Source organism: Heptranchias perlo, unplaced genomic scaffold (genome assembly GCF_035084215.1).
Source record: "Heptranchias perlo isolate sHepPer1 unplaced genomic scaffold, sHepPer1.hap1 HAP1_SCAFFOLD_52, whole genome shotgun sequence".
Classification (NCBI taxonomy): domain Eukaryota; kingdom Metazoa; phylum Chordata; class Chondrichthyes; order Hexanchiformes; family Hexanchidae; genus Heptranchias; species Heptranchias perlo.
The window spans coordinates 4,714,935-4,787,023 of NW_027139537.1; the positions used below are offsets into that span (position 1 = coordinate 4,714,935).

Consider the following 72,089-nt stretch of genomic DNA (forward strand, 5'->3'; position numbering starts at 1 on the left):
CACCAGTAATGTTAGAGTGAAGTTACCACCAGTAAGGTTAGAGTAGAGTCACCATCAGTAATGTTGGAGTAGTGTCATCATCAGTAATGTTAGAGTGGACTCACCACCAGTAATGTTAGAGTAGAGTCACCATCAGTAATGTTAGAGTAGGGTCAACACCAGTAATGTTAGAGTAGAGTCACCATCAGTAATGTTAGAGTAGGGTCAACACCAGTAATGTTAGAGTAGGGTCACCACCAGTAATGTTAGAGTAGAGTCACCACCAGTAATGTTAGAGTAGGGTCACCACCAGTAATGTTAGTGTAGAGTCACCACCAGTAATGTTAGAGTGAAGTTACCACCAGTAAGGTTAGAGTAGAGTAACCAATAGTAATGTTAGAGTCGATTCACCACCAGTAATGTTGGAGTAGTGTCATCATCAGTAATGTTAGAGTGGACTCACCACCAGTAATGTTAGAGTAGAGTCACCATCCGTAATGTTAGAGTAGGGTCAACACCAGTAATGTTAGAGTAGAGTCACCATCAGTAATGTTAGAGTAGGGTCAACACCAGTAATGTTAGAGTAGAGTCACCACCAGTAATGTTAGAGTAGGGTCACCACCAGTAATGTTAGAGTAGGGTCACCATCAGTAATGTTAGAGTAGGATAACCACCAGTAATGTTAGAGTAGGGTCACCACCAGTAATGTTAGAGTAGGTTCACCACCTGTAATGTTAGAGTAGGGTCACCACCAGTAATGTTAGAGTGGAGTCACCACCAATAATGTTAGAGTGGATTCACCACAAGTAATGTTAGAGTAGAGTCACCACCATAATGTTAGAGTAGAGTCACCACCAGTAAAGTTAGAGTAATGTCACCACCAGTCATGTTAGATTAAAATGAGCATCAGTAATTTTAGCCTATGTCACCACCAGTAATGTTAGATTGGAGTCACCACCACTCATGATAGATTGGAGTCACCACCAGTAATGATGGATTGGAGTCACCACCAGTAATTATATATTCGAGTCACCACCAGTAATGATGGATTGGAGTCACCACCAGTAATGATAGATTGGAGTCACCACTAGTAATGATAGATTAGAATCACCACCAGTAATGATAGATTAGAGTCACCACCAGTAATGATAGATTAGAATCACCACCAGTGATGTTGGAGAAGAGTCACCACCAGTGATGTTAGAGTCGAGTCACCACCAGTGATAATAGATTAGAGTCACCACCAGTAATGTGGAGTCGGGGCACCACCAGTAATCTTGGAGTTGATTTTCCACCAGTAATGTGAGAGTACGGTCTCTCCCACCAGTGGTAGAGCACTGTTAACCGAATAATATGAGAGTAAATTCACCGCCTGTCATAATCACAGTACAATCCAATTTTATTGATGTAATGCATGAGTTTAGATTTCGATGAATTCATGTAAGGCCCCAAGAACCTAAAGCAGTCTCCGGAATGGACGTTCCCATCAGTGATCACAGAGCGTGCGCAGATCTCATTCCCTCTGGGATGACCATCCGTGCATTAACTTGAATGGATGGAGTTTCTTGGACTGGGCTGCACAATTTCCCATTGGCGGCCCAGGCGCACTGAGGCGGCAAATCTCTCTTTGTTTGTTAAGTGACTGTAACAAACGCCAATTATTGTGTAATCTGATTTTCGCACCGGAGCACCGATTGCCCTATAAAGGGGAAGCATTTACCGATCGCATTTTCACTCCGATCGGAGCCTTAAATCCGGACAGAATTCACTCAGTCTTCAAAAAATGGAACGGCCAACAATACTCCAGATAAAGGATATTTATTACCCTATTCTCGCATCCTTTGCTGTTCCCGGTAAGTCAATGTATTCTGTTGTTTAATAGCTGTTGTCTATCTTACTGTTAATGATCATGCAACAGATTCCCAGAATGTCCTCATTGCAGAGTCTCTTATCCACCTGGAGAAGTTGGTGAATATCAGCGAGAATCCTCCCTGTTCTCCCGGCCGGTGAGGTGCTGTTCTGGTCGGTAGATGATGGGCACTGTACGCTCAACTATCCTCGCTGTACTGAGAGAGGGCGAGGCTGAACCCCCGACCCCTCCAACTGTACATAGATCACTAAAGGATGTGTTTCTGAGTGTCAATGGTCAACATTTCATTTATACCATTGTTCTCTGTCTGATTTAAGTTGATAATTCCTCTGACTGTATCCGCCTCCACCCAACAGGGGACTTTGAGCGATATTTGGAGAAATAATTGCAGCTCCCCTCACCTCGGCTGCAAAGAACCTTCGCGGTTCCACCAGTTCCTGCTCTGTTACTGAGCAGCCGAGTGGGTGAAGGGGAACAAATCACAATCACCTTACCAAATAGAGAGGGTTCAAGGCTACCCATGTCGGTATTTATAAGGCTCAAAGAGACCTTATCTGAAGAAAGGCATTCTCATAGTATTCTCGCATATGCATACTATTAATAATCGCCCTCTCCACCGAAATACTTACCTCTTCTCCCAATTTCTTACAGCGAATCTAGTGACAATCGTGATTCTTTCCAGAGGAAATTGCGGCCTCTCCAAATGTATCTCAGTCTACATGGTGGCCATGGCAACAGCAGATCTCCTGGTCATGATCTTCAATGTAATAGTGTATCACATTTTCAGTAAACTCTTTCCACTTTCAGTCCTGTCCTATACTGCTGTGTGTCCGTTCATTGTGTACATGCAATGTATCGCCCTGGATATATCGGTGTGGTTTACAGTCTCGTTCACATTTGACCGATTTGTAGCTATTTGTTGTAAGAAATTTAAAACAAAGTATTGCACATTGAGAACTGCGGCGGCAGTTTTAACAACTGTCGCTGTCCTTTTGTGTTTAGATAACGTCCCCTATTGGTTTGCATATGAACCTGAACGAATTATTAACAATATTCACTGGGGTTGCCTCCCCAGAGTGGACTTTTTCACATCGCCTGAAGGTGTTGCATACAACTCCTTTGAAAGTGTTTTAGTTCCATGGATTCCTTTTGCTTTGATGTTGCTGTTTAATTGTTTGACAGTCAGGCGTATTTTGGTGGCCAGTAGAGCCCGCAGGGGACTCCGGGGTCACAGCAGTGAGAACCAGAGTGATCCAGAGATGGAGAACCGAAAGAAATCCATCATTCTTCTGTTCACTGTGTCGGGCTGTTTTATGCTGTTGTGGCTGACATCCGCCGTGAGCTTTTTAACTACCAGACTGACAAACACAGAACAATACCTAATCGATCATGCAAGCCCTGCGTATATCGCCACTGAAGCCGGCTATCTGCTCATGTATTTCAGTTCCTGTACAAACACGTGTATTTATGCAGCTACCCAAACTAAATTCAGGGAAGAGCTGAAAAAGTTGGTGAAATCTCCTTGGACATTTCTTCTGACATTGGTTAAATAAATGAAAAATCAAACCAAAGCTTCCCGTCCTAACAACAGCTCAATTACAGACCGTGCTGAATTTTAGAATGGCCGTCAAGATGATTCTTCTGAAAATGAATAGGGATCAGAAAACATTTCTTCCATTTTGTGCCGTTTGTTTGATGTCGGCAGCTTTCCCCGGGTGAACAGAATCGTTTCCAGGTAAAAAAGCCCACTTATTGCTCAAGATTCAAAGAGAACAGTCCTGATTGAGTTTCAGCAATGGAGTAGAACATGTGGGCGTCAGCGTTAACTGCCTGACACGGCAGGGACTGGAATGATGCCCAGTTTTGTTAATAGTTCAAGCTTTAGTGTAGAAACAATAAAGGCTGTTACAATCCTGGTTATTTGTAATTCCTCTGTAATCTCGGTGTGAATGTTGCAGGCGCTGGTGTCCCCATCAGACACCGCTCCCCATTAACTCCTGGCCCAATGGAACGGGGCTCCTGTCCCCTGATAAGTGATGTAATGATGGAGGCAGTCGGAACGTGACTCCTCAATGTGACATTAGGCATCTTTGTTTACAGATTTTTATTAAAATCTCAACTGATCATTAAAATGTTGGAATGTTAAAACAGGAGAACAGACCATTCGACCCAACCAGTCCCTGTGGGAGTTTACCCTCCACCCGAGCAAATAGTTCCAATCACTTTACCCTCTCGGTCTCAACATCCCTTCAACCTATTTTATTCATCCGTCTATACAATTTAATCTTGAATATTGACATAATTTATGCCTCCCTGAATTCCAAAGCCTCACAGCTCTCCATATGAAAAGGTTTCTCTTACACTCAGTTCTAAATCTCTCACATTTATTCTTGTATTTACAACTGTTAATTCTTGATCCCCCAACGAATGGAAGCAGTCTGCTTCTATCCACCATGTCCTGTCCCTTCTTAACTTAAATCACCTAGACACAACTAGCCAAAATACATCAATCTGGTATCAATACACAATCTAGTGAAAGTCAGGACATTTTACGTAAGGTCCTTTAATGATAGCTTTCTCTTGGAGATGGTTGTGTCCTCGCTTTTACTGGACAATGGGAAGAATGTATTTGATAGTTTGGTCACTACCTGATAGATCGGGACCGTGCAGGGGGAGATTCTAGTCACAAACCTCCAGACCCCCCCCCGATCTATTGATAGATAACCAGAAAGGGCAGGAATGGCTTGTATCGGATGTCTGGTGCTGCCTGATCTTGGGATATCGCGGTGTGTTCAGAAGTGACGTGTTGTGTGTGAAGCAACCAGCATGCAATATGCATGATGAAGATACCCTGAAGAACGGGTCCAAGACATGGTCAGTCATGCTGACAACACCACTACAGGAAATGGTTAGTGTGGGTCTGGAGAGTGAGAACATATGAAAAACCAATGGGTCGATATCTGCACAATAGAATAGATGGAAGTAAATGTACGATGCTGATGGGATATTGTTCAGTGTTGATCTTAAACACACTAACACCAACAGAGAGGGCACTGTAAGGAAAGCGTTCATCAGACTGTCCTCAAATCTGCTAATGTTAGACTGTATTAGTTTCTGCTGTTAAGCAGGAAAGCATCAGTCAATTTAAAGTACCACTGGACTGTTGGGCCAGGGATAACCCTGCAGCTAAGGTCAGTTTCAGGATGAAGTAATAAGAGGTTTAATTGCAGACATGCCATTGTTTACTGAATCATAAATTTCAGAGAAATTCAATCATTTCAAAACAACGTGAGAAAGGAGTTAGTTCTACAAACATCTCGGCATACGTCATAATTTCTGATCGGTATGTATGTTACAGATACAAAGACAGACTTAAAATTAAATGTTTCATTTGGTAGAATTGCAATTCTATGGATCAAGAGTGAAACTACTGACAAGATAACGAACTAAGGGAGTTATACTTGTTCACCCAACGGAAAAAGAGCTCGTTATAAGGAAAACTATCGCAATTGTTAAAGGATACGTCAATTATATTCTCCTTATATAGAGTTTTATTTTAACACTCGTATAATTATGCAATCATAGAATCATAGAAAGGCTACAGCACGGAAGGAGGCGATTCGGTCCATCGAGTCCGTGCCGGGTTTATGCAAGAGCAATCCAGCCAGTCCCACACCCCCACCCTATCCCCGTAGTCCTGCAATTTTCTTCCTTTCAAGTAATATCCAGTTCTCTTTTGAAGGCCGTGATTGAATCAGCCTCCACCAACCCCTCTGGCGGTGCATTCCAGATTCTAACCACTCGCTGTATGAAAAGCTTTTTCTCAAATCACCTTTGGTTCTTTTGCCAATCACTTTATTCTATTTCTAAATGAACAGTTACTGTGTTCCCTCCATATTTCCCTGTATTCTATTTATAATGCAACAGTTACTGTGTTCCCCCTACATTCAACTTTATTCTATTTCTAATGCAACAGTTACTGTGTTCCCCCTATATTCCACTTTATTCTATTTCTAATGCAACAGATACTGTGTTCCCCCTTTATTCCACTGTATTGTATTTCTAATTAAACAGTTACTGTGTTCCCCCTATATTCCACTGTATTGTATTTCTAATTAAACAGTTACTGTGTTCCCCCTATATTCCACTTTATTCTATTTCTAATGCAACAGATACTGTGTTCCCCCTATATTCCACTGTATTGTATTTCTAATTAAACAGTTACTGTGTTCCCCCTATATTCCACTGTATTCTATTTCTAATTGAACAGTTACTGTGTTCCCCCTATATTCCACTTTATTCTATTTCTAATGCAACAGTTACTGTGTTCCCCCTTTATTCCACTGTATTCTATTTCTAATTAAACAGTTACTGTGTTCTCCTTACATTCCAATTTATTCTATTGCTAATTGAAAAGTTACGTGTTCCCTCTATATTCCACTGTATTCTATTTCTAATTAAACAGTTACCGTGTTCCCCCTATATTCCACTTTATTCTATTGCTAATTGAACAGTTACTGTGTTCCCTCTATATTCCACTGTATTCTATTTCTAATCAAACAGTTGCTGTGTTCTCCCGATATTCCCCTTTATTCTATTTCTAATTGAAAAGCAACTGTGATCCCTCAATATTCCACTTTATTCTATTTCTAATTGAACAGTTACTGTGTTCCCTCTGTATTCCCCTTTATTCTATTTCTAATTGAACAGCTACTGTGTTCCCTCAATATTCCACTTTATTCTATTTCTAATTAAACAGTTACTGTGTTCCCTCAATATTCCACTTTATTCTATTTCTAATTGAGCAGTTACTGTGTTTCCCCTATATTCCACTTTATTATATTTCTAATTGAACAGTTACTGTGTTCCCCCTTTATTCCACTTTATTCTATTGCTAATTGAACAGTTACTGTGTTCCCTCAATATTCCACTTTATTCTATTGCTAATTGAACAGTTACTGTGTTCCCTCAATATTCCACTTTATTCTATTTCTAATTGAACAGTTACTGTGTTCCCCCTATATTCCACTTTATTCTATTTCTAATTGAACAGTTACTGTGTTCCCCCTTTATTCCACTTTATTCTATTGCTAATTGAACAGTTACTGTGTTCCCTCTATATTCCACTTTATTCTATTTCTAATTGAACAGTTGCTGTGTTCCCTCTATATTCCACTTTATTCTATTTCTAATTGAACAGTTACTGTGTTCCCCCTATATTCCACTTTATTCTATTTCTAATGCAACAGTTACTGTGTTCCCCCTTTATTCCACTGTATTCTATTTCTAATTAAACAGTTACTGTGTTCTCCTTACATTCCAATTTATTCTATTGCTAATTGAAAAGTTACGTGTTCCCTCTATATTCCACTGTATTCTATTTCTAATTAAACAGTTACCGTGTTCCCCCTATATTCCACTTTATTCTATTGCTAATTGAACAGTTACTGTGTTCCCTCTATATTCCACTGTATTCTATTTCTAATCAAACAGTTGCTGTGTTCTCCCGATATTCCCCTTTATTCTATTTCTAATTGAAAAGCAACTGTGATCCCTCAATATTCCACTTTATTCTATTTCTAATTGAACAGTTACTGTGTTCCCTCTGTATTCCCCTTTATTCTATTTCTAATTGAACAGCTACTGTGTTCCCTCAATATTCCACTTTATTCTATTTCTAATTAAACAGTTACTGTGTTCCCTCAATATTCCACTTTATTCTATTTCTAATTGAGCAGTTACTGTGTTTCCCCTATATTCCACTTTATTCTATTTCTAATTGAACAGTTACTGTGTTCCCCCTTTATTCCACTTTATTCTATTGCTAATTGAACAGTTACTGTGTTCCCTCAATATTCCACTTTATTCTATTGCTAATTGAACAGTTACTGTGTTCCCTCAATATTCCACTTTATTCTATTTCTAATTGAACAGTTACTGTGTTCCCCCTATATTCCACTTTATTCTATTTCTAATTGAACAGTTACTGTGTTCCCCCTTTATTCCACTTTATTCTATTGCTAATTGAACAGTTACTGTGTTCCCTCTATATTCCACTTTATTCTATTTCTAATTGAACAGTTGCTGTGTTCCCTCTATATTCCACTTTATTCTATTTCTAATTGAACAGTTACTGTGTTCCCCCTATATTCCACTTTATTCTATTTCTAATTGAACAGTTACTGTGTTCCCTCTATATTCCCCTTTATTCTATTTCTAATTGAACAGCTACTGTGTTCCCTCTATATTCCACTTTATTCTATTTCTAATTGAACAGTTATTGTGTTCCCTCTATATTTCACTTTATTCTATTTCTAATTGAACAGTTACTGTGTTCCCCCTTTATTCCACTTTATTCTATTGCTAATTGAACAGCTACTGTGTTCCCTCAATATTCCACTTTATTCTATTTCTAATTGAACAGTTACTGTGTTCCCCCTATATTCCACTTTATTCTATTTCTAATGCAACAGTTACCGTGTTCCCTCTATATTTCACTGTATTCTATTTCTAATTAAACAGTTACTGTGTTCCCCCTATATTCCACTTTATTCTTTTTCTAATTAAACAGTTACTGTGTTCCCTCTATATTCCACTTTATTCTATTTCTAATTGAACAGTTACTGTGTTCCCCCTATATTCCACTTTATTCTATTTCCAATTGAACAGTTACTGCGTTCCCACTATCTTCCACTTTATTCTTTTTCTAATTGAACAGTTACTATTTCCCCTATATTCCATTTTATTCTATTTCTAATTGAACAGTAACTGTGTTCCCCCTATAGTCCACATTATTGTGTTTCTGATTAAACAGTTACTGTGTTCCCGCTATATTCCACTTTATTCAATTTCTAATTGAACAGTTACTGTGTTCCCCCTATATTCCACTTTATTCTATTTCTAATTGAACTGTTACTGTGTTCCCCTTATATTCCACTTTATTCTATTTCTTATTGAACAGTTACTGTGTTCCCTGTGTCTTCCACTTTATTATTTTTCTAATTGAACAGTTACTGTGTTCCCTCTATATTCCACTTTATTCTATTTCTAATTGAACAGTTGCTGTGTTCCCTCTATATTCCACTTTATACTATTTCTAATTAAACAGTTACTGTGTTCCCCCTATATTCCACTTTATTCTATTTCTAATTGAACAGTTACTGTGTTCCCTCGATATTCCCCTTTATTCTATTTCTAATTGAACAGCTACTGTGTTCCCTCTATATTCCACTTTATTCTATTTCTAATTGAACAGTTATTGTGTTCCCTCTATATTTCACTTTATTCTATTTCTAATTGAACAGTTACTGTGTTCCCCCTTTATTCCACTTTATTCTATTGCTAATTGAACAGCTACTGTGTTCCCTCAATATTCCACTTTATTCTATTTCTAATTGAACAGTTACTGTGTTCCCCCTATATTCCACTTTATTCTATTTCTAATGCAACAGTTACCGTGTTCCCTCTATATTTCACTGTATTCTATTTCTAATTAAACAGTTACTGTGTTCCCCCTATATTCCACTTTATTCTATTTCTAATTAAACAGTTACTGTGTTCCCTCTATATTCCACTTTATTCTATTTCTAATTGAACAGTTACTGTGTTCCCCCTATATTCCACTTTATTCTATTTCCAATTGAACAGTTACTGCGTTCCCACTATCTTCCACTTTATTCTTTTTCTAATTGAACAGTTACTATTTCCCCTATATTCCATTTTATTCTATTTCTAATTGAACAGTAACTGTGTTCCCCCTATAGTCCACATTATTGTGTTTCTGATTAAACAGTTACTGTGTTCCCGCTATATTCCACTTTATTCAATTTCTAATTGAACAGTTACTGTGTTCCCCCTATATTCCACTTTATTCTATTTCTAATTGAACTGTTACTGTGTTCCCCTTATATTCCACTTTATTCTATTTCTTATTGAACAGTTACTGTGTTCCCTGTGTCTTCCACTTTATTATTTTTCTAATTGAACAGTTACTGTTTCCCCTATATTCCACTTTATTCTATTTCTAATTAAACAGTTACTGTGTTCCCCCTATCTTCCACTTTATACTATTTCTAATTAAACAGTTACTGTGTCCCCTCTATATTCCACTTTATTCTATTTCTAATTAAACAGTTACTGTGTCCCCTCTATATTCCACTTTATTCTATTTCTAATTAAACAGTTACTGTGTTCCCTCTATATTCCACTTTATTGTGTTTCTGATTAAACACTTACTGTGTTCCCCCTTTATTCCAATTTATTCAATTTCCTATTGAACAGTTATTGTGTTGCCCTAAATTCCACTGCCCTCTTCTTGCAATTAAACAGGTGCTGTGTTCAATTAAATTCGTCTATCCTCCAGTTTTATTGATACAGATTGGGAAAAAAGCCTGTTCCACAGATTTGCAGAGATCGACCACTCACTCACTGAAATAATATTTCCACAATTTAGTTTTGAATTTACCCCCTTCAAGCGCAGGCCCTGTCCTCTGGTTCTACTGTTATGAACGAGATGAAAACAGCTTGTTCTGCTTTATATTATCTCGTAGAGTAACCGGACACACTCGCACACACTCAACAGGGGAGACGAAAGAGGCGGAACAGGTGAGCGCGGAAGCATAGAGGGAGAGGAGAGAAGGGAGGAGCGAAAGGGGGAAGGGGGGAAGAAGTGGGGAAGGAGAGTAGCAGGGGGAAGGGGAACAGAGGGAAGTGGAAAAAGCAGGGGGAAGGGGTGAAGCAGGGGAAAGGACGGAAACAGGGGTAAGGGGAGAGAAGCAGTGAGAGGAGAGCAGAGCTAGGGGGAAAGCGAGAATCAGAGAGAACGGTAGAAACGGGGAGAAGGGGAGAAACGGGGAGAAGAGGAGAAGGGCAGGAGCAGGTGAAGGGGAGAAGCCGGTGAACGGGAGAAGCCGGGGGAAGGGGAGAGAAGCAGGGGGAAGGGGGAAGAACCATGGGGAGGAGAGAAGAGCCCGGGGGAAAGGGAGAAACAGGAGGAAGAGGGGAGGGGAGCAGCAGGGGAAGGGAGGAGCAGGGAGAAAGGGCGGAGCAGGGTGAAGGGGAGAAGCAGGCGGCAGGGGAGGAGCAGGGAGCAGCGGAGAAGCGGAGGGAACGGGATTTGTTGAAGAGCAGAAAGCAGACAGTACAGATAAACGGGTCATTTTCAGGTTGGAATGATGTAAGTATTGGGGTGACGCAAGGATCAGTGCTTGGGCCTCAGCTATTTACAATATATATTAATGACTTAAATGAAGGGACCGAGTGTAATGTATCCAAGTTTGCTGATGATACAAAGCTCGGTGGGAAAGTAAACTGCAAGGAGGACACAAAGAGTCTGCTAAGAGATATAGACAGGTTCAGTGGGTGGGCAAGAAGGTGGCAGAATGAGTTTTATGTGGGGAAATGTGAGGATATTCACTTTGGGAGCAAAAATAGAAAAACAGAATATTTTTCAAATGGTTAGAAGCTATTGGTGTTCAAAGGGATTTGGATGTCCTTGTGCATGAAACACAGAAAGTTAACATGCAGGTACAGCAGGCAATTAGGAAGGCAAATGACATGTTGGCCTTTATTGCAAGGCTTTGGTGTACAAGAGTAAGTAACTGTTGCTGTAATTGCACAGGGCTTTGGTGTGGCCACACTGGATTACTGTGAGAAGTTTTGATCTCCTTATCTAAGGAAGGATATATTTGCCTTAGAGGCGGTGCAACGAAGGTTCACTCGATTAATTCCTGGGATGAGAGGGTTGTCCGATGAGGAGAGATTGAGTAGAACGGGCCTATACTTTCTGGAGTTTAGAAGAAGGAGAGGTGATCTCATTGAAACATATCAGTTTCTGAGAAGGCTTGAAATGATAGATGCTGAGAAGATGTTTTCCATGGCTGGAGAGTCTAGAACTAGGGGGCTTAGTCTTAAGATAAGGGTTTGGCCATTTAAGACTGAGAGGAGGAGGATTTTTTTCAAGCAGAGCGTTGAGAATATTTGGAATTCTCTACCCCAGAGGGCTGTGGATGCTAAGTCATTGAACGTATCAAAGACTGCGATCGATAGATTTTTGGACTCTCGGGAATTAAGGGATGTGGGGGTTGGGCGGGAAAGTGGAGTTGAGGTCGAAGATCAGCCATGATCTGGTTGAATGGCGGAGCAGGATCGTGGGGCTGTATGGCCCACCCCTGCTCCTATTTCTTACGTTCTTTTGTTCTTTAGTTTCATGGGAGTGATTCGTGACAATGCGGATATTTCCGGTTTGTGTTCAACCCGTGACGTCACATGCGCCGCGCCACCCGATGACATCACTCTCAGCGCGTGTTAAATAGGTACGGCTCCGTTAGTGACCGCTTCCAATGACGTCACTCTCAGCATTCTCGTTGAATGAAATGCACTCTCACTAAACCAACCTTACAGCTCACATCATGTGAAATGCTGTCGATTTATCAAATTCAGCCTCAGAGAAATGGTTATAGCTCCCCGCATGATCTTGCAGTGGCCGTTCATGGGGCCACATATTTGAAGGAGTCCACAAGTCAATTGCCGGGCAGGCCTGGCTTGGAGTTTTTTCAGAGTCAAAGCGAGGTGGGAGGCTGCTCAATGTGGAGGCCTCACTCCCCCAGGAGGCGGGAGTTTGGTGGGAGATTTTACAGATCATGCTGATAACATTCGACAAGGTTCCATATAAGGGACTGTTAAAGAAACTGAGAGCACATCGATCGGGAGGCAACCTAATGGCTTGAATGGGGAATTGATTAGTAATTAGGAGACAGAGAATAGGAATAATGGATATATTCTCAAATTGGCAGGATGTGACTTGGTGATCTATTCTGGGACCACTGCTTTTCACTATATTTATCAACGAATTGGGTGAAGGAATAGCTGTATATCTAAGTTTGCTGATGAAACTAAGTGAGGTGTAACAGTAAATAGTGCAGATGGGAGCAGAAAGTTGCAAAGGGACATTGATAGATTAAGTGAGTGGGCAAAACTGTGGCAGATAGAGTTCACGTGGGACCTAAGAAAGACAGTCAGAGAATGTTCTAAATGGTAATAAGCTCGGAACTGTGGATGAGCAGGGAGATTTCGGGGTCCGAGTACAGAAATCACTAAAAGCTAATGGACAGGTACAAAAAAAAATTAAAAGGCTAAGGGAATGTTGGCCTTTATCTCGAGAGGACTGGAATGCAGAGGGGTAGAAGATATATTACAGCTGTACAGAGCTCTGGCTAAACAGCATCTGGAGTACTGTGTTCAGTTCTGGGCACCACACCTCCGGAAAGATAGACTGGTCTTGCAGGGGGTGCAGCACAGATTCAACAGAATGATACCGGGACTAAAAGGTTTCAATTATAAGGACAGATTGCATAAACCAGTATTTTATTCCCTTGAGCATAGAAGATTAAAGGTTGATCTAATTGGGGTGTTTAAGATGATTAAACGATTTAATTAGGGTAGATGGAGAGTCCAGAACAAGGGGCATGACCTTAAAAATAGAGGCAAGGCGGTCAGGGGTGACGTCAGGAAGCACGTCTTCACAAAAAGAGTAGTGGGAATCTGGAACTCTCTCCGCCCTAAAAAGCTGTTGAGGCTGGGGGTCAATTGATAATTTCAACACTGAGACTGATAGATTTTTGGTAGGCAGGGGTGTTAAAGGGTCTGGAACCAAGGCAGGTGGATAGAGTTCAGATACAGATCAACCATGATCAATAACAACAACAACTTGCATTTATATAGCGCCTTTAACGTAGTAAAATGTCCTAAGGTGCTTCATAGGAGCGATTGTCAAACAATATTTAACACCGAACTACACAAGGAGATATTAGGACAGGTGACCAAAAGCTTGTTCAAAGAGGTAGATTCTAAGGACCGTCTTAAAGGAGGAGAGAGAGGTGGAGAGGCGGAGAAGTTTAGGGAGGGAATTCCAGAGCTTGGGGCCTAGGCAGCTCAGGGCACGTCAGGCAATGGTGGAGTGATTAAAAACAGGGATGCACAAGAGGCCAGAATTGGAGGAGCACAGAGATCTCGGCAGGTGGTAGGGGTGGAGGTGTTTGCAGAGATAGGGAGGGGAGAGGCCATGGAGGGATTTGAAAACAAGGATGAGAATTTTAAAATTGAGGCGTTCCCCGACCGGGAGCCAATGTAGATTAGCGAGCACAGGGGTGATGGGTGAAAGGGACTTGATGCAAGTTACGATATGGGCAGCAGGGTTTTGTAAGAGGTCAAGCATATGGAGGGTGTAAGATGGGAGACCGGCCAGGAGAGCATTGGAATAGTCAAATCTAGAGGTGACAAGGGCACGGATGAGGCTTCAAGCAGCTGATGAACTGAGGCAGGTGCGGAGACGGGCGACGTTATGGAGGTGGATACAGGTAAAGGAGCAGATATGTGGTCAGAAACTCATCTCAGATCTCCAAGGTTGTGAACAGTCTGGTTCATCTTCAGACAGTGGCCAGGGAGAGGGATGGAGTCCGTGGCTAGGGAATGGAGTTTGCAGCGGGGACCAAAGACAATGGCTACAGTCTTCCCAATATTTAGTTGGAGGAAACTTTTGCTCATCCAGTACTGGATGTCGGCGAAGCAGTGTGACAAATGAGAGACAGTGGAGAGGTCCAGGGAGGTGGTTGTGAGGTAGAGCTGGGTGTCATCAGTGTACATGTGGAATCTGACGTTGTGTTTTCGGATGATGTCGCTGAGGGGCAGCGTGTAGATGAGAAATAGGAGGGGAGCAAGGATAGATCCTTGGGGAACTTCAGAGGTAACGGTGGAGGAGAGGGAAGAGAAGCCATTGCAGGTGATTTTTTGGCTACGACTGAATAGATAAGAATGGAACCAGGGGAGCGCAGTCCTACCCAGCTGGACGATGGAGGAGAGGCGTTGGAGGAGGATGGTGTGGTCAAGCATGTCAAAGGCTGCAGACAGGTCGAGAAGGATCAGGAGGGATTTTTTACCATCGTCACCGTCACATAGGATGTCATTTGTGACTTTAATAAGGGCCGTTTCAGTAATGTGGGAGGGACGGAAACCTGATGGGAGGGATTCACACATGGAGTTGCGGGAAAGATGGGCACGGATTTGAGAGGTGACAATACGTTCTAGGAGTTTGGAGAGGAAAGGGAGTTTGGAGATGGGGCGGTAGTTTGCAAGGACAGAAGCGTCAAGGTAGTTTTTTGAGGAGAGTCTTGATGACGGCGGATTTGAAGTGGAGGGGGACAGTTCCTAAGGAGAGGGAACCGTTTACAATATCAGCAAACATGGGGCCCGGGAAGGGAAGTTGGGTGGTCAGCAGTTTAGTGGGAATAGAGTCGAGGGAGCAGGAAGTGGGTCTCATGTTCAAGAAGAGCACGGAGAGGGTATGAGGGAAGACAGGAGAGAAACAAGAGAAAGATGTGAGTTCAGGGCTAGGGCAGGGGGAGCCGGAGCGGAAATTTGGCTTGGTGGGCTGAGGGAAGGGAGGCAGCTGAACGGATGGTCTCAATCTTAGTGACAAGGAATCCATGACCTCCTCACACTTTACGTTGAAGGTGAGGGTGGAGGGGGCGGGGGAGAGGGGTTGGAGAAGATGGTTTGTGGTGGAGAAGAGAAGCCGGGGTTATCTTTGCATTCCAGGGTGATCCTGGAATACTGAGCTTTGACAGAGGAGAGCAGGACCCGATAGCGCCCGAAAGAAGGCCCAAAAGAAGGAGATATTGGGAGGGATGACAAAAGCTTGGAGCAAGAGATGGGTTTCATGGAAGGTCTGAAAGAAGGAACGAGCTTGCCTTTTATAGCGCCTTTCAAGGCCTCAGGACGTCACAAAACAGTCAATGAAGTGTAGTCACTCTCGCAATGTAGGAAACGTGACAGCCAATTTGTACACAGCAAGATCCCACACATTTCACTGAGATAAATGACCAGAAAATCAGTTTCAGTAATGTTTGTTGAAGGATAATTATTGGCCAGGACACCGGGGAGAACTCCCCTGCACTATTTTGAATATTGCCGGGTGATCTTTTACACCTACCTGAGAGGGCAGATGGGCCCTCGCTTTCATGTGTCCGACAAAAGTCGGTACATCCGACATTGCTGTGCTGCCTCAGTACTCACCCATCTACAGCACTGCGCTCCTTGAGTACTGCCACTCGAACAGTACTGTGCTCATTCAATACTGACCCTCCGACAGCACTGCGCTCCCTCAGTACTGACCTTCCGAAAGCACTGCCTCCCTCAATCGTGACCCTCCGACAGCATTGCACTCCCTCAGTAGTGACCCTCGACAGCATTGCACTCCCTCAGTAGTGACCCTCCGACAGCACTGTGCTCCCTCAGTATTGACCCTCCGACAGCACTGCACTCCCTCAGTAGTGACCCTCCGACAGTGCTGCGCTCCCTCAGTACTTACCAATGCATCCAATTATGCTGACGCTACAAGGCTAGGTTGGAAAGTAAGCTGATAGGAGGACATAAAGAGTCCGCAAAGCGATATAGACAGGTTCAGTGAGTGGGCAAGAGGTTGCACATGGAGTATAATGTGGAGAAATGTGAGGTTATTCACTTTGGTCGGAAGAATAGAAAAAACAGTATGTTTTTGAAATGATGAGAAACGAAAAAATGTTGGTGTTCAGAGAGATTTTGATGTCCTTGTCCACGAAACACAGGAAGTTAATTGACCTGCACGTACAACAAGCAATTGGGAAGGCAAATGGTATGATGGAATTTATTGAAAAATGTTTGGAGTACAAGAGCTAGGAAGTCTGGCTACCATTGTACAGAGCTTTGGTGAGATCATTTCTGGACTACTGTGTACAGTATTGATCTCCTTATCTAAGGAAGGATATACTTGCCTTAGTGGAGGTGCAACAAAGGTTCACTAGATTGATTCCTGGGGTGAGAGGGTTGTCCTCTGAGGAGAGATTGAGAAGAATGGTTCCATATTCTCTGATAATTTAGAAAAATGAGAGGTCATCTCATTGAAAGGTATACAATTCTTAGACGGCTTGACAGGGTAAATGCGGAGAAGCCGTTACCCCTGGTTCGAGAGTCGAGAACATAGTCTAAGGATAAGGGGTCTGCCATTTAGGACTGAGATGTGGAGGAATTTCTTCTACCTCTGAGGACTGTGGATGCTCAGTCATTTAACACATTCAAGACTGAAATCAATAGATTTTTGGATTCCAATGGAATCGAGGATTGGGCGGAAAGGTGGAGTTGAGCTCGAAGATCAGCCATGATCTTATTAAATGGCAGAGCAAGCTCGATGGGTCGTATGGCCTAATCCTGCTCCTATGTCTTATGTACTTATGACCCTCCGACAGTTCGGTGCTCCCACCGACAGTACTGCGCTCCCTCAGTACTGCACTGCATTGTCAGCCTGGATTATGTGTTCAAGTTTCTGGAGTGGGACTTGAACACACAATCTTCTGTTTCAGATGTGAGACTGCTACCACTGAGCCACTGCTGACACTTGAAAGGAGGAGCGGGAGATGGAGGAGCTTAGGTTGGATATGGATGAAGGCACAGCTGTCAAAAGTAAGGCAAATGGACTGCGGATGCACAAGCGGCTGCAGGTGGAGGAGCAGAATGTTTTGGAGGGGCTGTCGGACTGGATGAGGTGACAGAGATAGGGAGGGGTGAGGTTCTGATGGATTTTAAGTTGTCAGATAGGATACAAATAAACTACAGGATTATGAGACTGGAATCCAATGCAGTTCAGAAAGGGCTTGGGTGATTGGTGAACGACTCAACAATCAAAAAAACAGGGGTGGTTATGGAATTCGTCGCTAGGATGTGGAGCCACAGATCAGGACTGGACAATTTTTAACTGGAGGGTATTGAGGCTCAACTCAAACAGGATGTGGGTCTGACGTCACAAAGACATTGGAAGGGTCAAGAGAGGCGGTGGTTTCGTCAGCGTCCATCTGAAAGCTGGTCCATGTCTGTGGACTGTGTCACCAAAGGGCAGCATGTAGATGAGGAAGAGGAGGGAGCCAAGGATCGAACCTTTAGAAACATCAGAGATAATGGCAATAGGGTGGGAAGAGAAGCTTCTCCTGGTTCTGATCAGAAAGCTGAGTGGAACCAAGTGAGTGTAGTCCGAACAATGAGGTCATTGGTGGGTTTGCTGTCGGTGTGGAGATGGGAAGGGGTGGGCCATGGAGGGATTTAATCCCAAGGATGAGAATTATAAATTTAAGGGATATGGAACTGGGAGCCAGTGAGGGTCAGTGAGGCCGAGCAGGACCTGGTGCTGGTTGGACACGGACAACAGAGTTTTGGACGAGCTCATGTTTATGGAAGGTGGAGGTTGGGTGGCCGGTCAGGAGTGCATTGGAGTGATGGGTTCTGGAGAGGACAGAGGCATTGATGAGGGTTCCAATGGCAATGGGTTGAGGAAGGAATGGAGGCGGATGAGGGAATCACGGGGCTTTGTGGTTGAGGTCACTTCCGGTCATGAACTCAGCTCGGTTTTACACGGGAACAATTCGACTGGAGCCGTTAACCAATATAGAATAAACGAGTAAACATCTGCAGTAAAATAGCGGAGAGAGGAATGTCAATGGGATACGTTCAGCATCCGTCCCCTAATATCACCCACAGTCTTTTCTAGGCTGCAATCCTCAATCTGCCCTTTAACTGTCCCCGTGTCAGAGACTCACAATTCATATTTTAACTGGGAAACTGCAGGAATAGAGTGAAACGGGTCTGCTCGTATCCCTGGATTCAGTCTACACTGCGGAGAATCGGTAACATTTATAAATGAATCACCAGGATTGAACATGGTCAATAAAATTATATAAAAATTGTAAATGGAGCCGCTCATTATTATTGGATCAGTCCTGTATGAGAACAGATTTAAACATTATTCCTGAGAGAGGTCTGATTAAGATAATGTCCTGGGCTTTGAGATGTTTGTGTTTTATTCACCACATTATTTACATCGGAGTCAAAGCTGCAGATATAATGTGTTTGTTATACTGACTGTAACTGATAGCAATGGTCAGGATTATAACCGTGTCATTAGAGACTTATCCACTGTATAAATCAGGGCTTGTTGGAATGAATCAGCTCAGAGTGCCTGCTGGAGCTGTGGCTTCCAGGCCAACAGAAGTCAGCGCTTCTCACAGAAATGGAATATCCAGTAATCTATCAGATAGAACGAATTTATTATCCTGTTCTTGCAGCATTTGGAGTTCCAGGTAAGCCGTTATCTCAGCTGGTAATGGTGTAAATCGGTGTTAACTCTGTTGCTGTACTTGGCAAATTATATTTTCTCCCTGCATGTTTTACACAATCGCCTCTTCTGTTCTATTGGTTGAATGATGGAATGTGTTAAGTCTCTTTCGATCTTGTAGGAGCTGCATTATATCCGGAATGATTTTTGTGTATCCAACCCTCGCATTGTTACTGGATCATTCTCTATACTGAATGTGTTGTTGAACAATGGTATGTCCTTAACTTCTAAAAGTTCGGTCTTGAAGGAGTTACATCACATCTGTAGTGGCCTTTCTATATCCAACCCCGGCATTGTTATTGGAATAATCACGGTACTGAATGTATTGAAGTCAGGTGTCTGGGCTAAGAGCTGATGTCAGACCATCAGGAGCTGTTAATAGTTTCATGTTGTGGAACTCACCGGTCCTGGAATATGTTTTCATCAATGTGTTTTCAATGATTGATAATGAGTCAGCTCACGGTCTCAGTGTTACAAGGAGGGAGCGCAGTGTCTTCCCTCCCAAATAACAAGCTTCAGTTTAACAGGGATTTCAATTGGTTATCACTGTTATGAAATATTATTTCGTTATCTGTGCATCTGACGCCGCTTCAGATATCTGGCGACTGAACTGAGGTTTCTGCTGATTCTATCACATCTCCTCCTCTGCTTCACTGTGGATGAATTAATTGACTGTCACTGGACATAATTGTAGAAAGAAATGTTTTGATGTTATGATGTTTCAGTTTGCACTGCCCCTTTTGGAATCAGGAGCTCTTCTATGTATCTGTAGATTATAAGTGTGATCTTGGCGTTTTGTTAATTGAACAATCCCGCCATCTATCACTTTACTTTATAATAACAGGAGAAAGAATCTCAATTATTGTGAGATCTGTCTGGAAGAGGCATTTGATTCTGTTTATTCCGTGATTTGTAGATGAAGTGAACAGTGTAGGTGAACAGGTGGAGAATTGGATGATCTGTAGAAACATTAAACTATTCCACAGAGGCTTCACTATTTAACAAACCGACACTGAGAATAGGTTCGGTGGAACACGGGGCTGGTGAACAGAATGCAGGCACAGGATGATAGGATTTAATCGGATATGAAAATGGACTTGAGAAAGCGAGTAGAGTGAGTGATAGAGAGGGCGACTGAGAGGGAAAGCGAGAGGCTGTGGTGTGAATAATTCATCAGAATGAACTGCTGAAACTTCCAGTACAATTAAATATAGAAAATGTGATTTGAAGGTGTTATTATGATGTGGTCAGATTGGGTGAGTTTTTATTGTGCGACTCGCTCCTCATGTTTATATCCCTGTCAGGTCCTCAGTCTGTTTTTGTGAATGTTCCTTGTTTTCCAAATTAACACTAAACATAATTAAAATTTACTTCAAGTATAAAATCAGAAATTTCTTGATCATAATGAATTATTCGGACACTGTATTTTTAAAGCTCTGCTGAATTCAATAATAACGTGGTTGATTTATTAATACGTTTCAATTTAAGTTTAATTGAATGTGTAAATTAAATTTATGAAAGACATTTTATACTCAACAGGTTCCCTGACAGCAATAACCACAGAAATGAACTGTTGAATGTATCAGTTGGATTGTGTTAGTGGGACCGATAGATTATATTTCCTCTCACACTCTGCTCCAGTCTCTCCCTGTAATGCCCAGCTTCTCCGCCCAATGCAATGAATCCTCTGTCTCCTCATCCGTTCCTTCAGTTTGTCCGTTTTCCCAATCTACCTGCCCCTCTTTCCCCTCCAGCTCCGACACGTTTATGTACACTACTCTTTTCCTTGTCTCCCACCCAACCTCACTCACTGTCAGCTGTCTTAACCCAGAGCAACACACAAGCTGCACTTCTCCCTGTCTCCTCACCTTCTTCACCCTTCCCTTTCTTTCCCCGTCCGTCTGGAGCCCAAACGCTGCTTCAATCTGCTGGATTCCAGCTGTGTAAAACCATTTCTCCCTCCCTGACAGGCACCGAGCCCTCACTCAGCCCTTCCAGTGGATCCGGTGTTCACTTCATTCACTTTCTGTATCCATCTCCCAATTCATTATTGATCATTGTGTTTAAAAACATCTCTCTGCCCAAAAGCGCTGCCCAGGTCAATCAATCACTTTCCACCCTTCGGTGCAGCAACAATGCTGGAAATTTCACCCCAGATCCTCTCAAACTGCTGCTTTGTCTCCAGGTCTGAGCAGTAATTTCTCTGCTTCATTTTCTCTGTCTTACAGTTAACTTGGTGGCGATTGTGATCCTGTCCCGAGGAAAGTGCGGTCTCTCCAAATGTATCAGTGTCTACCTGGTGGGAATGGCAGTGGCCGATCTCATGGTCGTTATCATTCGTGTCATATTGGTGATAATTAATGCGATATATCGGCCATGGCCATTCCTGGACATTACTCCTGTGTGTAGTTCTATTATGTTCTTGAGTGGTGCAGCCTTCGTGGTTTCTGTTTGGCTCACAGTCACTTTCACCTTTGATCGATTTGTGGCCATTTGTTGTGAGAAACTGAAAACTAAATATTGCACCGAGAGAACGGCGGCTGTGGTTCTGGGAACAGTGAGTGTGCTGGGCTGTTTAGAAAATGTTCCCTGGTACTTTACATTTGAACCTTTATATATAATTGATAATGTTCCCTGGGGTTGTGAGACTATACTGAGCTTCCGTTCTTCCCCCGCATGGGCCGCATTTGACATGTTTGACCTCATTTTAACCCCTTGTGTCCCGTTCTGTCTGATTTTTCTGCTCAATGTTCTGACGGTCAGGCGTATTTTAATGTCCAGTCGAGTCCGCAGGGGACTATTGGGCCGCAGTAATGGAGAGAATCACAAGGACCCAGAGATGGAGAACCGAAAGAAATCCATCATTTTACTCTTCAGTATATCGGGCAGTTTTATACTGTTGTGGCTGACATATGTTGTATTTTACATTTATGTGCGAATTGCAGACATTCGGTATTATTACTCCTACACCGACCCTGTTTATCTCACAGATCGCAGAGCAAAGATGCTGCATCTTCTCAGTTCCTGCACAAACACGTGTATTTATGTCCTGACCCAGACTAAATTCAGAGAGGAGCTGAAGAACGCGGTGAAATACCCACTCAATCTAATTGTTAAATTAGTGAAATCATAGAAAGAGCTGAAGGGTTTCAAGCACTCGAACTAAATCCCATTTCATACGCCATCCCCTGCACTTCCCAGAGGAAGGAACGTAAATGGTATATTAGCAGCACAGATTCCTGAAATGATCTTAAATCTAATCCTGAGATTATATTTTATTGATAACCTGACCTATATTGGTAGGATTTGCTTTGCAGATGACACATGAATTGCTGTACAAAATGGCGGAACTAAAGCGCTCAGCTGGACTTGAACGAATTGAGATCAAGGCAAAATGTGCAAAGCTGGAAATCAAAGTCACTTCTGTGGATCTGATCAGAATGTGTGTACTGCACGTAAATGATGAGAGAGTGGGAGAGAGGAAGGCAGAGAGGGGGAGAGAGAGAGAGAGGGAGATAGAGAGAGAGAGAGCGTGAGAGACAGAGAGAGAGAGAGAGAAAGAAGAAGAGCAGGAGAGTGAAAGAGGGAGAGAGAGGGAGAAGCAATTAGAGAGAGACAGAGAGAGGGAGACAGAGGGAGACAGAGAGAATGAAAGATGGAGATGCAAAGACAAAGAGGGAGATGTAGAGAGACAGACGGAGAGACAGAGAAAGAGAGTCAGAGGGGGAGAGAGTGGGAGAGTGCGAGAGAGGGGGAGAGAGAAAGGGAGAGAGAGAGAAGAATAGACAGAGAGACAGAGAGGGGGAAAGGGAAATAGAGAGACAGAGAGAGAGCGACAGACAGAGGCAGACATAGAGAGACAGAAAGAGAGAGAAAGCGAGAGGCAGGTAGAGGATGACAGAGAGACAGAGAGAGGGAGAGACAGAGACAGAGAGTGTGACAGACGGAGAGAGAACACAAGGGCAAAATAAGTGTACCAACTATAAAAGTGCAGAAACAAAGAGGGGCAGAGACAGAGTTACTCGGAGATGGAGAGAAAAATAAATGGAGAAAGAAAGCATATATATATATATAATGAGAGATAGACAACACCGACATGGATGGAACGAGAGAGAGACGCTTACAAATAATTACAAAGTGTTTGGAGCGAAGAGGTAAATAGACAGAAGAAATCAATTCAAAATAACTAGAGACTGAGAGTAAGGCAGAGCAGGACAGTGTCAAACATAAACAGACAGTAAGAGGAACAGAAAGCAGGGAAAATAATAGATAACAGGAGAGAGGGGAGAAACACAAAGATTAAAACAGAGACTGAGAGAGATGGAATGAAATACAGAAACAGATGCAAAGAAAAGATCGAGAAGTGAAATAGAAACAGAGGGAAAGAAGTAGTCAGAAGTGAAGCTGGAGAGAGTGAGAAACAAACGGAATGAAATAAAGACAGATGAGAAGGGAAGGAGGAAGAAACAGATAGAAAGAATGAAAAACGAAAAGTAGATCCACAGAGAAGAACAAAGAAAAAGGTGATGCCTGGAGGCTGCACAATAAAGTCACTCAGCCTTGTGTACATGACCCTGACCATTACTTACTGCAGGAGTTTCCCAGCTGCTCTGTGTAGTAAACATTCATCTGATAAACGAAAGCCTGGGACTAAATCGGCTTGAGCATGTCTGAAGGAAAAGGACGATTAAAAGGAGGAAGGGCTGATAGAAGGACTATTAAAATAATTGTTACTGACACGTTGTGAAACACCACACAGCAGATGATAGGTCACCATAACAATAATAACGATTCCAGAAGGGCTCGAGGTCGTATGGACTCCTGCCGACTTGATTTGGTTCCGTTGTGGACACTGTGAGAAAACAAGTGAAGTGTCAATAAATCCTGGGTTGTATTTGTTGGAACCTATTGTTGACAAGTCACCGTCCCAGAGGTGTTGTTCTGTGTAGAAACGGTCTTTAAAGCTGGGCAGTTGTTGAGTGGGGAGAGACGCAGATCCACCACGACTGCTCCAAGTTCACCTTTCGCTTCCTGACAGCACCACCTCACCTTGAATCTTCATGACTGCTCGCTACCTCCCAGCTTGATGCCTCGATGCAGGTTTACAGATTGCCTGTGAAGGAGATGACCCGAATACAAGAGAAAGTCACGCTACACGACAACATTATCCATAAAAATAACTGGAATCTTCCCGGCAAGACTGAGCCAACCATCAGTATAAAACTTTCGTTAAGGGCTTAGTCTAAGATAGACATTTGATTTCCAAACGGTTATCCATTTTAGGAATTCAGAATGTGTTGTTTTATTGTGGTTGAAACAATTCTAAATCGGGCATAAACCCAAGGTGTTGATTAAATTGTAATGTCAATTTTTCTGCTCTATTAATAATAATAAATGATTGTTTTCTTTATGAAGCCATGGTTTGTGCCTGAAGTTTCTTTAGGAAAAAGAGCCAATTAAGTTAAATGTGAAATTAAACCTCGTGGAGACAAAAAGTCATTGCCCCAAATTAAAGTGTAAAATCACTTTGCACCTTTTTGCTCCTCCATCTGTACCATGTGTAACTTTCCCAGTGAGCTGCTGGATTCTGTAATAAATCACAATGTAGTCTTACGCCTTCTACTGTGTTACTAAACTGGACAGGGTCCTGCAGCACTCTCCTGATCTGTTGCTGTTACAAATACTGTTATTGTTTCAGATTAAAGAAAAATATGAATAATGGAGAAATGAACCAAATCCCAGATCAGAACTGCATTCAGATTGAGTCCAATTTTACCCAGATGTATTGAATCAAAGCTGGAATTGCATTCTCGACATCAAATGGCTCATTTGACCTTTCCTCTGAATGTCTGGTCTCTCCTTCTCCGTAAACATTCCTTCAAAATAACCAATTGTTAATCCATTTTTTTTGCAGAAGTTCACATGTTGGTGTTTAATTCCCTCACTGCACCGCTGTCTTTATGTTAAACACCAGCTAGTGCCAGTCTCACTCCGTTTGTTTCTTTCACTATAGTGCAACTGTGATTTAACAGGAAGAGCAAATGAACCCTCTCCGTGTCTCTCACCAGAACAAGCTCCACCTTGCCCCTCAGTAAGATGGCTGCCATATTGGCGGCCATTAGGTTTCAATATCAGGGCGGTCATTTTGTTTAAATGTAATGGCGGCCAATTTGTTCAATATGACCATCTTGCCCACCAGCAAGTTGGCTGCCTTGCCCCTCAGTTAAATGGCCGCCTTGCCCCTCAGTAAGATGTCCAGCTTGTCCCTCAGTAAGATGACTGACTTACTGGTGTCCATTTTGTTTCAGGTTCATGGCATTGAAGTTGTTGTTCACAGATTCATGGTTCCATAGTAGGTACGGCACAAGAAGAGCCCATTCGGCCCATTGTGCCTGTGCCAACTCTTTGAAAGAGCTGTTGCATTAGTTCCATTTCCCCCTCTGCTTTTTCCCCACAGCCTTTATGGAGGCTTTGAAATGGTAGTTGTATTATGGGAATACATATATATATGCATATATGCAAATTTATGTTGTAGTCGTTGCTGTAATGTATACATTCAACAGGTTCTTGTTGATAAAGATTGTCTCTCAATATTTTACTGTTTCGATTCTTCTCCTTTATAAACTGGGCTTTGTTTCTGTGTAAATGAATGTTGCTGAGAGATTGTCCCTGTAACTGAGTGAGGGATCATGCTGTGTATTAGGTTTTTAAATAAACTTTTTTACTTTGGCTGTTTTAAACGTCATGAATTTGTTTGAACTCTTTGGCTAATTGGAAAAATCCACAATCTGTAAGTAGATCACAAACTACAGGTTCTTTGTCCACTGCTAATTAAAACAAGAGAAAAGAGCAAAGGGAAAGTTCGTTCACCTTTGCAAACTGCAACAAAAATGGTGAATAGCAAAAAATGCCCAGGGTTTTAGTCCCTTGCTCCAGGAACAGAAGATAAAATGAGCACAGTGGCTATTTGGACCCTGCAGCAAACACTAACCAGGAGAGACAGACAGACCAGCAACTTTTAGGGGAGGGATGGGGAGGGGGGTGAGTGAAGGAAAGAGTGGCAAAGCAGGAGAGAAAACTCTGCAAACATGTATTAGAGAGAGAGAAGCAACATTTGCTCTTCAGTCTGCCCTGAGTGTCTTTCTATCTCTCCCTCTCCCAACTTTTCTCTCTTTTCTTTAGATTCACTGCTTTGTAACTTTGGATTTTGTTTGTCAGTGATGTTTGTTGAGAGATTGCCTGCCTGTGTAATGGAGTGATTGAGTGAGTATGAATGCGTGTGAGTGTGATGGAGCTCTGGGTTCTTGTTATGCCTTTTTAAACACTTCCTTTGTTTTTAATCAATTCCTTATTTCTCTCTCTCTCCAGAGGAAATTATTGTCGAAATGCTGCAACATGAAGATGTGGAAAGAGAAATTTTGGGAGGAGGAGGAGGATTCCTTGGACAAGAAGATTTCTCTCCACAGGGGACTGATCAAGGCCTTCACCACAGGCTGCACCCAATGGAAGGGTCTTGTGTCTGGGTCACTGTGGGATCACTGAGAGCTCTGTGAGATCATTGGGTTACTGTGAGATCACAGGGTTACTATGGGATCACCATGGGACACTATGGGATCACTGGGTTACTGTGGGATCAGTGTGCGACACTGTGGGATCACTGGGAGCACTTTGGAATCACCGGGTTACTGTGGGATCACCCGGCTACTTTGTGATCTCTGTGGGACAATCTGGGAGCACTGTGGGATCACTGGGTTACTTTTGGATCACTGGGACACTGTTCGATCACTGGATAACTATGGGATCACTGTTGGGCAATGTGGGATTACTGGGAGCACTGTGGGATCACTGGGTTATTGCGGAATCACTGGGACACTGCGGGATCACTGGGACACTGTGGGATCACTGGGACACTGTGGGATCACTGGGTTATTGTGGGATCACGGGGACACTGCGGGATCACTGGGGCACTGTGGATCATTGTGGCACTATCACTGGGTGCACTGTGGGGTCATCGGGTCACTCTGTGATCACTGTGGACCACTTGGTCATGTGGATCAATGGGGCACTATCACTGGGTGCACTGTGGATCACTTGGTCATGTGGATCAATGGGGCACTATCACGGGGTGCACTGTGGATCACTTGGTCATGTGGATCAATGGGGCACTATCACTGGGTGCACTGTGGATCACTTGGTCACTGTGCGAACACTGTTGATATTTATTTACCCAGTTGGGCCGAAAGGCCCCTGATTCTCTGCTGCACATTCGATGTAATTCTATGTAGTATACAAATATATATAATGTTGTTGTAGTAAAACAGGGATTCCTGGAGAGACTTCTTTACCCAGATGGGCCGAATGATCTCATTCTGTGCCGTGCTGTATTCTATGCAATATATATTATATATACAAGAAGATGTTGTTGTAAAATAGAAATAGCAATTGGGCCGAATGGCCTCTGTGCTATACTGTGCTGTGCTGTACATTCAATGTAAAATATATATAACTATATAATTCTATTATATATTATATTATACTACATATTCAAGAATTTGTTGTTGTTGTCAAATAAGGAATTCAGGGGAAAATATTTACCCAGATGGGCCGAATGGCCTGTTTCTGTGACGTGCTGCATTCTATGTAATATTTATATAAAGATATATGATATTGTATTATACATACAAGAAGTAGTTGTTGTAAAATAGAAATAGCAGTCGGGCCGAATGGCCTCTGCACTGTGTTGTACTGTACATTCGATGTTAAACAAATATCAATATATTATTAGATTATATATTGTATTATATTTTCTACTCCTGAAGCTGTTGTTTTCAAGTAAGAAATTCAGGGGAACTTCTTGACCCAGATGGGCTGAATGGCCTTTTTCTGTGCCGTGCTGTATTCTATGTAAATATATATATAAAGATATGCACGGGGTTAAATTCGATAACCCCCGAATGCGGGCGCGATGGTCGATTAACCCCCATGTGATTAACGTGCACCCGGTCGTTGAGATGCAGACAGTGCGTGAGATTGGTGCTGCCTGGTGATTCACCTGATTCCTGCGAGCAGGAAGTGTGCGCTGTTGAGCGGCTTCTCACCAGCAAGGGTGGGGGGGGCAATATTGCTTGCGTGGTCAGCGCCTCTGAAAGGCAGCCAACACCTCTTAAAGACAGGCTGCACCTCTTAAAGGCAGGCTCCACCTCAGAAAGTCAAACATTTGATTCAGATACAAACCTCCGGGGTCATTTCTTCTCCTACAGTTTTGATTGGCAGCTTCTTTTGAATTGAACAGATGATTACTTAAAATAACTGGCTCCCAGTCACTGTTTTGAAGGCATTTATCAGCCTGTCTTTTTCAAACTGGTGAGTCTGTTTCGAATCTCTGAGAATGTTATTCAAGTCGACAGCTTCCATAGTTTGTGGGAAAAAGATAACAACGAACTCGGATGTTCGAAAGTTTGGTCACAGTTTCGTATAGTATTTGTGAATTATCTATTATTTTCTTTTCGAATAATTGTCTGGTTGAGCTTTACAGTAAAACTGTTGTCTTACTGCAACTATTTGTTTGTTCTCTTACTATTTCATCAATTTGTTTGTCAGTTAAAGTCTAAAACAAGGTCCAGTGTAGTGTGAATCTGTCACCCTCTGAAGAGCAGGCACTATTAGGCACTGGATAGAACGAGTGGGCTGAGATAATCTGAAGGGGTTTCACTGTTCATTACCTGGAGCCCTTCAAATGTTACATTGATATCAGGACAAGCGGAAACACTGAGACATTGGGAGTGAAGCCTCACCTAACAGAGGAGCTGCTTTTTCAAGCTTAGAAGTACAACTGATTTAAAATCAGCAAAATGTAATTTCATTAACGGAGGCAAAAAGGCAACTATCTCTGAACTGTCGCCACCATCTGAAAAACACGGACATTTTACTGATCGGGGAATAATGATCTTGTTCAAAACATACAAATTACAAATCAATACTATTTTCTTTTAAAATAACGATCTGATGTAAAGCATTCTCCAACCAAACAAAGGCACCAACCATTCCCAGGACATTGAGAGATTATGTGAGTGGGCAAAACTGTGGTAAATGGAGTTCAATGTGGGGAAATGTGAGATCATCCACTTCGGATCTAAGAAAGATAGATCAGAGAGTTTTCTAAATGGTGAGGAGCTCGGAACTGTGGAGGAGCAGAGAGATTTAGGGGTCCAAGTACAGAAATCATTAAAAGCTAGTGGACAGTTACAAAAATAATTAACAAGGCTAATAGATTGTCGGTCTTTATTTCTCGAGGGCTAGAATACAAAGGGGTGAAAGTTATGTTACAGCTGTACAGAGCTCTGGTTAGAGCCCATCTGGAGGACTGCATTCAGTTCTGGGCACTGCACCTCAGGAAGGATATATTGGCCTTGGAATGGCTGCAGCGCAGATTCATCAGAATGAAATCGGGGCTAAAAGGGTTAAATTATGAGGACAGGTTGAATAGACAAGGCTTGTATTCCCCTGAATATAGAAGATTAAGGCGTGATTGAATTGAGGTGTTTAAGATGATGAAAGGAGTTGATAGGGTAGATAGAGAGAAAGTACTCCCTCTGTTGGGGGGGTCCAGAACAAAGGGGCATAACCTTAAAATTATAGCTCGGCCGTCCAGGGGTGATGTCAGGAAACACTGCTTCGCAAAAGGGTAGTGGAAATCTGGAACTCTCTCCCACAAAATTCTGTTGAGTCGGGGGGTCAATCCGAAATTTCGAAACGGAGATTGATAGATTTTTGTTAGGCAAGGACATTAAGGATTAAGGAACCAAGGCGGGTAGATGGAGTCAAGATACAGATCAGCCATGATCTAATTGAATGGCGGAACAGGTTGAGGAGCTGAATTGTCAACTCATTTTCCTATGTAACATGCTCCAGGGGCTGAATGGACTCCTCTTGTTCTTATGTAACATGCGCGAGGGGCTGAATGGCGTCCAGATAGATTCATAGAATCATAGAAGTTACAACATGGAAACAGGCCCTTCGGCCCAACATGTCCATGTCGCCCAGTTTATACCACTCAGCTAGTCCCAATTGCCTGCACTTGGCACATATCCCTCTATACCCACCTTACCCATGTAACTGTCCAAATGCTTTTTAAAAGACAAAATTGTACCCGCCTCTACTACTGCCTCTGGCAGCTCGTTCCAGACACTCACCACCCTTTGAGTGAAAAAATTGCCCCTCTGGACCCTTTTGTATCTCTCCCCTCTCACCTTAAATCTATGCCCCCTCGTTATAGACTCCCCTACCTTTGGGAAAAGATTTTGACTATCGACCTTATCTATGCCCCTCATTATTTTATAGACTTCGATAAGATCACCCCTTAACCTCCTGCTCTCCAGGGAAAAAAGTCCCAGTCTGTCTAACCTCTCCCTGTAAGTCAAACCATCAAGTCCCGGTAGCATCCTAGTAAATCTTTTCTGCACTCTTTCTAGTTTAAAAATATCCTTTCTATAATAGGGTGACCAGAACTGTACACAGTACTCCAAGTGTGGCCTCACCAATGCCCTGTACAACTTCAACAAGACATCCCAACTCCTGCATTCAATGTTCTGACCAATGAAACCAAGCATGCTGAATGCCTTCTTCACCACCCTATCCACCTGTGACTCCACTTTCAAGGAGCTATGAATCTGTACTCCCAGATCTCTTTGTTCTATAACTCTCCCCAACGCCCTACCATTAACGGAGTAGGTCCTGGCCCGATTCGATCGACCAAAATGCATCACCTCACATTTATCTAAATTAAACTCCATCTGCCATTCATCGGCCCACTGGCGCAATTTATCAAGATCCCGTTGCAATCCTAGATAACCTTCTTCACTGTCCACAATGCCACCAATCTTGGTGTCATCTGCAAACTTACTAACCATGCCTCCTAAATTCTCATCCAAATCATTAATATAAATAACAAATAACAGCGGACCCAGCACCGATCCCTGAGGCACACCGCTGGACACAGGCATCCAGTTTGAAAAACAACCCTCTACAACCACCCTCTGTCTTCTGTCGTCAAGCCAATTTTGTATCCAATTGGCTACCTCACCTTGGATCCCATGAGATTTAACCTTATGTAACAACCTACCATGCGGTACCTTGTCAAATGCTTTGCTGAAGTCCATGTAGACCACGTCTACTGCACAGCCCTCATCTATCTTCTTGGTTACCCCTTCAAAAAACTCAATCAAATTCGTGAGACATGATTTTCCTCTCACAAAACCATGCTGACTGTTCCTAATGAGTCCCTGCCTCTCCAACTGCCTGTAGATCCTGTCCCTCAGAATACCCTCTAACAACTTACCCACTACAGATGTCAGGCTCACTGGTCTGTAGTTCCCAGGCTTTTCCCTGCCGCCCTTCTTAAACAAAGGCACAACATTTGCTACCCTCCAATCTTCAGGCACCTCACCTGTAGCGGTGGATGATTCAAATATCTCTGCTAGGGGACCCGCAATTTCCTCCCTAACCTCCCATAACGTCCTGGGATACATTTCATCAGGTCCCGGAGATTTATCTACCTTGATGCGCGTTAAGACTTCCAGCACCTCCCTTTCTGTAATATGTACACTCCTCAAGACATCACTATTTATTTCCCCAAGTTCCCTAACATCCATGCCTTTCTCAACCGTAAATACCGATGTGAAATATTCATTCAGGATCTCACCCATCTCTTGTGGTTCCGCACATAGATGACCTTGTTGATCCTTAAGAGGCCCTACTCTCTCCCTAGTTACCCTTTTGCCCTTTATGTATTTGTAGAAGCTCTTTGGATTCACCTTTGCCTGATCTGCCAAAGCAATCTCATATCCCCTTTTTTCCTCCTGATTTCTCTCTTAACTCTACTCCGGCAATCTCTATACTCTTCAAGGTATCCACTTGATCCCAGCTGCCAATGCATGTCATATGCCTCCTTCTTCTTTTTGACTAGTGCCTCAATCTCCCGAGTCATCCAAGGTTCCCTACTTCTACCAGCCTTGCCCTTCACTTTATAAGGAATGTGCTTACCCTGAACCCTGGTTAACACACTTTTGAAAGCCTCCCACTTACCAGACGTTCCTTTGCCTGCCAACAGACTCTCCCAATGAACTTCTGAAAGTTCCTGTCTAATACCATCAAAATTGGCCTTTCCCCAATTTAGAATTTTAACTTTTGGGCCAGACCTATCCTTCTCCATAGCTATCTTAAAACTAATGGAATTATGATCACTGGTCCCAAAGTGATCCCTCACTAACACTTCTGTCACCTGCCCTTCCTTATTTCCCAAGAGGAGGTCAAGTTTTGCCCCCTCTCTAGTCGGGCCATCCACATACTGAATGAGAAATTCCTCCTGAATACACTCAACAAATTTCTCTCCATCCAAGCCCCGAATGCTATGGCTGTCCCAGTCAATGTTGGGAAAGTTAAAGTCCCCTACTATTACCACCCTATTTTTCTTGCAGCTGTCTGTAATCTCCTTACATATTTGCTCCTCAATTTCCCGTTGACTATTTGGGGGTCTGTAGTACAATCCTATCAAAGTGATCTCTCCCTTCTTATTTTTCAGTTCTACCCATATAGACTCAGTGGGCGAACCCTCGGATATATCCCCTCTCACTACTGCCGTGATGTTCTCCCTAATCAAGAACGCAACTCCCCCTCCTCTCTTACCTCCTGCTCTATCTTTCCTATAGCATCTGTACCCTGGAACATTGAGCTGCCAGTCCTGCCCCTCCCTTAGCCATGTTTCAGTAATAGCTATAACATCCCAGTCCCATGTACCCATCCATGCCCTGAGTTCATCTGCCTTGCCCATCAGACTTATTGCATTGAAATAAATGCAGTTTAATCTAGACTTCCCTTGGTCTTTGCCCTGCTTTCTCAGACCATCTGTCCGGTCATGTTCTGTACACTCTCCCTTACTGCCTTTTGTTTCTGTCACCACTTTATTTCCCACTGACTTCCTGCATCGGTTCCCATCCCCCTGCCACATTAGTTTAAACCCTCCCCAACAGCACTGGCAAACACTCCCCCGAGGACATTGGTTCCAGTCCTGCCCAGATGCAGACCGTCCAAATTGTACTGGTCCCACCTCCCCCAGAACCGGTTCCAATGGCCCAGGAATTTGAATCCCTCCCTCTTGCACCATCTCTCAAGCCACGTATTCATCTTAGCTATCCTGTCATTCCTACTCTGACTAACCCGTGGCACTGGTAGCAATCCTGAGATTACTACCTTTGAGGTCCTACTCTTTAGTTTAACTCCTAACTCCCTAAATTCAGCTTGTAGGACCTCATCCTGTTTTTTACCTATATCGTTGGTGCCTATATGCACCACGACAACTGGCTGTTCACCCTCCCCCTCCAGAATGTCCTGCAGCCGCTCCGAGACATCCTTGACCCTTGCACCAGGGAGGCAACATACCATCCTGGAGTCTCGGTTGCGTCCGCAGAAACGCCTGTCTATTCCCCTTACAATCGAGTCCCCTATCACTATAGCTCTGCCACTCTTTTTCCTGCCCTCCTGTGCAGCAGAGCCAGCCACGGTGCCATGAACCTGGCCACTGCCACCTTCCCCTGGTGAGCCATCTCCCCCAACAGTATCCAAAACGGTATACCTGTTTTGGAGGGAGATGATCGCAGGGGACCCCTGCACTGCCTTCCTACTCTTCCTCTGTCTGTTGTTCACCCATTCACTATCTCCCTCAGTAATTTTTATCTGCGGTGTGACCAACTCACTGAACGTGCTATCCACGACTTTCTCAGCATCGCGGATGCTCCAAAGTGAGTCCATCCGCAGCTCCAGAGCCGTCAAGCGGTCAAACAATAGCTGCAGCTGGACACACTTCCCGCAGGTGAAGGAATCAGGGATACAGGAAGGAGCCCTGAATTCCCACATCCCACAAGAGGAACATGACACGGCCCTGGGATCTCCTGCCATGACTTAACCCTTAAATTAGCTTAAGAACAACTACAATGTCAAGAGAAAAAAAAGGAAAGAAAAACTACTTACCACTCCCTTTAAGGAGTTTACTCCTTTAAATTGTTCTCAATTTAGAGAATGTTAACTACACTAGGGACCTTGATTCACTAAAAAATAAACGCTACTTCCTATAAGACCTGCAGACCTTCCCTTTCCTTTTACTTTAGTTACTGTAGATAAGTAGAAATACTCACCTGAACCTACTCCCCAATCAGGTGCCTCCCCTGTGTCGCGTCCCGATCTGATTCCTGACGTCACTTCGAACTCGGTCGCAGCTCCGCTCGGCTCCTCTCAGCGCTCTGAAATCCCGCCTTTTATCGGACGCTCCCTCCCCTCGGCTCGGCTCCTCTCAGTCTCGAAGGGATGAATGGCCTCCTCCTGTTCCAGTGCAACAAGCTCGAGGGGCTTAATGGCCGAGTCCTATTCCAGTGTAACAGGATCGAGGGGCTGAATGGCCTTCAGTTCCAGTATAACACGCTTGAGGGGCTGAATGGCCTGCTGCTGTTCCGATAGAACAGGCTTAAGGGGCTGATTGGCCTCCAGGTCTTGTGTAACGGGCTCGAGGGGCTCAATGGCCTTCAGTTCCAGTATAACGCGCTCGAGGGGCTGAGTGGCCTCCTCCTGTTCCTATGTAACAGGCTTGAGGGGCTGATTGGCCACCAGATCTGGTGTAGAGGGCTCGAGGGGCTGAATGGCTTTCTCCTGTTGCTATCTGACAGGCTTGAAGGGTTGATTGGCGTCTAGTTCCTGTATAACAGGCTCGAAGGGCTGAATGGCCTTCAGTTCCCAGGTAACAGGCTCGAGGGGCTGAATGGCCTCCTCCTTTTGTTATTTGACAGGCTTGAGGGGTTGATTGGCCTCAAGTTCCTGTATAACAGGCTCGAAGGGCTGAATGGCCTCCTCCTGATTCTATGTAACAGGCTTGAGGGGATGATCGGCCTCCAGTAACGATTAAACGGGCTTGAGGCGCTGAATGGCCTCCTCCTTTTCCTGTGTAACAGCCTTCAGAGGCTGAATATCCTTCAGTTCCCATATAAGAGGCTTGAGGAGCTCAATGACCTCCTTTTGTTCCTGTTGAACAGCCGTGAAGGACTTGCCGCCATTTTGTCCAAGATGGCCGCCGTGCTTACAGCCATTTTGTCCAAGATGTCGGTGAACGAGCCACCATTTTGTCTAAAAATTAGAGCCGGACCTTTCAGGAGCGAGATTAGAAAACATTTCTTCACACAAAGGGTGGTAGAAGTTTGGAACTCTCTTCTGCGAACGGCAATTGATACTAGCTCAATTGCTAAATTTAGATCTGGGATAGATAGCTTTTTGGCAATGAAAGTTATTAAGGGATATGGGCCAAAGGAAGGTATATGGAGTTAGAACACAGATCAGCCGCGATCTTATCAAATGGCGGGGCAGGAACGAGGGGCTGAACGGCCTACTCCTGTTCCTATGTTCCTATGATATTATTTATATGGAATTCCGACAGGCATTTGATAAGGTTCCACACAAGAGACTGTTGGCAAAAATGAAAGCGCATGGAACTTGAGGCAACGTATTGACATGGGTAGAGAATTGGTTCGGAGATAAGAGACAGAGAGTAGGGATAATGGGTACATCCTCCAATTGGCAGGATGGGACTAGTGGTGTCCCCCAGGGATCTGTAACTGGGGTCTCAGCTTGTCACCATATTTATCAATGACTTAGATGAAGGAACAGAGAGTCGTATATCCAAGTTTGCTGATGACATTAAGTAAGGTGTACAGTGAGTAGGTGTGGATGCGAGTGGAAAGTTGCAAAGGGACATTGATAGATTAAGTGAGTGGGCAAAACTATGGCAGATGGAGTTCAATGTGGGGTAATCCACTTTGGACCGATGGTCAGGGTATTTTCCAAATGGTGAGAAGCTAGGAACTGTGGAAAAGCAGAGAGAATTAACGGTTCATTTACATAAACCAGTATAAGCTAACGGACGGGCCCAAAAATAATTTAAAAGGCGAACGGAATGTTAGCCTTCATCTGAGGGGGCTGGAATATAAATAAGTGGAAGTTATGTTCCAGTTATATAAAGCTCTGGTTAGACTGCGTCTGGAGTAACTGCGTTCAGTTTTGGACACTGCACCTCAGGAAGGATAGATTGTCCTTGGAGGGGGTGCAGAGCAGATTCACCAGAATATTACCGGGGCTGAAAAGGTTAAATTATGGGGACAGGCTGCATGGACTGGGCTCGTATTCCATCGAGTATCGAAGATTGAGGGGCGGTCTGAGCGAGGTGTTTAACATGTTTAAATGATTCGATAGAACAGAGAGATAGAATCAATTTCCTCTGGGGAATCAAGAACGAGGGGGATCCAACCTTAAAATTAGAACCGTACCATTCAGGTTCGAAAACTGGAAGCACTTTTTTACACAAAGGGCAGTAGAAGTCTGGAACGCTGTCGCCCAAAAGGCTGTGGATGCTGGGAGTCAATTGAAGCTTTCAAGACTGAGATCGATAGAGTTTTGTTGGGTGAGGGTATCGAGGGACAGGGAGCAAAGGCAGGTTAATGGATTTCAGTTACAGATCATCTCTGATCTAATTGAAGGGCGGAACAGGTTCAAGGGCCTGAATGGCCTCCTCCTGTTCCCAATGGAAATGTTGAGAATATGCTTTGTTGAGGCTGTGATGTCTGGGTCAACCCCTGTCCAAACAAGGCAGGCCACATTTGGGAGTTTAATAACTTTGAAATGAACATTTTTCTTTTGTGACTTGTGCAACTTCGATCAATTGAATAGTTATGAAAGAGAATCAATGCAGTCATTCGAACTTCTGGCTGATAAGCCAAACAGAGGTTTCTGCAGTGTAGCAGTTATCACGTTTGCTTTATACGTGGAAAGTCCCTGGTTCAATCCCAAGCAGAAACATTATGTTGGGGCAAATTTATTTTTTCTCTGTGAAATAGCCGGTCTGTTAAATTTAACACAAATTCGTGGTCTCACGAGCATTGAACATTTTAAACCGAGCCCTTCAAAATACAGTGTGTAAAATGAGAAGGGATAAAAAGTTCATCGCACAAAAGAAATTATTAAAGTTTTCCAACTTCCCTCAGTCGCCTTTCATTCTGCAAAATAACGTTATCGGTTAATTAATTGTGATAAAAACAATGATTGTTTTTTTTTCTTCCCACAGACTTTGAGCAAGTTCATGCGATGAAAACAACACGTGTTCAAAAGTTGCTTCCCTGACCGGGAATCGAACCCGGGCCGCGGCGGTGAGAGCGCCGAATCCTAACCACTAGACCACCAGGGAGCGCTGTTGGTTAGTTTATCAGATGTAATATGGATTTCCCTTTCTCTGTGATTCAGCTTTTAATTATTTTTAGCTCCTGATTGCGGATATTCCCGTGATTAAATAGGAATAAAGTACAATAGGCTCAGGAAAACCCGGGGAGGTGGCATCCCGCTCACCGAGCCTTTCCAGCAGCATTTATCTTACCAAGCACTGGAGTGAGTGAAACTTTCTCCGGGGGGGTCTCAATGTGGAAAGGGTGGCGAGTGAAGGAGCTATTTGTAAGTCAGGATGGCCGAGCGGTCTAAGGCGCTGCGTTCAGGTCGCAGTCTCCTTTGGAGGCGTGGGTTCGAATCCCACTTCTGACATCGGTTATTTTGACTCCGATTTTATTTGTTGCTGGAGCTGCGGTTGATTTTTCGGCCCAGTTGATTTGCTCTTCCCGCAAAAAGCAACAATGTCTCGATGCACGGCACGTTTTGCAGCCCACCGGCTCATCCCCAAAACGAGCTTTAAACGAAAATATGCTTTAAACACAAGGCAACAACTATGGAGAGAACAGACACTCGGGGAAATGTACCATAGCAACAGGAGAGGGCCACTCAGCCCCTCGAGTCCGCTCCGCCATTTGATAAGATCGTAGTTGACCTGTGATCTAACTCCACATACCTGCCTTTGGCCCATATTCCTTAATACCTTCTGTTGGCAAAAAGCTATCGATCTCAGATTTTAAAATTGCAATTAAGCAAACATCAATTGCCGTTAGGGGAAAAAAGTTCCAAACTTCTTCCACCCTTTGTGTGTCGAAGTGTTTTCTAATCTCACTCCTGAAAGATCTGGCTCTAATTTTTAGACTGTGCCCCCAAGTCCTAGAATCCCCAACCAGCGGAAATAGTTTCTCTCTATCCAGAAAATGTCAATGACACATTCAACGAAAGGTGCAGTTCACGAAGGCGGCTCACCAGCACCTTCTCAAGAGCAATTAGGTTCTGGGCAATAAATGCTGACCTTGCCATTGACACCCACATCCCATGATTGAAGACAAAAAAAAGTCGCCTGCATGGCCGACTAATTTCCTGCTGCTAAACGACGGGAAGAATGAAACCATCGGCTTCAGTCCTTTGAACGAACTGTATACACTTGCCGTCGAGCTCAATCCCCACTTGGTCCTCTGCCCCGAATATCCACTGCATCAGAAAATCCTCCATAACATCGAATCACAGCATGGAAACATCACAGAAGGAGGACATTCGGCCCATCGTGCCTGTGCCAACTCTTTGAAAGAGCTATCCAATTGGACCTACTCCCCTTCCCTTTCCCCATAGCCCTGCAAAATTTTCCCCTTCAAGTATTCATCCAGTTCCCCTTTGAATGTTATTATTGAATCTGTTTCCACCACCGTTTCAGGCAGCGCATTCCAGATCATGTCAAGTCGCTGCGTAAAAAAAAAATCTCCTCATCTCACCTCTGTTGCCAATTACCTTAAATCTGTGTCCTCTGGTTACCATCCTTTCTGGCACTGGAAATAGTTTCTCCTGATTTATTCTATCAAAACCGTTCATGATTTCAAACACCTCTGTTAAATCTCCCCTCAACCGTCTCTGCTCAAAGGAGAACAACCCCAGCTTCTCCAGTCTCTCCACCTCACTGAAGTCCCTCATCCCTGGCACCATTCTAGTAAATCACCTCTGCGCCCTCTCCAAGGCCTTGACATCCTTCCTAAAGTGTGGCGGGCAGAATTGTGTGGTGGCCAGCTGGGGCCTAACCAGTGATTTATAAAGGTTTAGCATAAGTTCCTTGCTTTTGTACTCTATGCCTCCTATTAATTAAGTCAACGATTCCTAACACTTTTTTTTCCTCAAACTATTCAACTTGTCCTGCCAACTTCAAAGATTTGTTTACGTATAGCCCCAGGTCTCTCTGTTCCCGCATCCCCTTTAAAACTGCACCATTTAGTTTAAAGAGCTGGTAAAGAGTTGGCACAGGCACGAAGGGCCGAACGGCCTCCTGTGATTCTATGATTCTTTCTTTTTGATTACACCTCTATGAAGCGCTTTGGGATATGCCCCAGAAGTGGAAGTCAGCAGTTCACTTTCTCCCTTAATACTTCCATCTGACCTGGGCTGGATTAAATAGATGTTTTCGGGGTGTAATGGTTATCATGTTGGCTTCACACACGAAAAACTCCCGGTTTAATCCCGGGTCAGAAACAATTTGCTGTAACTTGCTCCACACAAACTTCCAGGCACGAGCTTTCTCTCGTGTAAATTGGGCTGCAATCCTTTCACATTCAACAACGGCTGCACCAGATTCCTGGTCTCATCACCACTGAACACTTTTAAGCAGAATCCTAAAATAAAGTGCGTAAAATGAGAAGGGATGAAAGTCAGAACAGTTAGCGTAGTTTCGACAGTCACTCGGCAAACTTGTTAGCATTTCGTTCAGTGCGAAACAGAAAGTTGTGGGTTTATTAATTGTAATTATAAGAATCATCTCAGAGACTTGAAACAGTTTCTCCTTGTTTGCTCTATCAAAACATTTCATAATTTTGAACACCTCTATCAAATCTCCCCTTAACCTTCTCTGCTCTAAGGGGATAATCCCAGCTTCTCCATTCTCGCCACATAACTGAAGTCCCTCATCCCTGTTAACATTCTAGTAAATCTCCTCTGCACCCTCTCCAAGGCTTTGACATCTTTCCTAAAGTGTGGTGCCCAGAATTGAAACAATACTCCAGCTGCAGCCTAACCAGTGTTTTATAAACGTTTACCATAACTTTGTTGCTTTTATACTCTATGCCTCTATTAATAAATTCCATTTCACCAGGCTGTCGATGTCCTCCTGAAGTCTGATAGTATCCACCACATTGTTCACAACATTCCCGAGTTTCGTGTCATCTGCAAACTTTGAAATTATTCCCTGTATACCCAAGTCCAGGATATTAATGTATGTATCAAAAATGAAAACTTCTTGCAGTGTGACTTGTGTGATTTTAAACCTAGTTTATATAACATCTTCTCATAATTTAACACATTGCACCCTGGTAACAATCTGGTGAATCTGTGCTGCACTCCTTCCAAGGCCAATATATCCTTTCAGATTCAAAGGGTATAAACTTGAAATAAGCGTCACTGTGGATCAGTTTTCGCTCACTCAAAGTTATCTGTTGAGTGAAATAAAAGAAAGCGCTTTTAAAGAATAAGGAAGCAGCCACTATCGCCCCTTTTGACAAGCCTATTTTGTGGCACTTTATCAATCGCCTCGACACAACATCAACCACATTGCCCTCATCAGCCCTCTCTGTTAACTCATCACAAAACTCAATCATGATTTGTCTTTAACAAATCCACAGTGGCTTTCTATTTTCAATCCACACTTGTCCAAGTGACTCTTAATTTTGTCCCAGATTTTCATTTCTAAAAGCTTCCCACCACCGTGGTTAAACTGACTGGCCTGTAATTGCTGGGTTTATCGTACACCCATTGATGAACAAGGGTGTAACATCTGCAATTCTCCAGTTCTCTGGCACCAAACCATGTGTCTAAGGAGGATTGAAAGATTATGGCCAGGACTCTGCAATTTCCACCCTTACTTTCCTCAGCAACCTAGGATGAATCCCATTCGGACCAGGTGAATTATCTACTTTAAGTACAGCCAGTCTTTCTAGTATCTTCTCTTTATCAATTTTCACCACTTCCAGTATCTCAACTACCTCCCCTTTCACTGTGATTTCGGCAGCATTTTCTTCCTCGGTATAGACAGATGCAGAATACTCATTTAGTACCTAAGCAATGCCCTATGCCTTCATGCGTAGATCTACTTTTTGGTCCCTATTCGGCCTTACCCATCCTCTCACGACCCGTTTACTATTTATATGCCTTTAGAACACTTTTAATGACTTGATGAAGGGATCGAATGTGATATATCCAAGTTTGCTGATGATACAAAGCTTGGTGGGAAAGGCAGCTGTGAGGAGGACACAAAGACTCTGCAAAGGGATCGAGACAGGTTAAGTGTGTGGGCAAGAAGGTGGCAGATGGAGTACAATGTGGTGAAATGTGAGGATATTCATTTTGGTCGGAAGAACAGAAGAACAGAAGAACAGAATATTATTGAAATGGTGAGAAACTATTAAATGTTGATGTCCAGAGAAACTTGGGTGTCATGGACACCTGAACTCCAGGTTGTGCTGACCTAGTATAAACATCCAAAACCTGATGACGGAGAAAGGCTAAATAAACACTAAGACATGAAACAATCCTTGGTGGTTTCTGAGAGTCAGCAGAGTGGGATGGTTTACGACCATGAGTTAAGATCAGTGGTGCTTACGTACAGAACAATGCATCCGAATCCTATAAAGATAGGGCATGCTCCCTCCTCAAATGTTAGAGCTCTCAATCGGGGACAGTCAGAAGTCCATTGCCACAGGCAGCCCGCAAAGGTGAGGTCTGATATACCTGGATTCGCAGACAGGTCAGGTTGTGTTGATTGTTTGTCATTAATGTAATCTGTAGACAGTTGTATCATAATAATAATACTGTTGAATGTAAAGTTGAAGACTGTTGTAAGTCAATCTATAAAATTTGCTATTTTGTAAGCACTCGGACTAAAATCAAAGCAGAAGTTACAGAGTGATGATGAATTCACAACCCATAGTTGCGACAGTAACGGGAGAAATCCGCTAACATTCACTTTACATACAAACATCACACCCATAGTTTATATTTTCACACGTTCTTTTTTGCATTTCGATTCGAAGTCCAAACACCGAAAGTCGAAGTGTTTTTCAGAAGTTTCCCCTCCTGTTATGTGTCTTGAGCAGTTTCCCACATCCTTTTCCTGTGATGTGATCATTCTTGGGTGCAGGATGAATGGAATTGGATTTGCTGCAGTCCGCTGACAGCAGGCGATGGAAGCGAGCGCCATGCTGCCGCTGACAGGTGAAGGAGACTTCTGATGCTGCCTGACATCTGGTGGGAGTGGGCGGGGATTTGAAAGCCAACCCATTCCACCAATCTGGGAGCTATAAAGCGGTGCTTGACAAATATTGATAGAAACAAACGCCCATTGCAGCGTCCAGTCCTCGTGGCGCAACGGTAGCGCGTCTGACTCCAGATCAGAAGGTTGCGTGTTCAAATCACGTCGAGGTCACAGTTTTGTCCCTTCAAGCTGGTTTATATAATTCTGCAATTAATATTTTCTTTGCGTCTTCACAATTAACAGAACCCTGCTCTGAAGTCTGCCTCTGGTTCCCCAGTGTCAGGGAGGGAAGCACCTGATGCCCTCATTTATTTAATGCAACAAACAGAAGGCAAACACACGTTTTAGTTCAAAAACCACCCTGCAGGTGGACACATGGTGAGATAAATACAGGGAAGAGATGCAGACAGTCTCCGGAAACATCGGGACATAGACAAGAGAAATCGATTGAGCGCTTTGTTATCAGAAAATTGTCTGAACCTCCACGGTCAATGAAAGGGCTTTTGTTGGTCGGTTTCCCGTTGAAACTTATAATTCAGGAGAACATGGTAAATGTTTGATTCGGTTCCCTCGTCTCCCACCAGCGGAAAAAGTTGGTCGATCCCACCCAACTAACTCCTTTCAAGAAGCCAATCTGTTTAAAGCCTTCCAGATTTAAAGGGAATAAAATTTGAAATGAGCGTCACTGAGAATCAGTTTTCTCTCACTCAAATTTATCTGTTTAATGAAGTAAAAAATGCAGGTTAGAAAGAAGAAGGGAGCGGCCACTGTCTCCCTTTTGGGCACGAGAAGAAATTCTATCTGGATGTTCATGGAGACCAAGTTCCAAAATAATGTTTCTGCCCGGGATCGAACCGGGGCCCTTTTGTGTGTAAAGCAAACGTGATAACCGCTACACTACGGAAACTGATTGCATTTTATTCAACACATTGAGCAACTGAATGGGGTCCTCTCTCTGCTCGTACTTGGAATGTGTTGTTTCAAGTCCAGCAAGAGATACAGACAGTGGCTGCTCCCCCTTTTCTTTAAAAACTCTCAGGGTAGTGGTTTTGAGCCCCACGTTGGGCGAGTACCGTTTTAAACTTCTATGCTGCTTCCACCGGTGAGCCCCAGCTCTGACACTTCCCCCCGCCCCCCCCCCCCTCCGTCTCACCGCGCACGATGGGGCCGCGCCCGGGCTGAATATCTCCAATTAGGTTTCCGCCCCTGTCGCAGCATGAAATGGCCCTTATCAAAGTCACAATGGATACCGTATGTGACTACCACCATGATAAACTGTCCCTCCTCATCCTTCTCAAATACAATATCTCACCGTGCTGTTATGCTGTTAGACGAGTTTCCACTCTCTGCTCTTATTTGGAATGAATTGCTTTTCCGTCTGATAACACTTAGTATCATCGAATTATGTTAGTCCACAAGAGGAGATCATTCGGCCCATCGTGCCTGTGGTGGGTCAAACACACGTATTCGTTCAAAATTCGTTCAGAGATGGATTGAGTGCTTTTTTATCAGAAAATTGCCTGAACCCCCACAGTCTCCAGCTTTCCACCCGCAAATTTCTCAATCATGCACCCTACGTTTAAGTCCAAATCGTTAATATACACCACAAAAAGCAAAGGACCCAGTACCGAGCCCTGCAGCACCCCACTGGAAACAGTCTTCCAGCCGCAAAAACACCCGTCGGCCATTACCCTTTGCTTCCTGCCACTGAGCTAATTTGGGATCCAATAAACCACGTTCCCATGGATCTTTACTTTTTTGACAAATCTGCCATGTGGGAAATTTTCAAAAGCCTTGCGAAAATCCATGTCGACGACATCAATTACGCCACCCTCATCGATCCTCCTTGTTACCTCCTCGAAAAATTCAATTAGGTTATTCAGACACGACCTCCCCTTAACAAATCCACGCTGACTGTCCTTGATTCGTCCGTGTCTTTCAAAGTGACAGTTTATCCTGTCCCTCAGAATTGATTCCAATAATTTAAAATGGAGTCTTTCTCCTGCTTGCTGCAATAACGGATAAAGCGGCCAGGGTGCATTCAGGCCCGGCGAGCTCAGTCGGTCAGAGCATGAGATTCTTAATCTCAGGGTCGTGGGCTCGAGCCCCACGTTGGGCGTGTATCTTTTTAAACTTTTATGCTGCTTTCACTGGCCAACAGTGCAGAAATGATGCAGAATGAAACACAAAATCGGTAGTCAGGATGGCCGAGCGGTCCAAGGCGTTCAGGTCACAGTCTCTTCGAGAGGCGTGGGATCGAATCCCACTTCTGACATTGCTTATTTGTACGACTATGTGGCAATATTTTATTTGTGGATTGGGCTGCAGCTGATTTTTCGACCAAGTTGATTTGCTCCACCCACAAAAGCAACTGGCTTTGTCATGCATATGTGACTTGAGAAGTTTCAAACGGTGATATGTTTGACATATTAATGACCTGGACAAAGAAATAGAACAGCAGTGGGAAACATTTAAAACGGTGATCAATAGAGTCCAGGAGAAATATATCCCACTGAAAAGCAAGAACAAACTAGCCAGAAATGACACACCAGGGATGAATAAAGAAATAAGGGCAAATTTGAAACTAAAGAAAAAGGCACACGCTGGACAATAAAGGAGAGAGGGGAATGTGAAAAGAGTGGGAAAGAAGTCTAAAGAATTATGAGAAAGGCAAAAAGGAATATCAAAAAAAGCAAAGTATTCTAGACACATCAACAGCCAAAGAAAGTTTAGGATAGGAATTGGGTCACTAAGGGATACACACGACAAACTCACAGGCAATGACAGCGAAATGGCAGAAATATTAAATAATCACTTTGTTTCAGTATTGTGGGCATGACAGTAGAAGAAGAGATCAAAAAAGTATGTAAGACATTTAAGATCGAAAGGGGGGAGATAATTGATAAACTAATCAAACTTAGAGTGGAAATTTCCTGTTCGGAGCCGAACCAGAGTTTCAAACCGCTCAACCACGCTAATTTCCGTATTACTGATCAGGACCTTATTTCACAGGGTCACGATTACTGCGCTCCATTTAGAGAGGCTCAGTGAAAGGCGGAAATTGATCTATTAATAGAATCATAGAATAAGACAGCGCCATTCAGATGCCATTCGGCCCATCGTACCTGTGCCAGCTCTCTGAAAGAGCTGTCCAGTTAGTCCCACTCGCCTGCTGTTTCCCCATAGCCCTGAAAATTTTTCCATCCAAGCGTTTATCCAATTCCCTTTTGAAAACTGTGAGTTAAGAAAAACAATATTGAAAGGGGTGCTGGGGTCTCTGCAGCCTCGATATAGAGTGTGTGATGATTGAAGTTATCAAGATGGTTGCTTTACACATAGTATGTTGTGCAATCATCCTGAAATATCTTCAATATCCAATACAAATTAAATTGCAAACCTGACGGACAAATACTGGCAAACAAGTCACGAGTGAACGCAAATCATCTGGGACCTTTTTCAGCCTCACCGCACTTGAAGTAAAGTGAAATAACTTTGCATTGAAAAGATTTGGAACTTGCATCTGTGCCTTTATCTGTTCCATTTCTTAAAGTTGCGGGCGTCTGAAGATGTACACGCCTCTGCTCCCTCCATTGAACAAGAAAGGAGGTGTTTGACGTTGACGGGACCTGTTGGTTATGAGCTCATCCTTTACATTGAGTGGGTTCGCGTCTTTTAAACGGCGTCAACTTTAGCCCAGCGGTGAACTTCGCAGCAAACAAGTTCGACACCGTCTCACCGCGGGCGCTGACTGCCATGTTGATTGTTATTTCATTCAGTCCTATATAAACAGTGACCGTGATTTTAAATTTGCACTAAGTGATTTTGAGGTAGTCTCCTTTAAATTTTTCAAAGGCGACCCCTAATTTATGATAGTCCGGCCATTTCACCAGCCGTGTTGAAAACAAAACATATCTTTACCTTTCGCGTCTTTTTTCGAAAGGCAAAAAATATATTTCCCGTGACCTCTGAAGGATGGACAAATACATTTCAGAAAGCTGAAGCAAGTTCACCGAGCTTAAATCGTCTGACCACGTTAAAGGCGCTATATATATATATGTACATATATATATGTGCAAATAGTTGCTGTCTGTTTCTGTGGTTGTCTATTTTCTGTGTGTGTCCATCTGCAGGTCGATTTTGAATCAATACCAGTCATCGTGTCAGTTTGTTGCATGAAATAAATGAGGGTATCAGGCGCTCCCCTCCCTGCCACTGGGTAGGTACTGAGTCAGGGATTAGACCAAACTTCTGTTTTTTTTTGGTGAAAAAGCAATTAAAACCTTCATTCGGGAATTATCCAGTCTCATATGAGCGGTGAAAGAAACACTGACCCTGATGAGATGTGAACACGCAGCCTTTTAATCCGGAGTCAGACCTTTGCGCCACGCACTCTGAAGACAGGATCCTGGATGTTATTATATATATGAATGTTTCTCAAACACCGTTTCATATATTGGTTGAATGGATAGGGCTCATCAAATCTCCGCCAGATCCCATCGGGAATGAGACAGTGTTGGAAGCAGCCTTCACCCCCAATATCACGCTGGCATTCATCGCCTGCTCTCAGCCGACTGCATTAACAGGGCTGGGAGATGTGGACTTTTTTTATATTATTCAGCAATGTGAATCGTCAAATATTTATTAACTTTAATGGGGACAAGGTTTCAAAATGTTTCCGCCCGGTTTCGAACCGGGGACTTTTCGCGTGTTCGGCGAATGTGATAACCACTACATGACGGAAACCTGATGCCTCGACCTCCGTATTAGGGATATAACCCCTTAGCCAAACTAATTTCCGTATTACTGTCCAGGAGCTCATTTCACAGGGACACATTTACTGCGCTGTATTTCGGAAGGCTGCAGAGAAGGATCGGTGGCGATGGTCAGGCGGGGAATCCCAGAGCATCGCGCTCACACAAACATTTCACTGTTTTTTTTTTCATGTGCCTGCTATCCGACGGCAGTGTAAATTATGGCGAATCAGGCATGCTCAGATGATATTGTTCCCAGAGTGTTTTCTTGCAGCCAAATCACACATTCGTAAACTTGAAATGAGTTCAAGAGATCGGATCCATTTAAAGTGCTCCCAGTTACTGCAGATCAGGAATTAAAACCTGGCACCGGCTTCAGGGCTATCAGAATGAGGCAATTGAATCCTAAAGTGGGAAGAAAAAGTTGCAATTTTCTTCTCTGGGTGGGCTCGAACCTCCAACCTTTTGGTTAACAACCGAATGCGCGAACCGATTGCGACACAGAGACTGCCCGGTACACTTTTTTGCAAGATACACTACAGTAACGTGTCACCTTGCCAAAGTTTCATGTTGCAGCCACAGAAATGTAGTTGTTCACTCTCAGTATTACTTTTCCAGAAATGAAGGAAGGGTCATTATTTGTGGAAACATGGAAACGGTCTGGTCTCGCTCACAGCATCGATATCACCGCCAACCAGCTCTCCTGCAACCGGCACGCTAATCGGTGCTTTGTCTATTACTTCGTGGCACTGTGGGAGAGCCTTCGCCACACTGACTGCAGCGGTTCAAGAAGGCGGCTCACCACCACCTTCTCAAGGGCAATTAGGGATGGGCAATAAATGCTGGCCTCGCCAGCGACACCCACATCCCATTGGGACCTTGTCAAAAGCCTTGCAAAAATCCATGTAGACTGCATCAAAGTACTCCAGGTGTGTTCTCACCAAAGCCCTATTTAATTGCAGCAAGACTTCCTTACTCTTATACTCCAACCTCCTTCCAAAAAGGCCAACATACCAGTTTCTTCCCAATTGCTTGCTGTACCTGCATGTTAACTTTCTGTGATTTGTTTGCAAGTACACCCAACTCCCTCTGAATACCAACATTTATTGGACTCTCACCTTTTTAAAAATACTCTGCTTTTCTATTCTTCCTACCAAAGTGGACAATTTCACATTTTCCCACCTTATACTCCAACTGCCACCTTCTTACCCAATCACTTAAACTGTCCATCTCCATTTGCGTCCTCCTCACGGCTTACTTTCCCACCTACCTTTGTATCATCAGCAAACTTGGATACATTATACTCGGTCCCCTCATCTAAGTCATTAATATAGAATGTAAACAGCAATTGCAACATAAATTGTCCGCCCAGGATCGAAAGCAGGGCCGTTCGCGTGTCAAACGAACTGGTAACCACGACACCACAAAAAACCGCTGGTGACTTATACTGGGCAGAGGGGAACTGACCAGTCACCTCTCTCTGCTCTGATTGGGACAGTTTTACTTCTCTTGAAACAACATCTCTCCTGTCCCACACATGGAAAAGAATCATAGAATATTACAGCACAGAAGGTGGCCATTCGGCCGTGTTGCCCTGCCTACTCTTTGAAAGAGCTGTCCAATTTAGTCCAAAAAACCCAGCCTTTTCCCCGTAACCTTGCAAATCAGTCCTCTTCAAGCACCTGTCCAATTGCCTTTTGAAAGTTCCTATGAAAGATGCTTCCACCAGCCTTTCAGGGAGTGGCTACCAGATCGGATCAACCATCTATGTGAAAAGAATCTCCACATTTCCCCTCTAGTCCTGAAAGCTCTCAATCCTTCTCCACGGATGACTTTTTACAAACATTTCATTCATCAAAACCACACAAGTTACACAGGAAAAAGTCTTCATTTTCAAGCTATTAACGTTCCGAAGGAGCTCCCTAATTTCCCTCCCCGAAGCTTATGAATTAGACCATTCTCGTCCGGATCCGTTTCCACATGAATCGGCCTCCCCGCTAAGGAAGTAGCCATTCTGATTCTGTGACTGTGGCCAGCTTTGTTCGGGCAGTTGAATTGACAGGGACCTCACACCGCACCCTCCTCCCGTGTTTTCTTCCACATCCGCAGATTGGGGCCGGGGCCTGGACTGATTTTATTTCTCTGTCTCACCCGGTGCCGCTGAGTCTCCTACTCAGATCACAAACCAGCTCTCCGACACCCGATCATCAACTCACCCAGTTTGTAAATTGAAACCGGAGCAAGTACCTCGTCAGAGGGCAAGAGATGGAGGGGAGGCAGCAACCTCTGACAAAATCTCAGGCTCATCAGAGAGGTTTGTGTCTCTGAACCCCGAATAACCTTCTGCTCCTTTTACAGTTTTGACCATTGCACACGAGGCGGCACTTACAGAATCGTCTCTTGCACTGACAGTCAAGCAAGCAGAGGGTTCACTCGCAAAAGCAGCGTCAAAGTTTAAAACAGAATTGGCCCAACGTGGAGCTCGAACCTACGACCACAAAATTAAGAGTCTCATGCTCTACCGACTGAGCTAGCCGGGTCTACTAAAATCTCTCCATTTGGTCTGTTATTGCAGTGAGGCAGCTGCTGGCTCCCCCCGAGGGGCTGAGTTTCGAATCGGAGAAGGAGACAGCTCAGAAGCAGGCCATTCGGGCCATCGCGCCCTTGCCTTGTCCGACAAACCATGTACCAGATTCTCCTGAATTCCAAGGTGTGGAACGAAAGCGAACAACAAAAGCCCTTACATTCGACCGTGGAGGTACAGGCAATTCTCTGAGAAACCGGTTTGTCTATTTCCCGGTGTTTGCCTGTCTCTCTGGTTGTGTTTATCTCGATGTGTGCCGAGCTGCAGGCTGGTTTTGAATTAATAAGTGTGTTTGTGTATGTTTCTTGCAATCAATAAATGAGGGAATCAGACGCTTCTCTCCCTGACACTGGGGAACTAGTGAGGTAGAATCCAGACCAGGGTTCATGTTTATTGTGAAAAAGGGAATGCAATATGAATTCCCGAATTATTCAGACACCTGCCGCCAGTTAAGAACAAGTGTGACCCCGACGTGATTTGAACAGGCAACCTTGAATCAGACGTGCCGCTGTTGCGCCTGGAGGTCGAATGGCAGGTACCTTGATGTTGACCTTGATGAAAGTTACTCATACACCGTTTCATTTATTTCAGATTACCAAATCCCCGCCCACTCCCACCGGGTGTCAGGCAGCCTCAGAAGCAGCCTTCACCTGTCCGCGGCAGCATGACTGCAGCAAATCCAATTACACACACCCGGCACCCAGAATCATCACATCACAGGAAAGGAACTGGACGGGCAGCATCTGAAAATACGCTGAGACTTTCGGTGTTTGGACTTTGTTCAGGACTGCTAACGGGACAGTGTGAAAATTTAAACTATGGATGTGTATAAATGGATGACATGCTTCATTATGAAGTGCGTGTTTATGTTATGTGTGACATTTATAAATGTATTTTAATTATTTTTACAATATGATATATCTTGTTATAAATACATATAATTGCATCTGTGACACTTATAAATACATGTGGGTGCAACTGTGTGGTGGTTATCATGACAGCTCTGTGTATCTGTGTTATGTATTTGTGTGTGATGAAAAATAAGACATAGAGAAATAAATCTCCAGAAAACACATTTACAATATAAACACCCCAATAAATGAATTTAAAAAAAGAGTTGGAACAGGCACGATGGGCCGAATGGCCTCCTTCTGTGATGTTTCCATGCTGTGATTCTATGTTATGGAGGATTTTCTGATGCAGTGGATATTCGGGGCAGACGAGCAAGTGGGGATTGAGCTCGACGGCAAGTGTATACAGTTCGTTCAAAGGACTGAAGCCGATGGTTTCATTCTTCCCGTCGTTTAGCAGCAGGAAATTACTCGGCCATGCAGGCGACATTTTTTGTCTTCATTCCTGGGATGTGGGTGTCAATGGCAAGGTCAGCATTTATTGCCCATCCCTAATTGCTCTTGAGAAGGTGCTGGTGAGCCGCCTTCGTGAACTGCACCTTTCATTGACTGTGTCATTGATATTTTCGGGATGGAGAGAAACTATTTCCGCTGGTTGGGGATTCTAGGACTCGGGGGCACAGTCTAAAAATTAGAGCCAGACCTTTCAGGAGTGAGATTAGAAAACACTTCTAAACACAAAGGATGGTCGAAGTTTGGATCACTCTTCCGCAAACGGCAATTGATGCTCGCTCAATTGCTAATTTTAAATCTGAGACAGATAGCTTTTTGCCAACTGAAGGTATTAAGGGATATGGGCTAAAGGCAGGTATATGGAGTTCGATCACAGATCAGCCATGATCATGTCAAATGGCGGAGCAGGCTCGAGGGGCTGAATGGCCTACTCCTATTCCTATGGTACATTTCCCCAAGTGTCTGTTCTCTCCATAGTTGTTGAATGACCGCCTTGTGCTTCCAGCATATTTTCGTTCAAAGCTCGGTTTAGGGATGAACTGGTGGGCGTCAAAACGTGCCGTGGACGGAGACGGGGTTGGTTATTGCGGGAAGAGCAAATCAACTGGGCCGAAAAATCAACTGGATCTCAAGGTAAAAATAAAATAGGAGTCAAAAACCCAATGTCATAAGTGGGATTCGAACCCATGCCTTTAAAGAAAACTGCAACCGAAACGCAGCGCCTGAGACTGCTCGATCATCCTCACTGATAAATGGCCTTTTCACTCGCGACCCTTTGCACATTGAGACACCCCCCACCCCGGAGGAAGTTTCACTCACTCCAGTGTTTGGAAAGATAAATGCTGCTCGACAGGCTCAGTGAGCGGGATGCCACCTCCCGGGTTTTCCTGAACCTATTGTACTTTTTTCCTATTTAATCACGGGAATATCCGCAATCAGGAACGAAAAAGAATTAAAAGCTGAATCACAGAGAAAGAGAAATCCATGTTAAATCTGATGACACTGTAAATAAAACTCGCTGATTGTCTAGTGGTTAGGATTCGGCGCTTTTGCCACCACGGCCGGGGTGCGATTCCCGGTCAACAAAGCAACTTTTGAACACTTTTTATATTAATCGCATTTTAGAAATAAAAACAATCATTGTTTTATTCACCATTAATTAACTGATAACGTTATTTTGCAGAATGAAAGGCTACTGAGGGAAGTTGGAAAACTTTAATAATTTCTTTTGTGCGATGAACTTTTTATCCCTTCTCATTTTACACACTGTATTTTTAAGGGCTCGGTTTAAAATGTTCAGTGCTCGTGAGACCACGAATTTGTGTTAAATTTAATAGGACCGGCTCTTTCACAGATGAAAAAAATATCCGCCCCAACATAATGTTCCCGCCCGGGATCGAACCGGGGACCTTTCGCGTGTGAGGCGAACGTGATAACCACTACACTACGGAAACTTCTGCTTTGGTTGTCAACCAGAAATTAGAATGACGGCATTGATTCTCTTTCAGAACTATTCAATTGATCGAAGTTGCACAAGTCACAAAAGAAAAATGTTCATTTCAAAGTTATTAAACTCCCAAATGTGACCTGCCTTGTTTGGACAGGTGTGGAAACTGACATCACAGACTCAACAAAACATCTTCTCAACATTTCCACTGGGAACAGGAGGAGGCCATTTCGCCCCTTGAACCTGTTCCACCCTTCAATTAGATCAGAGATAATCTGAACCGCAAATCCATTTACCCGTCTTTGCTCCCTATCTCTCGATACCCTCACCCAACAAAAAACTATCGATCTCAGTCTTGATAGCTTCAGTTGACCCCCAGCATCCACAGTCTTTTGGAGGACAGAGTTCCAGACTTCTACTGCCCTTTGTGTAAAAAAGTGCTTCCTGATTTCGAACCTGAATAGCATGGTTCTAATTTTAAGGTTATGTCCCCCTCGTTCTTGATTCCTCAAAGGAAATTGATTCTCTCTCTCTATTCTATCGAATCATTTAAACATGTTAAACACCTCGCTCAGACCGCCCCTCAATCTTCTATACTCGAGGGAATACGAGCCCAGTCTCTGCAGCCTGTCCTCATAATTTGACCATTTTAGCCCCGGTAACATTCTGGTGAATCTGCTCTGCACCCCCTCCAAGGCGAATCTATCCTTCCTGAGGTGCAGTGTCCAAAACTGAACGCAGTGACTCCAGACGCAGTCTAACCAGAGCTTTATATAACTGTAACATAACTTCCACTTCTTTATATTCCAGACCCCTGAGATAAAGGCTCACACTCCGTTAGCCTTTTTAATTATTTTTTGGACCCGTCCGTTAGGTTTTACTGATTTATGTAAATGAACCGTTAATTCTCTCTGCTTCTCCACAGTTCCCAGCTTCTTAGCATTTGGAAAATACCCTGACCATAGGTCCAAAGTGGATTACCCCACATTGAACTCCATCTGCCATAGTTTTGCCCACTCACTTAATCTATCAATGTCCCTTTGCAACTTTCCACTCGCATCCACACTACTTACTGTAACACCTAACTTAGTGTCATCAGCAAACTTGGATATACGACTCTCTGTTCCTTCATCTAAGTCATTGATAATTATGGAGACAAGCTGAGACCTCAGTTACAGATCCCTGGGGGACACCACTAGTCCCATGCTGCAAATTGTTGTATGTACCCATTATCCCTACTCTCTGTCTCCTATCTCCTAACCAATTCTCTATCCATGTCAATACATTGCCTCAAGTTCCATGCGCTTTCATTTTTGCCAACAGTCTCTTGTGTGGAACCTTATCAAATGCCTGTCGGAATTCCATATAAATAATATCATCGGAACATAGGAACAGGAGAAGGCCATTCAGCCCCTCGTTCCTGCTCCGCCATTTGATAAGATCATGGCTGATCTGTGATCTAACTCCATATACCCGCCTTTGGCCCATATCCCTTAATACCTTTGATTGCCAAAAAGCCATCTATCTCAGATCTCAATTTAGCAATTGAGCGAGTATCAATTGCCGTTTGTGGAAGAGAGTTCCAACCTTCTACCACCCTTTGTGTGTCGAAATGTTTTCTAATCTCGCTCCTGAAAGGTCCGGCTCTAATTTTTAGACAAAATGGTGGCAAGTTCGCCGGACATCTTGGACGAAATGTCTGGAAGCACGGTGGCCATCTTGGACGAAATGGCGGCAAGTCCTTCACGGCTGATCGACAGGAACAGAAGAAGGCCATTGAGCTCCTCAAGCCTCTGATATGGGAACTGAAGGCCATTCAGCCTCTGAAGGCTGTTACACAGGAAAAGGAGGAGGCCATTCAGCCCCTCAAGCCTGTTTCTTCGTTACTGGAGGCAGATCATCTCCTCAAGCCTGTTACATAGAATCAGGAGGAGGCCATTCAGCCCTTCGAGCCTGTTATACAGGAACTTGAGCCCAATCAACCCCTCAAGCCTGTTAAATAGCAAAAGGAGGAGGCCATTGAGCCCCTCGAGCCTGTTATCTGGGAACTGAAGGCCATTCAGCCCTTCGACCCTGTTATACAGGAACTAGACGCCAACCAACCCTTCAAGCCTGTCAGTTTGCAACAGGAGAAGGCCATTCAGCCCCTCGAGCCCCTTACACCAGATCTGATGGCCAATCAGCCGCGCAAGCCTGTTAAATAGGAACAGCAGCAGGTCATTCAGCCCCTCGAGCGTGTTATACGGGAACTGAAGGCAATTCAGCACCTCGAGCCTATTACACTGGAATGGGACTTGGCCATTAAGCCCCTTGAGCTTGTTGCAATGGAACAGGAGGAGGCTATTCATCCCTTCGAGACTGTTATACAGGATCTGGATGCCATTCAGCCCCTCGCGCATGTTACATACGAACAAGAGGAGTCCATTCAGCCACACGAGCCTGTTACATAGGCACAGGAGTAGACATTTCAGCTCCTCAACCTGTTCCGCCATTCAATTCGATCATGGCTGATTTGTATCTTAACTCCATCTACCCGCCTTGATTCCAGAATCCTTCATACCCTTGCCGAACAAAAGTCTATCAATCTCCGTTTTGAAATTTCGGATCGACCCCCAGCCTCAACAGACTTTTGTGGGAGAGAGTTCCAGATTTCCACTACCCATTGTGTGAAGAAGTGCTTCCTGACATCACCACTGGACGGCCGAGCTCTAATTTTAAGGTTATGCCCCTTTGTTCTCGACTCCCCCAACAGAGGAAGTAATTTCTCTCTATCGACCCTATCAACTCCGTTCATCACCTTAAACACCTCAATTCAATCACGCCTTAATCTTCTATATTCAGGGGAATACAAGCCTTGTCTATTCAACCTGTCCTCATAAATTAACCCTTTTAGCCCCGAGATCATTCTGGTGAATCTGCGCTGCAGCCCTTCCAAGGGCAATATATCCTTCCTGAGGGTCAGTGCCCAGAACAGAATGCAGTCCACCAGATGGGCTCTAACCAGAGCTCTGTACAGCTGGAACATAACTTGCACCCCTTTATATTCCAGCCCTCTTGAAATAAAGGCCAACATTCTATTCGCCTTTTGAATTATTTTTGTCCAGTAGCTTTTAATGATTTCTGTACTTGGACCCTAAATCTCTCTGCTCCTCCACAGTTCCGAGCTCCTCACCATTTAGAAAACTCTCTGATCTGTCTTTCTTAGATCCGAAGTGGATGGCCTCACATTTCCCCACATTAAACTCCATTTGCCACAGTTTTGCCCACTCACATAATCTCTCAATGTCCCGGGGATGCTTGGAGCTTTTGTTTGTTTGGAGAATGCTTCATATCAGATCGTTATTGTAAAAAAGATTACAATTGAGTTTTATTTTGTACAGTTTCAACAAGATCATTATTCCACGGTCAGTAAAATGTCCGTGTTTTTCAGATAGTGGAGACAGTTCAGAGATAGTTGCCTTTTTGTCAACTTCAATGAAGTGAAATTTTGCTGATTTAAAATCAGCTGTATTTCTAAGCTTGAAAAAGCAGCTCCTCTGTTAGGTGAGGCTTCACTCCCAATGTCTCAGTGTTTCCGCTTGTCCTGATATCAGTGTAACATTTGAAGGGCTCCAGGTAATGAACAGTGAAACCCCTTCAGATTATCTCAGCCCACTCGTTCTATCCAGTGCCTAATAGTGCCTGCTCTTCAGAGGGTGACAGATTCACACTACACTAGGCCTTGTTTTAGACTTTAACTGTCAAACAAATTGATGAAACAGTGAGAGAATAAACAGAATATTAGCAGTAAGACAACAGTTTTACTGTGAAGCTCAACCAGATCCTTATTGGAAAAGAAAATAATAAATAATTCACAAATACTACACGAAACTGTGACCGAACTTTCGAACATCCTGGTTCTTTGTTCTCTTTTTCTCACAAACTATGGAAGCTGTCGACTTGATGAACATTCTCAGAGATTCCAAACAGACTCACCAGTTTGAAAAAGACAGTCTGATAAATGGCTTCAGAACAGTGACTGAGAGCCAGTCATTTTAAACAATGGTCTGTTTAATTGAAAAGAAACTGCCAATCAAAACTGTACGAGAAGAAATGAACCCGGAGGTTTGTATCTGAATCAAATGTTTGAATTTGCGAGGTGCAACCTGCCTTTTCGAGGTGTAGACTGCCTTCAAGAGTTGCAAACCACTCACGTAATATGGGGGCTCCCCTCCTGGTGAGAAGCCGCTCAACAGCGCAGCCAGGCCTGACCGCTCGCAGGAATCAGGGAAATCACCAGGCAGCACCAATCTCACGGACTGTCTGCATCTCAATGACCGGGTTCAGGTTAATCACGTGGGGGTTAATCGACCCCCGCGCCCGGATTCAGGGGTTATCGAATTTAACCCCGAATATATCATTATATACATTTTGCATAGAATACAGCACGACACAGAAACAGGCCATTCAGCCCATCTGGGTAAAGAAGTTGCCCTGAATTTCTTATTTGACAACAACTTCTGGAGTATAAAATATGATACAATATATAATCAAATGTTATATGTATATATATTTAACATCGAATGTAGAGTACAGCACTGTACAGTGTCCATTCGGCCCGACTACTCTTTCTGTTTTACAACAGCTACTTCTTTTATGTAAAATACAATACACTATATCTTTATATAAATATTACATAGAATTCAGCACGTCACAGAAACAGGCCATTCGGCCCATCTGGGTAATTAAATATCCCACAGTGTTCCCACAGTGACCAAGTGATCCCACAGTGCACCCGGTGATAGTGCCCCATTGATCCACAGTGTCCCAGTGATCTAAAGTGCACCCAGTGATCCCACAGTGATTGCAGAGTGACCCACTGATACCACAGTGCATTCGTGATAGTGCCTCAGTCATGCACAGTGTCCCAATGATCCACAGTGCAACCAGTGATCCCACAGTGATCGCAGCGTGACCCAGTGACCCTACAGTGCACCCAGTGATATTGCCGCAGTGATCCAAAGTGTCTCAGTGATCCCAAAATGTCCCAGTTCTCTCAAAGTGATCCCAGTGATCCCACAGTGCCCCCAGTGTCCCCCCGTGCACCCAGTGATTCCACGGTGCACCCAGAGTTACCAGTATCCAAACTGCATCTGTGCAAACTTTTGAGAGACTTTCTTTATGTACAACAACGTGTGCATATAAAATAACGTGTTTTATATATATGTATATTACATATTACATAGAATGGGTCATGAAATTCCTCCTGTAACGCCATAAAGCTGAAACAAAATGGTGGCCATTAACGCGGTCTTCTTAAATAAAGTGGTCGCCTGTGTCCCAGTGCTCCCACATTAACTCAATGATTCCACAGTGTCCCACTGATCCCACAGTATCCTAGTGATTCCAAAATATCCCAGTGAACCTGCAGTGTCCCAGTGATCCCACAGCAACCAGTGACCCCACAGTGCACCCATTGATCCCACAGTGACCCAGACAAATCTCACGTGAGTCTCATTGGGTGCAGCCTGTGTTAAAGGCCTCGGTCAGTGCCCTGTGGAGAGAAAGCCTGTAGTTTGTGGTCAACTTACAGTTTGTGGCTTTTTCCAATCGGCCAAAGAGTTCAAACAAATTCATGACATTAAAAAGAGCCAAAGCAAAAAGTTTTTTAAAAAACCTAACACAAAGCAAGATCCCTCATCCGTTACAGGGACAATCTCTCAGCAACATTCATTTACACAGAAACAAAGCCTAGTTTATAAAGGAGAAGAATCTAAAGAGTAAAAGATTGAGAGACAATCTTTATCGACTACAACAACTTGTATATCTTACAGCAACCACTACAACATCAATCTGCATTATTACATATATATGTATTTGTAAAATACAACTACTATTACAAAGCCTCCATAAAGGATGTGGGGAAAGAGCAAAGGAGGTAATGGGACAAATTCGACAGCCCTTTCAAAGAGCTGGCACAGGCACAGTGGGGCGAAAGGCCTCCTCTTGTACCATAGTTACCATGAAACCTTAAATCTATGATCAACAACTTCAATGTCATGAACCTGAAACAAAATGGACACCAGTAAGGCAGACATCTTACTGAGGGGCAAGGCGGCCATTCAACTGAGGGGCAAGCTGGACATCGTACTGAGGGGCAAGGCTGCCATTTAACTGAGGGGCAAGGCTGCCATTTAACTGAGGGGCAAGGCTGCCAAGTTACTGGGGGACAAGATGGTCATATTGAACAAATTGGCCGCCATGAAGCTTAAACAAAATGGACGCCATGATCCTGAAACCTAATGGCCACCAAGAAGGCAGCCATCTTCGTGAGGGGCAAGATGAAGCTCGCTGCGGTGTGACACATGGAGAGGGTTCATTTGCTGTTCCTGTTAAATCACTGTTGAACTATAGTTAAAGATACAAACTGAGTGAGTCTGGCACTAGCTGGTGTTTAACACAAAGACAGCAGAGCAGTGAGGAAATCAAGGACCAAAATGTGAACTTCTGCAAAAAAAATGGATTAACATTTGGTTATTTGAATGTAATGCTTCTGGAGAACGAAAGACCAGACATTCGGAAGGAAGGTCAAATGAGGCATTTTGTGTAGAGTTTGCAATTCTAGCTTCTATCAAATAAATCAGAGTAAAATTGGACTCAATCTGAATGCAGTTCTGATCTAGGATTTGGTTCATTTGTCTATTATTCATATTTTTCTTTAATCTGAAACAATAACAGTATTTGTAACAGTAACAGAACAGGAGAGTGCTCCGGGACTCTGCCTAGTTTAGTAAGATAGCAGAAGGGTTAAGAGTACATTGTGATTTATTACAGAATCCAGCAGCTCACTGGGAAAGTTACACATGGTACAGATGGAGGAGCAAAAAGGTGCGAAGTGATTTTACACTTTAATTTGGGGCAGTGCCTTTTTATCTCCAAAAGGTTAAAATTTATATTTAAATGATAGGCTCTTTATCCGAAAGAAACTTCAGGCATAAACCATGGATTTATGAACAAAACAATCATTTATTATTCTTAACACACTAGAAAAATTTACATTAGAATTTAATCAACATCTTGGGATTATACCCGATTTAGAATTGCTTTAACACCAATAAAACAACACATTCTGAATTCCTAAAATGCATAACCGTTTGGAAATCCAATGTCTATCTTCGACTAAGCTGATAACGAAAGTTATATCCTTATGGTTGACTCAAGCTTGCCTGGAAGATTCCAGGCGTTTTGATGGATACCGTTGTAGTGTAGCCTGTCTTACTCTTGTATCCAGGTCATCTGCTTCACAGGCAATCTGTAAACCAGCACCGAGGCACCAATCTGGGAGGTAGCGAGCAGTCAGGAAGATTCCAGGTGAGGTGGTGCTGCGAGGAAGCGAAAGGTGAGTTTGGAGCAGCCGTGCTGGATCTGCGTCTCTCCCCACTCAACTTCTGCCCAGCTTCTTTGTATCATAGAACCACACCTCTAGGACGTTAGCTTATCAAAAATAGATTCCTACAAATACAACCCATGATTGATTGACACTTCACTTGTTTTCTCTCAGTGTCCACAACGTAACCAAGTCAAGCCGGCAAGAGTTCGAACCATCTCCAGCCCTTCTGGGATCGTTATTATTGCTATGGTGATCTATCCTCTTCTGTGTGGTCATTCACAACGTGTCATTAACAATCCTTCTAACAGCCCTTCCTCCTTTTAATCGTCCTTTTCCTTCAGACATGCTGAAGCCGATTTAGTCTCAGGCTTTCGTTTTTCAGATGAATGTTTACGACACAGAGCAGCTGGGAAACTCCTGCAGTCAGTAATGGTCAGCGTCAGGTACACAAGGCTGAGTGACTTTATTGTGCAGCCTCCCAGCATCACCTCTCTCTTTGTTTCTCTCTCCCGGCCTCTCTCTTTGTCTTTCTCCTGGTATCTCTCTCTGTCTCTCTCTCTCTGTCTCTTTCTTTCCCTCGCTTCCCTCTCTCTATATCTCCCTCTCTGTCTCTCTGCCTCTCCTTCTTTCTCTCCCTCTCTCTCCCACTCTCTCTCTCTCTCGCCCTTTCCCTCTCTCTTCCCCTTTGTCTCTCTTTCTCTGTCTCTCTCTCCCTGTCTCTCTCCAACTCTCTCTTTGTCTCTGACTCTCCCTCTCTCATTCTCTCTGTTTCCCTCTCACTGCCTCTGTCTCTCTCTAATTGCATCTCCCTTTCTCTCCCTCTTTCTCGCTCCCTCACTCCCTCTTTCTCACTCTCTCTCTGTCTCCCGTTCTCCCCCTCCCCTCTCTCTCTCTGTCTCTCTCTGTCTCACCCCTCTCTCTCCCTCTCTCCCTTCCTCTCTCCCTCTCTCTCACCATTTATGTGAAGCACATACATCCTGATCAGGTCCACAGAAGTGACTTTGATTTCCAGCTTTGCCCATTTTGTCTTGCGGTCAGTTAATTAAAGTCCAGCTGAGCTCTTTAGTGCCGCCATTTTGAGCAACAATTCACGTGTTGTCTGCAAAGCAAATCCCGCCTCAATAGATCAGATTATCAATAAAATATAATCTCAGAATCTGATTTAAGATCATTTCAGGGCTCTGTGCTGTTAATATAAAATGTTCTTTCCTTCCCCTGGGAAGTGTAGGGGATGGAGTATGAAATGGGATTTAGTTCTAGTGCTTGAAACCCTTCAGCTCTTTCTCTGATTTCACTAATTTAATAATTAGATTGAGTGGGTATTTCACCGCGTTCTTCAGCTCCTTTCTGAATTTAGTCTGGGTCAGGACATAAATACACGTGTTTGAGCAGGAACTGAGGAGCTGCAGCATAACTGATGTCTGTAGCGTGAGATATACAGGGTCAGTGAAGGAGTAAAAATACCGAATGTCTGCAATTCGCACATAAATGTTAAATACAACCTGTGTCAGCCACAACAGTATAAAACTGCCCGATATACTGAAGAGTAAAATGATGGATTTCTTTCGGTTCTCCATCTCTGGGTCACTCTGATTCTCTCCATTACTGCGGCCCCGGAGTCCCCTGCGGACTCGACTGGACACTAAAATACACCTGACCGTCAGAACATTGAGCAGCAAAATCAGACAGAACGGGACACAAGGGGATAAAATGAGGTTAAACATGATAAATGCGGCCCATGCTGGGGAAGCACGGAAGCTCGGTTTAGTCGCACAACCCCAGGGAACATTATCAATTATATATTCAGGTTTCAATGTAAAGTACCAGGGGACAGTCACCAAACAGCCCAACACACTCACTGTTCCCAGAACCACAGCCGCCGTTCTCTCGGTGCAATATTTTGTTTTCAGCTTCTCACAACAAATGGCCACAAATCGATCAAAGGTGAAAGCGACTGTGAACCAGACAGAAACCATGATGGCTGCAGCACTCAAGACGATAATAGAACTACACACAGGAGTAATGTGCAGGAATGGCCATGGGCGATACATCGCATTAATCCACACCAGTATCACACGAATGATAACGACCAGGAGATCGGCCACTGCCATTCCCACCAGGTAGACACTGATACATTTGGAGAGACCGCACTTTCCTCGGGACAGGATCACAATCGCCACCGAGTTAACTGTAAGAGAGAGAAAAGGAAGCAGAGAAATTACTGATCAGACCTGGAGTCAAAGCAGCAGTTTGAGAGGATCTGGGGTGAAAATTCCAGCTTTGTTGATGCATCGAAGGAATGTGTTTCATTGACCTGGGCAGCGCTTTCGGATAGAGGGATGTTTTTAAACACAATGATCGATAATGAATTGGGAGATGGATACAGAAAGTGAATAAAGTGAGCCCCGGATGCACTGGAAGGGCAGAGAGAGGGCGCAGTGCCGGTGGGGAAGGGAGAAGGGGTTTGACACACCGGGAATCTAGCGGATTAAAGCCGGGTTTGGGTTCCAGACTGACGGGAAAAAGTGGGAAGGGTCGGGAATGTGAGGGGACAGGGGGAGGTACAGCTGATTTATTTTTCTGGGTTAAGTGAGCCGACAGTGGCTGGCACGAAACGGGAAAGGCAGCTGGAGACCGAGCGAGTGAGTGAGATTGGGAGGGGGACAAATTGAAGCAACGAATGAGGAGACAGAGGATTCAATGCAGTGAGAGGAGAGGCTGGGATTCACAGGGAGAGACTGCAGCAGAGTGTGAGAGGAAATCTAATCTATCGGTCCCACTAACACAATCCAACTATTACATTCAACAGTTCATTTCTGTGGTTATTGATATCAGGGAACCTGTGTCGTTATAAATTGTGTACAATAAATTTACTTTGTAATTCACTTGAAATTAAATTTAAAAGTATTTATTAAATCAACCTCGTTGTTTATTGAATTCATCTAACTTTAACGTACTGTATCCGAACAATTCATTACGATCAAGACATTTCTGATTCAATTTTTTTCAGCAAATTTTAATTATGTTTCGTGTTAAGTTGGAAAACAAGGAACATTCACAAAAACAGACTGAGGACCTGACAGGCATATAAACATGAGGAGCGAGTCCCACAATAAAAACTCACCCAATCTGACCATACCATAATAACACATTCAAGTCATTTTTTCTCTGTTTAATTGTACTGGAAGTTTCAGCAGTTCGTTCTGATGAATTATTCACACCACAGCCTCTCGCTTTCCCTCTCAGTCGCCCTCTCCATCACTCACTCTACTCTCTTTCTCAAGTCCATTTTCATATCCGATTAAATCCTATCATCCTGTGCCTGTATTCTGTTCACCAGCCCCTTGTTCCACCGATCCTATTCTCATTATCATTTTGTTTAATAGTGAAGCCTCTGTGGAATAGTTTAATGTTTCTACAGATCATTCAGTTCTCCACCTGTTCACCTACACTGTTCACTTCATCTTCAAATCATGGAACAAACAGAATCGAATGCCCCTTCCAGGCAGATCTCACAATATTTGAGATTCCTTCTCCAGTAATTATAGGGTATCGGGATAGATGGCGGGATTGTTCAATTTACAAAACGCAAACATCATACTTATAACCTACAGGTGCATAGAAGGTCTGCTGATTCCAACAGGGACAGTGCAAATTGAGACCACAAAACATTAAAACATTTCATTTTACAGTGAAGCCCAGTGACAGTCAGTGAATTCATCCACAGTGAAGCAGAGAAGGAGATGTGAAAGATTCAGCAGAAAACTCAGTTCAGTAACCAGACATCAGTAGCGGCGTCAGATACACACATAATGAAATAATATTTCATAACAGTGATCACCAATCAATAAATTGAAATCCCAGTTAAACTGAAGCATGTTATTTGGGAGGGAAGACACTGCACTGCCTCCTTGTAACACTGAGACCGTGAGCTGTCTCATTATCAATCACTGAAAACACATTGATGATAACATATTCCAGGACAGGTTAGTTCCACAACAAGAAACTGTTATCATCTCCTGATGGTCTGATACCAACTCTTAGCCCAATACATTCAGTACAGAGAATAATGCAGTAACAATGCCAGGAATGGATAGACAAATTCATGACAGATAGAATGCAGCTCCTCAATACCGAAAGGGCAGAGACTAAACACGTTCCATCATTCAACCAATAGAACAGAACAGTGACTGTGTAAAATATGTCGGGACAAAAAAAAAATTGCCAAGTACAGCAGCAGAGTTAACACCGATTTATACCTTTAACAGATGAGATAACGGCTTACCCGGAACTCCAATGGATGCAAGAACAGGATAATAAATGCGTATTATCTGAAATATTACTGGATATTCCATTTCTGTGAGAAGCACTGACTTCTGTTGACCTGGAAACCACAACTCCGGCAGGCACTCTGAGCTGATCCATTCCAACAAGCCCTGATTTATACAGGGGATAAGTCTCCACTGACACGGTTATACTCCTGATCATTGCTATTAGTTACAGTCAGTTTAACAAACACATTCTATCAGCAGCTTTGACTCCGATGTAAATAATGTGGTGGATAAAACACAAACATCTCAAAGTCCAGGTTATTACTAAATCAGACCTCTCTCAGGAATAAAGTTTAAATCTGTTCTCATACAGGACTGATCCAACAATAATAAACGGCTTCATTTACAGCTTTTATAGAACTATATTGACCATGTTCACTCCTGGTGTTTCATTTATAATTTAGACAGATGTCTCCGCAGTGTGCACTGAATCCAGGGACACAATCAGACCCGTTTCACGCTGTTCCTGCAGTTTCCCAGTTAAAATATGAATTGTGATTCTCTGACACGAGGACAGTTAAAGGGCAGGTTGAGGATTGCAGCCTAGAAATGATTGTGGGTGATATTAGGGGACGGACACTTTGGACAAAATGGAGCACAGCACGGCCAACCTTTTGGACAAAAGGCGGCTGCGCCGCTGCCATCTTGGTCAGATGGCGGCAAGTAGCCAACAGAGTGTCCCCAGTGATCCCGCAGTGAACCCAGAATGATGCTTGGTTGCAGCCAGTCAGCCCAGAGTGATGCCAGAGTGGCGGTCTTGATGTTCAGACCAAAACCACAACAACAAGAGCTACCACAACAATGTTCCAGTGACCCCCCCAGTGTCCCCTGAATGTCCCCGTGATCCCAGTGTGAACCCAGTGACCCCAGAGTAACCCAGACATTACTCACGTGCTCCCCATCGCGTCCAGGCTGTGGTGAAGGTCTCAGTCAGTCCGTCCCCAGCGGAGAGAACGATTCTTGGCCCAGGATTTCTCCCACTCCTCCTCCTCCTCACAAAATGTCTCTTTCTGGATCATCTCCTTGCAGCATTTCATCAAAAAGATTCCTGAGGGGAGAGAGACAGAGAGAGGGAATTGATTAAGAAGAAAAGCAAGGGATTAAAAAGGCACAGCAAGAGACCAGAACTCCCTCCCTCCCACTTCCTCTCTCACTCTCTCTTTTTCCCTCCCTCACTCTCTCGTTTTCCGTCCCTCCCTCTCCCCCTCTCTCTCTCCCTCTCTCTCCCTCCCCCACAATCTCTCCCTCTCCCTCTCTCTCTATCCCTCCCTCCCTCTCTCCCTCTCTCTCCCTCCCTCTCAATCTCTCTCTCTCTCCTTCCCTCTACCTCTCTCTCTCTCCCTCCCTCTCCCTCTTTCCCTCCCTCCATCTCCCTCTCTCTCCCCCTCTCTCTCTCTCCCTCCCTCTCAATCTCTCTCCCTCTCACTCTCTCTCTCCCTCTCCCCCTCTCTCTCTCTCCCTCTCTCTCTCCCTCCCTCTCCCTCTCTCTCTCCCTCACCCCTCTCCCTCTCACTCTCTCTCTCCCCCTCTCCCCCTCTCTCTCTCCCTCTCTCTCTCTCCCTCCCTCTCCCTCGCTCTCTCTCCCTCCCTCCCTCTCCCTCTCACTCTCTCTCTCCCCCTCTCTCTCTCTCCCTCCCTCTCCCTCTCACTCTATCTCTCCCTCCCTCTCCCTCTCTATCCCCCTCTTCCCCTATCTCTCTGTCTCTCTCTCCCTCTCTCTGTCTCTCTTCCTCCCTCTCCCTCTCTCTCTCCCTCCATCCCTCCCTCTCTCCCCTCTCTCACTCACCCTCACTCTCCGTCTGTCTCCCTCGCTCCCTCTCACTCTTACTGTCTCCCCCTCCCTCTCTCTCCCCCTCTCCCCCCTCTCTCTCACACTCCACCAGTTGCAAAGAATCTCTCCCTAATCCAAGTCTGCAGCTTGTTTCTCCCCTGCCTTTCCTCTGAATGCCCCTCAACGGTGCCGGACTGCTCAGTGTTTGCTGCAGGGTCCAACCCTCCCCTGGGTTTATTTTCTCTTCTGTCCCTGGGCCCCGCACACTGCTGCTCTGGACATTGTTGCAACTTTTGTTCTGTCAGTTGCTGTCAGCGAAAGGTCAACAGCTTTTCCCTCAACTGTTTTCTCTTGTTTGAATTAGAAGTTCGCCCCACCCTGTTCAATCCCTCCACCTCCCTGTTCAATCTCTCCCCCTCTCAGTGTAATAGTCCCCCTCTCTGTAATATTCCCTCTCTGTGTAATATTCCCCTTTGTGTAATATTCCATCTTCGTGCAATATTACCCTCCTTGTAATATTACACCTCTCTGAGTCCAACAAACCTTGTATTATACAGATTGTGATATAAGATATGTACTGAGTCCAACCCACCATGTATTGTACAGAATGTGATATAAGATATGTACTGAGTCCACCCCACCTTGAAATGTACAGAATGTAATATAAGATATGTACTGAGTCCACCCCACCTTGTATTGTACAGAATGTAATATAAGATATGGACTGAGTCCACCCCACCTTGTATTGTACAGAATATAATATAAAATATTTACTGAGTATATCACACCTTATATTGTACAGGATGTAATATAAGATGCATCCTGAGTCGACCCCACCTTGTATTATACAGAATGTAATATAAGATATCTACTGAGTCCACCCCACCTTGTATTGTACAGAATGTAATATAAGATATGTACTGGGTCCACCCCACCTTATATTGTACAGAATGTAACATAAGATATGTACTGAGTCCACCCCACCTTATATTGTACAGAATGTAATATAAGATATGTACAGAGTCCACTCTAACTTTTATTGTACAGAATGTAAATATGAGATATGTACTGAGTCCACCCCATCTTGTATTGCACAGAATGTAATTTAAGGTACGTACTGAGTCCACCCCATCTTGTATTGTAAAGAATACAATATAAGATACGTCCTGAGTCCACTCTAACTTGTATTGTACAGAATGTAATATGAGATATGTACTGAGTCCACTCCACCTTGTATTGTACAGAATGTAACAAAAGATATGTACTGAGTCCACCCCACCTTATATTGTACAGAATGTAATATAAGATGCGTACTGAGCCCAATCTAACTTGTATTGTACAGAATGTAATATGAGATATGTACTGAGTCCACTCCACCTTGTATTGTACAGAATGTAATGTAAGATATGTACTGAGTCCACCTCACCTTCTATTGTAGAGAATGTAATTTAAGATGTGCAATGAGTCCACCCCACCTTGTATTGTACAGAATGAAATATAAGTTATGCACTGAGTCCACCTCACCTTGTATTCTACAGAATTTAATTCAAGATATGTACTGAGTCCACCCCACCTTGTATTGTGCAGAATGTAACATAAGATATGTACTGTGTCCACCCCACCTTGTATTGTACAGAAAATAATATAAGATATGGACTGAGTCCACCTCACCTTGTATTGTACAGAATGTAATATAAGATATGTACTGAGTCCACCCCACCTTGTATTATACAGAGTGTAATATAAGATATGTACTGAGTCCACCCCACCTTGGATTGTACAGAATGTAATATAAGATATGTACTGAGTCCACCCCACCCTGTATTGTACAGAATGTAACAAAAAATATGTACTGAGTCCACCCCACCTTGTATTGTACAGAATGTAACAAAAGATATGTACTGAGTCCACCCCACCTTATATTGTACAGAATGTAATATAAGATGCGTACTGAGTCCACTCTAACTTGTATTGTACAGAATGTAATATGAGATATGTACTGAGTCCACTCCACCTTGTATTGTACAGAATGTAATGTAAGATATGTACTGAGTCCACCTCACCTTCTATTGTAGAGAATGTAATTTAAGATGTGCAATGAGTCCACCCCACCTGGTATTGTACAGAATGAAATATAAGTTATGGACTGAGTCCACCTCACCTTGTATTCTACAGAATTTAATTCATGATATGTACTGAGTCCACCCCACCTTGTATTGTGCAGAATGTAACATTAGGTATGTACTGTGTCCACCCCACCTTGTATTGTACACAATGTAAGAGAAGATATGTACTGAGTCCACCCTACCTTGTATTGCACAGGATATAATATAAGATATGTACAGAGTCCAACCAACTTGTATTGTTCAGAATTTAATATGAGATATGTACTGAGTACAACCCACATTGTCATGTACAGAATGTTACATAAGATATGTACTGAGTCCACCTCACATTGTATTATACAGAATGTAATATAAGATTTGTACTGAGTCCACCCCACCTTGTATTATACAGAATGTAAAATAAGATATGTACTGAGTCCACCCCACCTTGTATTGTACAGAATGTAATATAAGATATGTACTGAGTCCACCCCACCTTGTATTGTACAGAAAATAATATAAGATATGGACTGAGTCCTCCTCACCTTGTATTGTACAGAATGTAATATAAGATATGTACTGAGTCCACCCCACCTTGTATTGTACAGAATGTAATATAAGATATGTACTGAGTCCACCCCACCTTGTATTATACAGAGTGTAATATAAGATATGTACTGAGTACACCCTACCTTGTATTGTACAGAATGTAATATAAGATATGTACTGAGTACACCCCACCTTGTATTATACAGAATGTAATATAAGATATGTACTGAGTGCACCTCAACTTGTGTTGTACAGAATGTAATTTGAGATATGTACTGAGTGCACCCCACCTTGTATTATACAGGATGTAATATAAGATGCATCCTGAGTCCACCCCACCTTGTATTATACAGAATGTAATTTCAGATATGTACTGAGTCCACCCCACCTTGTATTGTACAGAATGTAATATAAGATATATACTGGGTCCACCCCACCTTGTATTGTACAGAATGTAATATAAGATATGTACTGAGTCCACCCCACCCTGTATTGTACAGAATGTAACAAAAGATATGTACGGAGTCCACCCCACCTTGTATTGTACAGAATGTAAAAAAAGATATGTACTGAGTCCACCCCACCTTATATTGTACAGAATGTAATATAAGATATGTACTGAGTCCACCCCACCTTGTATTGTACAGAATGTAATATAAGATATGTACTGAGTCCACCCCACCTTGTGTTATACAGAGTGTAATATAAGATATGCACTGAGTACACCCTACCTTGTATTGTACAGAATGTAATATAAGATATGTACTGAGTACACCCTACCTTGTATTATAAAGAGTGTAATATAAGATATGTACTGAGTCCACCCCACCTTGTATTATACAGAGTGTAATATAAGATATGTACTGAGTACACCCTACCTTGTATTGTACAGAATGTAATATAAGATATGTACTGAGTACACCCTACCTTGTATTATACAGAGTGTAATATAAGATATGTACTGAGTGCACCTCAACTTGTGTTGTACAGAATGTAATTTGAGATATGTACTGAGTGCACCCCACCTTGTATTATACAGGATGTAATATAAGATGCATCCTGAGTCCACCCCACCTTGTATTATACAGAATGTAATTTCAGTTATGTACTGAGTCCACCCCACCTTGTATTGTACAGAATGTAATATAAGATATATACTGGGTCCACCCCACCTTGTATTGTACAGAATGTAATATAAGATGCGTACTGAGTCCACTCTAACTTGTATTGTACAGAATGTGATATGAGATATGTACTGAGACCACCTCACATTTTATTATACAGAATGTAATATAAGATTTGTACTGAGTCCACCCCACCTTGTATTAAACAGAATGTAAAATAAGATATGTACTGAGTCCACCACACCTTGTATTGTACAGAATGTAATATAAGATATGTACTGAGTCCACCCCACCTTGTATTGTACAGAAAATAATATAAGATATGGACTGAGTCCACCTCACCTTGTGTTCTACAGAATTTAATTCAAGATATGTACTGAGTCCACCCCACCTTGTATTATGCAGAATGTAACATAATATATGTACTGTGTCCACCCCACCTTGTATTGTACAGAATGAAAGTGAAGATATGTACTGAGTCCACCCTACCTTGTATTGCACAGGATATAATATAATATATGTACAGAGTCCACACCAACTTGTATTGTACAGAATCTAATATGAGATATGTACTGAGTACAACCCACCTTGTCAAGTACAGAATGTAACATAAGATCTGCACTGAGTCCACCTCACCTTGTCATGTACAGAATGTAAAATAAGATATGGACTGAGTCCACCCCACCTTGTATTGTACAGAATGTAATATAAGATATGTAGTGAGTCGACCTCACCTTGTCATGTACAGAATGTAAAATAAGATATGGACTGAGTCCACCCCACCTTGTATTGTACAGAATGTAAGAGAAGATATGTACTGAGTCCACCCTACCTTGTATTGCACAGGATATAATATAAGATATGTACAGAGTCCACACCAACTTGTATTGTACAGAATTTAATATGAGATATGTACTGAGTACAACCCACATTGTCATGTACAGAATGTTACATAAGATATGTACTGAGTCCACCTCACATTGTATTATACAGAATGTAATATAAGATTTGTACTGAGTCCACCCCACCTTGTATTATACAGAATGTAAAATAAGATATGTACTGAGTCCACCCCACCTTGTATTGTACAGAATGTAATATAAGATATGTACTGAGTCCACCCCACCTTGTATTTTACAGAAAATAATATAAGATATGGACTGAGTCCACCTCACCTTGTATTGTACAGAATGTAACATAAGATATGTACTGAGTCCACCCCACCTTGTATTGTACAGAATGTAATATAAGATATGTACTGAGTCCACCCCACCTTGTATTATACAGAGTGTAATATAAGATATGTACTGAGTACACCCTACCTTGTATTGTACAGAATGTAATATAAGATATGGACTGAGTACACCCGACCTTGTATTATACAGAGTGTAATATAAGATATGTACTGAGTGCACCTCAACTTGTGTTGTACAGAATGTAATTTGAGATATGTACTGAGTGCACCCCACCTTGTATTATACAGGATGTAATATAAGATGCATCCTGAGTCCACCCCACCTTGTATTATACAGAATGTAATTTCAGATATGCACTGAGTCCACCCCACCTTGTATTGTACAGAATGTAATATAAGATATATACTGGGTCCACCCCACCTTGTATTGTACAGAATGTAATATAAGATATGTACTGAGTCCACCCCACCCTGTATTGTACAGAATGTAACAAAAGGTATGTACTGATTCCACCCCACCTTGTATTGTACAGAACGTAACAAAAGATATGTACTGAGTCCACCCCACCTTATATTGTACAGAATGTAATGTAAGATGCGTACTGAGTCCACTCTAACTTGTATTGTACAGAATGTAATATGAGATATGCACTGAGTCCACTCCACCTTGTATTGTACAGAATGTAATGTAAGATATGTACTGAGTCCACCTCACCTTCTATTGTAGAGAATGTAATTTAAGATGTGCAATGAGTCCACCCCACCTGGTATTGTACAGAATGAAATATAAGTTATGTACTGAGTCCACCTCACCTTGTATTCTACAGAATTTAATTCAAGATATGTACTGAGTCCACCCCACCTTGTATTGTGCAGAATGTAACATAAGATATGTACTGTGTCTACCCCGCCTTGTATTGTACAGAATGTAAGAGAAGATATGTACTGAGTCCACCCTACCTTGTATTGCACAGGATATAATATAAGATATGTACAGAGTCCACACCAACTTGTATTGTACAGAATTTAATATGAGATATGTACTGAGTACAACCCACATTGTCATGTACAGAATGTTACATAAGATATGTGCTGAGTCCACCTCACATTGTATTATACAGAATGTAATATAAGATTTGTACTGAGTCCACCCCACCTTGTATTATACAGAATGTAAAATAAGATATGTACTGAGTGCACCCCACCTTGTATTGTACAGAATG

General features: G+C 43.3%; 6 non-coding genes across 6 annotated transcripts; 3 read left to right on the forward strand and 3 right to left on the reverse strand.

The window, feature by feature from the left end:
- Positions 1 to 37,245: 37,245 nt before the first annotated feature.
- trnae-cuc (transfer RNA glutamic acid (anticodon CUC)) lies at positions 37,246 to 37,317 on the reverse strand. The gene has a single exon. It is a non-coding gene; the product is annotated as a tRNA-Glu (tRNA).
- A 264-nt stretch (positions 37,318 to 37,581) lies between these two features.
- On the forward strand, positions 37,582 to 37,664 carry trnal-cag (transfer RNA leucine (anticodon CAG)). Its single transcript has one exon. It is a non-coding gene; the product is annotated as a tRNA-Leu (tRNA).
- A 4,711-nt stretch (positions 37,665 to 42,375) lies between these two features.
- trnaw-cca (transfer RNA tryptophan (anticodon CCA)) lies at positions 42,376 to 42,447 on the forward strand. The gene has a single exon. It is a non-coding gene; the product is annotated as a tRNA-Trp (tRNA).
- Positions 42,448 to 43,110: 663 nt separating this feature from the next.
- On the reverse strand, positions 43,111 to 43,183 carry trnav-uac (transfer RNA valine (anticodon UAC)). Its single transcript has one exon. It is a non-coding gene; the product is annotated as a tRNA-Val (tRNA).
- Positions 43,184 to 44,321: 1,138 nt separating this feature from the next.
- trnak-cuu (transfer RNA lysine (anticodon CUU)) lies at positions 44,322 to 44,395 on the forward strand. Its single transcript has one exon. It is a non-coding gene; the product is annotated as a tRNA-Lys (tRNA).
- A 7,961-nt stretch (positions 44,396 to 52,356) lies between these two features.
- Positions 52,357 to 52,429, reverse strand: trnav-cac (transfer RNA valine (anticodon CAC)). The gene has a single exon. It is a non-coding gene; the product is annotated as a tRNA-Val (tRNA).
- Between the last annotated feature and the right edge of the window lie 19,660 nt (positions 52,430 to 72,089).